Source organism: Pleurodeles waltl, chromosome 2_2, assembly GCF_031143425.1.
Source record: "Pleurodeles waltl isolate 20211129_DDA chromosome 2_2, aPleWal1.hap1.20221129, whole genome shotgun sequence".
NCBI lineage: Eukaryota > Metazoa > Chordata > Amphibia > Caudata > Salamandridae > Pleurodeles > Pleurodeles waltl.
The window spans coordinates 373,787,670-373,859,758 of NC_090439.1; positions in this window are offsets into that span (position 1 = coordinate 373,787,670).

Sequence of the window (72,089 nt, forward strand, 5' to 3'; positions counted from 1 at the left end):
GGTTTATTTACATACAGTGGATCCTGTTGACTTCCCATGCCCATGGGACCACCACCTCCCTGGGGCTAAATGCCTTAGTTCTATAGCCATGCCCTGGGGGCTGCCACCTCCCCAAGGCTTAAAATCAATAGATTGTGTATGGGTGGGTGCACAGTCCAACCGTGCCCCTGGGACCACCACCAAAATGCATTATATATATAAGAGGGGTTCTACAACCTCCCTGAGCCCCTGGAACCACTAACGTCCTGGGGCTGTTTAGATTATATGTGTGGGGGATGTGGAGCCCCCTGCAGACCTAGGGGCTGCCAGCTCACACAGGACAATTGCATTAAAATAAGGGGGCCTCCTTGGGACTGAATTGTAAGAATTAAGGACCACCGCCGCCCCGGGGTGCTTAGAATAATGGCCCTGGGGACTGCCACCACCCAGGGCTGGCTCCTGCTATGTCACAGGGTGCCCACCCCAGGACATAGCTGTTTGCTGTGACTTGGCAGACACTTTGACAACTCCCTCCAAGTCACAGCAAACTCTCTGGTTCCATCAAGCCAGAGGTGTCAAACAGCTCTTGCTTGCTTGGAGCGGAGGTTTCCTCTGTTTCTGGAGGCAGGGAAACAGAGGAAATGATTGCTCTCTGATACAGGGAGAGCAATAATTTCCTATGTTTGGAATTGAGCCTTGAGGCTTGCCCTGTGACCCGATTGCACACTGGGTGCCCTGGAGGGCACCCAGGAGAGATGGCCAGGCCCCAGGGGGTTTGGGTCCACAGGGCCAAGTAACTATAATTCGCAGACTGAGGTAACTATAACTCACACCCTCACAATACACTGCTAAATACCCCAGATATTGTAGCACTCATGACAAATTTTATAATGGCAATGGAAATATCAATGAAACATTAGAAGTCAAATTAATGAAGAAAGACCTGTTCATGGTGTGGACGCGAATTATAGTTACTTGAAATAATAGGTTTTATCTGAGTAAATTTACGACCTAACTATAACATCCCTGTAACATTTGTTTTTTTAAGCTAATTTCTATGTTTAATTTTAAATTATATTTCCAAACTATAAAATCCAGTAACCTTTGTTTTTTTTCTTTTTCAGTGAATATATATAGACATACATATATATTCATATATATATATATATATATATATATATATATATATTTATATATATATTATTCATATATATATATATATATATACACATATATGTTTGTATGAGCATATATATATATATATATATATTTAAATGTGTGTGTGTGTGTATATATATATATATATATATATACACACAAGTATATATGTTTGTATGAGCACATCTATCTATCTACCTGTCTAGCTATCTATCTATAGGTCCAACTATGTATAAACAAATGTACAATTCACTAAGTAAGTACGCATGGAAAATATATCCTTCAAAAGCAAACAGATTGCTAAAAATTGGCAGAATTGCGCAAAGGTAGCACGTGCCTTTTTGCCATGGAATGAAGCAATGTTTAACTTTCATGGTTGGAACTGCTAGACCTTGAAGTAAAACAGTAAAATATATTCCTCCAGCTGTGGCATGTGACAGCCCCAGAGGCAACGGCTTCAATAGACGTTATGGCCAGTTGGGCAGAGAAGTCTTAAATTGCCTCAGGGGCTGTCACGTGTCCGGCTTCTGGCTGATTGTCTTATTTGCTTCATCCTGTTTGACCTCTTTACTCATCTCTGTTTCTGAGAGGATTGCATAACTATTTAATTTTTTTGCATTTCAGAAAATGAAAAGAATCGAAAGACGGGCTTTGCTTACAGTATCTGTTTCCTAAGTGATGCATTTCCTCACCGAATATAGAAAATGATTTGATGTAAAGAATGTGTGACAATACTGCTACGAATATAGCTATGGAATGCAAAAACGTAACCAGCCTCTGGCACCATCACTGATAGAAGTACTTGCACACTTTCTGAAATGCTCTTCCCCACTGGAACAGGAAATAAGGCACGCATGGATTGTTTTGGACTGTCCAACATATTGTTGAAAACACTACGTGGTGATAGCAGAGTAAAAGACATATACCATCGCACTAACAGGATTATTCAAGGAATAGACCGTCTAAAAGGATGATATCGAAAGTCACAATCTAGTTCATTTCAGAAATTCTTTAATCCAACGAATGAATCATTACAAATATTTAAAAGCTTGGGACAGAAAAATGTTTTGTGCCACTCACGAGAGGATACTGTAATGGTGATCAGACAATTGTCCACTGAGTCTAATGTCTGAACCGTGAAAAATTACATTTATGCAGACCAACAGTGCTAGTATAACATTAACAATCGGAATATTGAACTTTGGCTGTTTCATCTTTGCTAATGACTATAAAAATGGTCTAGGCACTCGTGTAAAATGCTCAGAGTATAAAAATATTGAGTTTTAGGTACCCTTAAAAATGTGCACATATCTCTCTTTCCACTGCCTCTTAAGCTCCCCTCATGTCCTGATTCTCATATGTATTTTCATAAGGTTTCCCAGCGTGATTGATGGGAAATCAGAAGCTCACACACCCCCTAGTCATACTGACCAAACTGCACCTAGGGGGATGATACAACTTTTAGCTCAAAGTATTAACACATGTCAATCAAAACAAGTGTCAGAGCACACAAATAGTCCAAAAAACAGGCTCTGGCTTATTAGCCTGTGATATTCTGCCATTCATCAGATATAGCTTTGTTATGTGTCATTGTTTGTGTGCCTGCACTGCTAATTACCCCACAGATTACATCAGTCATTTCATCTTCTATGACATCCATGATAACATCATTGCAACATTTTCTGTAAAACTATTGATGAGAAAACTGTGCATGGGGAGGGCGCAAGTTATAGTTACCTTAGAGAACAAGTTAAAGTTACTTGAGATAACTGTAACTATAACTGCTAAATGTCAATGGTTTTGTAAAGGTAAAACCTGAGCCTAACTATAATGTCACTGTAACCTTTGTTTTTTCAGTGAATCTATCTATCTATCTATCTATCTATCTATCTATCTATCTATCTATCTATCTATCTATCTATCTATCTATCTATCTATCTATCTATCTATCTATCTATCCATCTATCTATCTATCTATCTATCTATCTATCTATCTATCTATCTATCTATCTATCTATCTGCATATATATATATATATATATATATATATATATTTACACATATGTGTATATATATGATATATATATATATATATATATATCTTTACATATATATATATATATATATATATATACACCCACTCCCAAATGCCAGAAAACCGAGGCTACATTAGTGGTTGCGGTCTGAGCGTGGATCCAGCTTTCCACATATATCAAAACAATTCCTCCAAATTCATGTAGAAGAATGCTCGGACAACAAAATGAAGGCCATAAATAATGTAATTACATTGCCTCCTCATACAACGTGTTTATATATATAAAACTCTCATGGCTGTTAAAGGTGTAAGTAGTTGTTCTGATGTAATTGGGACACAATAACAACTAAATGGTGTTAACGCTGAGTTTATTAATTAATTTCTTAATGATTATTCATGTATTCTGAGCATTGAATTTGCATAGAAAATGTATTAACCTAGAGAAAAAATAATGCACGCATTTGAAGGTGCGCCCACCTGAGAGGCCGTTAATTTCCACAAAGTGTACTTATTAATGGCTTATTAATATGAAATGTTGAGCCAATGTTTGACTAATGCAGTAATATGTCATATTGAGGGTTATGCATTATGTATTAGCTTTATTAATTGTAGCCTTAACTTAGCGAGGTCTTGGACCTAGTTGCACGGCCTCGTGTCAAGCTGCATTTTTTAAGTGACTTATAAAATGGCTGTTTAGAGATTTAAATTGTGATTTTCCACAGTGCTGACCAAGTGCTCGTAGCTAAAGTTCTTTCTCATGAGAACTGCTTGCTAGGAGAGGATGTACTACCTAGGGAAACATTGTTTAATGTAGTATGTGTGTGACTGACCTTCCCAGGAGAAGACAAAAGATGCACTGACTGGAGTATAACCTGCAACATTATTGTTCCCTGACGAGCGCAATGACAAGAACGGAAGCAGAGGAGCCAGTCATCGACATGTGAACTACGTACTAGTAGAACATTTGATTTGATTTTTTATTTTAATTGGAAAAACTGTGAACATGCGATTCTGGGACCAATTAGAATGTGAGAAGTAGTTTTAGGAAATCTAACTTAGACTGCATGAGGAGGAAATCACCATTTTGACGATTTTTGCAGAGAAGAGACATGCTTAACTTTATTGCTTAAAGAGACTTTTTCTGAACCTTAATGCTGAATCCTGATGCCATGCTGACCAGACCCATGTCCTGTTGACAAAGACTGTCATAGCTTGCTGATCCATATTGAAGACAGGTTTACAAACAATGTTATTTATTGCTATGTCTATTTGCTTTTGTTTCTAGGTACCAACTGCTATTTTGAGAGAGTCATAGTTAGATATTTTTCCAAATTTATGTTACTAGATTGTTTTGCATGAAGCCCAAACATTCTGTTCTAATCTGATGTTAGTTAGGGTTCTCACTGATGAAGTCCTCTACATGTAATAACAGTTGATGTGTTTTCTTTGCTGAATTCTAAATGTATGTGATTTCGTTTGCATACTTATTCTTGTCATTAAATTGTACTGTAACCTTAGAATGTGTTGTAGCTCAAGCTTTAATTAGATTGTAATTATTTCCCCGCTTTGGTCAACCAGTGTTATTTCTGTATGTTTATCATTTGATTTTGAGATTAAGTTATGTGACATTAGCATTGTTAATATGAGGAAATAAACATTCTAACTTTTACACAAAGGTGTGGTTATTCATGGCCGCGAGTTATGGTGAGTGGAAATTACTGACTTCTATGATTGTTACTGTTATTGATTGTTTTTTGTTATTGATCTGTATTGGTAATGGGTTATATGGTGGGAAAAACTCAAAGTGCAGTCAAAAGGTCCATCGAACTATACGCGTCTCCTTGTAAGTTTACTTATTAAGGTCCAACGCACTTGCATTGGTGACAATGGAATTAAAACCACCCTCATCTTGTTGAAAGCTCAGTGCCCGAATTGCGAATGAAGTGCCCTATAGCTCTTCAAAGTCTCCTCCTACACAAATGCAATTATAATCCAACATGTTAGATGCGGGAGCTTGTTAGCATGCATGAGTAAGTGACACCCAGCATGCTCTGGCTAATTAGGAGGCTGCAAAGAAGAGTGAAAATTATGCTAATTATTGGTCAACAATGGGTGGGCTCCAAACCCTTCGTAGCAAACAATACCCCTTGCGGTGATAGCAGCACATGCACTGTCAGCAGTTGAGACTTAAGAATGGTATCTTTAAAACTCCAGTGTTGATACCATTAGTCACATGCGTAGTGCAACAAATGCAGAGGGATCATTCCATTGAACTGAAATGGCTCTCTTGCATCATCCTGATATGGAAAGCAGTGGTACAAGTGTAACTTATCAGAATGTCCCCAAAGAAATTGATGTGATTGCCTACACGCTATTCATTACTATTTTCAGTTGCTGTTACTAAGCCATCTTGACTATGCTCCAGAAGATTTAGCATGTAAAAGAGTTACAGATTAGTGTGTGTGGTGCAGGCCCCTTTGATGATCTGCTTGTAAAGAAAGAGAGCATCAACAAAACAAATGTTCATGCAACAACAAAGCAAATGTTCATGCAAGAGAGTCTACTTTGTACTGTGATTAGAATTTGAAAAACACCTGTGCCAGTCAGGAAAACTACTGTCCTCCTTTCATTTCAAGATGATTCCAAGTCTGCTGTTCTGCTATGTCATTTAATGAATGTTATTAGATGTTCAAAAGTCAATTTGAATCCCAGACCAATCCCTGTGATAATGATTGCTCAACCACTCTACAAACGTATGAAAGGAATATAATTGACTTGCGTTGTATTTAAGAAAAGTACTGTTTTCCTGTTTTTCTGATGGGCTCTCTAGTACAATGGCATACTTGAAGTGCTTATGAAATTTGTAGGGCAAGTAAAAGAATTGGCAAGAGTTAAAATCTCGATGAATGAAACAGATGGCCCCAAAATTCAAGGAGAACTAAAAGTTCATGTTGCCAACTAAGGGACAGCATTAACGGACGGTAACTAGTAAAAGTTATAAATAGAATGTAGCCGCTAAACGCCCCCCTGTACTATATAATGGGCTAATGAAGATATAGCTATGTCCTTACCGAGTTGTTGAAAACGGGCAGAGTTTGGAGTTCTGACGCGTCCTTCTGCAGATCTCAGAGGACGCGCCGGTAGTCCTTCCTCTGATCTGATGGCACAGATACAGAGGAAGGACTAAAGGAAAACTAAAAAGAGTTGAAATAGTGGCATCGCTGTAGAATGGCGGCGCCATTTTGAAAGGGGGAAGCTAGTTGGAACCTAACTTCCAAAAATTGATACGTTCTTGAAAAGATAATAGTAATGAAACGTAGAAAGAAAAACAGAAAAAGAATATAAAGGCCGGTCGCTGGGCTGTACATTAGAGAGAATAGTACTAACTCCTAAATATAATTAAAGGAAAAAGAAAAAGGAAAAAAGAAGAAAAGGAAACAAGGGAGAGGAGGGAAATAGAAAGATAAGGGTAAACCAGCAGGTGATGAAGAAAGTTATAATACGAGTGACATGAAACTGAAAGGCTTTGGCCTCCAATTTTGGGATATTGCGAAAGTGTTCTTGAATTCGGATTTTAAGAGGGCGGATGGTACTTCCAATGTAGACTTGTTGACAGGGACACCAAATTATATACACAACATTGGTACTTTCGCAGTTGATAAAGTCTTTGATCACAAAATCCTTCCCTTTAATGGTGATTGTAGTAGATCTGTTAAGACCTAGTTTGCAAATGGAACATTTGGTACAGGTGTAGAACCCCTTTGGTTTTGGAAAAAAAGGTCCAGAAGATTTTGATTTAAAAAGAAGAAGGGCAAAGTTTATCCCTGAGATTGGGGGCTCAACGGAAACCTATTTGTGGATGATTAGTAATGTATTTATGAATGGAGGGATTGTTGTGTAATAAGTACCAGTGTTTCTGGAGGTATTTCCGAATAGAATGATGACCATTATGGAATTCTGTGATCAAGCGAATAGTTGTATCCTGTTTGTGCCGGTGTGAAGTGTTGATCATCTTATTCCGGTCCATATTGCCTAACTTGTCTTTAGTTAGGTTCAGGGTCGTCTTACTACACCCCCTAGCCATGAGTCTCTCCGTTATTTGGGAAGAGGTGATGTGATAGTCACAGAGGTTAGTACAGTTCATTCTGGCTTGTCTATACTCGCCTTGTGGAATATTCTTGATTGTGCTGGGAGAATGGCAGCTGGTTGCGTGCAGAATTGAATTAGCCGCTATCTTTTTCCTAAAAAATCTAGTCTGTAATTTGTCATTGTCTACATAAATCAGGAGATCTAGGTATTCCACCTCCAATTCGGAGATGTGGTATGTGATATCTATGTCCCATTTATTGGCTACTAAAGACTAAAAATTGTGTCAGTAAGGCCTTTTGACCTTGCCATATCAGCAGGATATCATCAATATAGCGTCCCCAATAGATGATATTTTGGGAGAAAATGTTCATTCCTATCACTCCAGAGCCATTCTCGTTCGACTGCACCCATTAAAATGCAGGCATACAGTGGTGCGAATTTGGCCCCCATAGCCGTCCCTTGTAGTTGCAAGTAATAGTGACCATCAAATAAAAAATAGTTAGCAGAACTGCAACATATCCAAGATCATTAGGTTATGTGTTGTAAATGTCACGGGTTTGGTCGCAAGACTTTTTCTAACTGCCTCTAGGCCATCATGATGTTTGATGGAAGTATAGAGACTAACAATGTCAATGGTGACAAGGAGATAATCTGGTTGCCAATCAATGTTTTGTAGTTTCTGAATTATGTCTTTTGTGTCTCTGACAAAGGATGGTAAGTTAATCATGAAAGGTCGTAGTACATGATCAATTAGAGTACCTAGTTTCAAACATATGGAGTTTATACCAGATATGATTGGCCTGCCTTCAGGTGGAAGTTCTTTTTTGTGAATTTTCGGTAAAAGGTACAGAGTGGGAATCGTAGGATGAGATAAATAGAAAGCAGATTTTTCTTTGTGAGAGATAGTTTGGCGGGAAAGCCAGTAGTCAAGAGGAACTGATAGTTTCTGTTGTATTTCTGCTGTTGGGTTGGAAGTAAGTCGTTTGTAGCACTTAGAGTCTTGGGGTTGTCGATAAGCCTCCTTGAGGTAGTCAGTAGTGTTAAGGATAACAATATTCCCTCCCTTGTCAGCTTCCTTGATGGTGATATTAGGGTTGCTCTGTAATTTCACTAGAACTGTTGCTTGCGTATGATCGTAAGCAAGCAACAGTTCTAGTGACATTACTCTCACAAAAAAAAATCTGCTCTCTATTTATTCAGTTATTTCGAAATGTGAGATATAGTGATACCTGTCTTTTACTTTTTGCCACTCACGTCGCCAGCATATGAAATGGTTCAGAGGTTCCAATTTAGTGTCCTTCTCTATCTGATACATCTGACTTTCAGTTTCATGTCACTCGTATTATAACTTTCTTCTTCACCGGCTGGTTTACCCTTATCTTTCTATTTCCCTCCTCTCCCTTTTTTCCTTTTTCTTTTTCCTTTAATTATATTTAGGAGTTAATACTATTCTCTCTAATGTACAGCCCAGCGACCAGCCTTTATATTCTTTTTCCGTTTTTCTTTCTACGTTTCATTACTATTATCTTTTCAAGAACTTATCAATTTTTGGAAGTTAGGTTCCAACTAGCTTCCCCCTTTCAAAATGGCGCCACCATTCTACGGCGACACCACTATTTCAACTCTTTTTAGTTTTCCTTTAGTCCTTCCTCTGTATCTGTACCATCAGATCAGAGGAAGGACTACCGCTATTAAACGCAGGTTTTTTTGGCGCGTCCTCTGAGATCTGCCGAAGGACGCGTCGGAACTCCAAACTCTGCCCGTTTTCAACAACTCGGTAAGGACATAGCTATATCTTCATTAGCCCTTTATATAGTACAGGGGGGCGTTTAGCGGCTACATTCTATTTATAACTTTTACTAATTACCGTCCGTTAATACTGTCCCTTAGTTGGCAACACAAACTTTTAGTTCTCCTTAAATTTTGGGGCCATCTGTCTCATTGATCGAGATTTTAACTCTTACCAATTCTTTTTGGATTTGTCTCAAATCCTTAAACAAACAAGTTTGGAACACCATGACCATGTGGGCCTTTGTAGGGATTTACAGAGTATGTATTAGTTACTATTTGTATAACATTATGCATTCTGGACTGTCTAAATGTTATATATATTTTTATGTTCAGATCTTCTATATTTACTGTGGCATTTATGCCTGAAGAATTCTGTTCTTTATACGATGTGGTATGTAACCAATATAGGTTAAGTTTTAAACTTTATATACCATACTTAGTTACTTTCTCTCCTTGGCTTGATAACCATATTACTAATACCATGCAGTTTAGTGCCAGCATGAAATCATATGATCGATATATCTTCAGTAATCTTTTGAACACGGATATTATTCCTCTTTTATTTTATTTCTATTTCTAAACATCCCTTTAGGACTTTCATAGGGGATTTTCACTACTGTCCTTTAATCCTTTTCCCTCTTCCAGGGAGCACAGTAATAAGGGTGCCTGTTGTCCACATCATAACACACTGATTAATATCTTTCATATTAAGGATGTTCGTAATATTTTTTCCTAGTGAACCCTATGTAGGGGAGACTCACCTCTTTTTCTCAGTGAGCACAGCAAAAAAGGTTGCATGCTCTTTCCTTTTGCACTTTGGGTAGTCACCCATTCGGTGTCACCTCTATCTAGTCTGAGATTTATCTTGAGCCTTACACCATTTACATTTTTTACAGCTTGGAGAAAGCCCTGGCGTACTCGCAGTGTGGGGCGAAACATGTGTTGGCTGCAACTTCGCTGAACGTTGAAACTTAATTTCTGGAACATACCATTTCTTCCCAGACTGAAACATCATTGAATTCATCTCTTTGGAATACACCACTTTTCCTTTAATCCAAACGTGCCAATTGAGAGGCTGAAACTCTGTTGAACTTTGAAATTTAAATATTGGAATATATTACCTCTCCTCAAATAAAAGTGTGCTGAATTGGACTTAAGTGACTTAATTTATATACATTTTTCTTCTCAACTATAAGATATTTTAATTGTGGGATCTTACCAATCAGTTAATAGTCCTTTTACTTTCATTACAACATTGAAATTTGGCGACGAGGGAGCCAGTTGACCGTCGCTAATTACCCACGCATTGTGATGAAGAGAGATCCTCGTCTACTGCCAGAAGTAAACCTAAGGTAACATGGAGTCCTGCTGGGGGAGGATAGAGTGACTGATGTGGCAGCAGACAACTGGAATGGGACTCTGCAGGTGCTGTGGTTGGCATTTTTAATGCGCCATCTTGGATGTAGTTACTGTCAACGCTACACTGGGACATAGTAACAAGGATAACCGTGAAAAATACTTTTACATAAGTGTGGTTGGCGTTTTTTTTTCTAAATACCATCTTGGATGTAGTTGTCGTCAACGCTACACTGTGTCATAGTAGCAAGGACAACTGTGAAAAATACTGCTACATTGATTAAAAGTTCTTCTGACAGCTTTTTATGGGAACAATAACCATCTGAACAGGTCCTGGACAGTTCTGGTTTTATTGCTGCCTCTTGGTTTGTGCCATGCAGTCAGTTAATCCTCCACCACCCTTTTTTGAAACTCAAGGGGCCCCTCCCATCCCATTGAGACAATGGTTTCATGGTTTTGAGATGTACCTAGGAGCTATTCGAGCCTCTCGTTTTCGCCCTGAAAGGAAGAAGTGTCTTCTTTTACATTCTTTGGGATATGAAGGTAGAGAGATTTTCAAACACTTACCGGACCTGCCGCAAACTGATGAAGAGCTTGATGAATATCATATAAACACCAAGAAGTTGTCCACAAGGTTTGATGTGCTGCCGAGTCTGGTGGTTTTGCGGCACAAATTCTTCAAGCGTCAGCAGGGTCAAAGTGAGGATGTTGACCCATACGTCAGTGCACTGAGACAATTGGCCTCAAAGTGTGAATTTAGAGATTTCCAAGACCAGCTAATAAGGGACCAGTTTATCGGTCACTGCTCAAATAAGCACATTCAGCAGTAGCTACTTACCATGGGCAACCCAAATTTGGAAGAAGTCATTAAAACAGCCAAGAGCGTTAAACTGGCGCAGATCTCTCTAAAGGAACTCTCAATTAGTACTGGGGTGAAGGACTCTGATCAAGTGCAAGTGAATGTCATTAATAAAATGGGTGCGGTAAAGAAAGGCGACCTGAAGAAACAGGACAATCCATTCTTTAGGTCTTCTAACATATGTTTTAGATGTGGGAACATGCCTCACTTTAAGGATGGCAAAAGTTGTCCATCGAAGAATGATGTATGTAGGAAGTGTAGCAAAGTGGGTCACTTTGCTAAAGTCTGTCAATCCATGTTTAATAATCAAGCTAAGGTGTCTATGGTGGTAGAAGAAGAAGGGGAGAATGAAGAGGATTCTTTTGTTAAGGCCTATCAGGATATGATTGTGGTGGTCACTGAAAATGTAGGTGGGGTCAAAGATCAAAACCAGTGCATAGATCCTCTGGTAGATGTTCGGGTTGGTGATAAGTGGCTTCGGTTATTAGTAGACTCTGAGGCACGTATTACTATGATCACATCAGATCTCTTCCGCAACATTTGGGGTGATAGGAAGTTATTGCCTCCCGGCAGATCACTTGTATCTTATGAGGGCAGGGAAATTGATTTGGAAGGCTGCATAGAAGACAGTCTAGAGTTTAAGGATTGAAAGATCTTTGGTAAAATTTATGTGGCATATAAAGGTTTGAACATTTTAGGATGGTACCACCAAGGGCTGTTTGGTATGGTGTTCAAACCAGGTGCTAAAGAACAAGTCCTTGTTGTAGGGAACTCAGAGTCAAAGGCACCATTTGAGGAGGAGTTTCCAAGCATTTTTCCACAGGGCTTGGGAAAGATTGCTGGTTTCAAGCACAAAATTAAGGTGAAGGATAGGGCCATCCCAGTGAGACATAAGGTCAGGTCGGTGCCGTTTAGTCTAAGAGACGATCTTAAAGCTGAATTGCACAAACTTCAAAATAATGGGGTAATTGAGCCTATTGAGTCCAGTTTGTGGCTTTCTCCGTTGGTGGTTGCCCGTAAATGAAACGGGGACCTACATTTATGTGTGGACCTGAGGAGTCTCAATAAGGAGATATGGGTAGACTCATATCCTTTACCTAAGATTAGTGACCTGCTCGATGAGCTCAGAGGCTCTGTGTGGTTTTCCAAAATAGATCTTGCATGGGCATATCACCAGGTGGTGTTGGATGAGGATTTGCGTCATTACACAGCCTTCAATTCCCTGTTTGTCACTTTCCAGTTTTGCAGGATGCCATTTGGGTTGGCCTCCGTTGCGTCAGCGTTTCAATGCATCATGCACAAAATGTTGGGGGACGTACAGGGCATTCTGGTTTTCCAAGATGATGTCTTGATCCATACTAAGGATTTGGAAGGTCATCATGAGAAAATCAGATCTGTTTTCAAAAATTTTCAGTCCTATGGCATCTGTGTAAAGAAAGAAAAATGTGAGTTTTACAAGAAAAAGATAGAATTTTTGGGTCACTGCGTGTCTGGGGATGGTGTTGCGGCCCGGCTTGGTAAAAGCGATCGTGGAATCGCCAAATCCCAAGGACAAAGACGAGTTGCGATCATTTGTAGGCATGTGTGAATATTATTCTAGGTTCATTTCCAACTATGCTAGCAAAATGAAAATGTTGTCAAATTTGCTCATGAACAAAATACCGTTCATATGGGACAGTGAGTGTCAAGCTACATTCGAAAAAAGGTCAAGCAGTAGTTGGTTGTTGCTAGACCATTGAGTCCGTATGACCCCAGCCAATTGTGCACCATCACTGTTGATGCTAGTATGTATGGGTTGGGCGCAGTGCTGTCTCAAGGTATGGGGAAGAACGAGAAAGTTATTAGTTATGCCTCTAGCGAATTACGTGAATCAGAACTTAATTACTAAGTGATTGAGAAAGAGCTGCTAGCATGCTATTGGGCTAGTGAGAAATTTAGAAGCTATATATGGGGAAGATACCATGTTGTTCAAACTCATCATAACCCATTGCTGTACATTTTGAATGGAGACAAGATTAACTATACAACCCCCCGCATAGCACGCCTCACCACAAAATTGTTACAGTATGATTTTCATGTCAGATATATTCCGGGAAAAGATAATTTCACAGCTGACTATTTATCTCGTTTACCTATTGATGATGAAAGTACTGTTGATGTGGAGGATGATGTAGAGGATTGTTTTATAGCGGCTGTGGATGCTGATGAATCAAAGGTGTGCACGGAAACTGTGTGGAAGATGGCTGAAAGCAATGACGAGGTGCTATCCATGGTTAAGCAGTATATAGTCAACGGCTGGCATAAGGAAAGGAGTTTGAATACAGAGGTCCAACCGTGTGCCAAGGTGGGTGATGAGTTATCAATTGAGGATGGCTTTGTGTTGAGGAATGATAAGTGTGTACCCCCGTGCGAGGTTAGACCAAAATTGGTGGACCAAGCGCATGAAGGACACCTTGGTGCCACTATGACAAAAAGACGGATCAGGGCGCTCAATTGGTGGCCTTCTATGGAAAAAGAGGTGGAAAGGGCTATTCATGGATGTGTTGTGTGTAACGGTGCCGAAAAAGGGTTGAAGATTGTGAAGCCACCTTTACAACCTATACCTTTACCAGATAAGGCTTGGGTTAAAGTGGGGGTTGATATGGTTGGGCCCTTCAATTTCCTCCCTGGTCACATGCACTATGCCTTTGTGCTGATGGATTACTTCAGTAAGTGGCCAGAAGTGTGGTTTTTCGCTAAGCCTACGGCTAGTTCTGCCATACAGTTCCTCAAAGAAATTTTTTGGAGGGAAGGTTTTCCGCAGTGCTTAATCTCAGACAATGGTGTACAGTTTGTGAGCAATGAGATGGAAACCTTTCTAAGAGAGTCTGGTGTGAAACATTTGAAGAGTTCTCTGTACCATCCTCAAATGAATGGTTTAGTTGAGAGAATGAACAGTGTGGTTGTGGAATGCATAAAGTGGGCTAAAGTGAGGAGATTGGATGTGGAAGAAGCTGTGAATTCGATGTTGTGGTTTTATCGCACCACACCACATTCTGTGATGAAAATTTCTCCATTTGAACTTTTAAAAGGTAGGCGTAGTACGTCAAGACGTTTCCCGCCCTGGTTAGCCAAGATTGTGTCTGGGAAATTTCTTGATGCCGTGGATAAGGATAGGGTTTGGGGTGAAGTAAAGAGAAATCAGGACAAGGTGAAAGCTAGGTATGACCAGAAAAATTCTAGAAAAGAATGCTCTTTTCAACCAGGTGATGTCGTGTGCATCAAGTTACAGACCTTTGTGAGGAAAGGGGAAGTCTGTTATGGGAGTCCGGTTACTGTGAGGAGAGTGTGTGGTAATGCCATCATGGTTGAGGGTGGTCAATGGTGGAATGTGGGTAAAGCTGTGAAGGTGAGTGACGATAGTGACTGTGGAGTGAAAAGGTGTAGTAGAGCGGTGTCGGAGGGCATGGCTCAGGAACGGTTGGCGTTAAACACTAAGTTGGTGGTGCCCCAAACACTTAGAAGATCTGTTCGAGTGAAACAGGTGCCGCTCAAACTTAGGGAATCTCATGGCTGTTAGCAGGAAATCTACTTGTTGTTGTCGACGTATTCGCCAGGATTGTTTAGTGGTTTAATATTATGTTATTTTTCAATGTTATGTTATTTTTCTCTGATGTGGAAGTTTTGTGTAAAAAAAAAAAAGGGAGATAATATGTTGTGTTCTTTATATGTTGGGCACGCGACGGCACGACACCGCGTGCCGAGTCTATATCACGTGCTGCCGGCTGTCGGGTTCTCCGGTGCGCTTGAGCGCCAGAGAACGGTTGAGAGGCTGTGGAGGCGCCGGAGGACGTGACAGCGGCGGTCTTTTCTTCCAGTTGAAATAAACATAAATAAACCTTCAAGACGCCTTTTACTTTCATTACAACAGGAATCTAAACTGGCATCCTTTCTGAGGATGACTTGTAGGAGGCTCAAGAGAAGAAACACCCTTAGTTTTAGTTTTAGGAATATATACTCACCAGAGAATTAATCATTTTCATTTGGGATAGAGTTGTTCACAGGACACGTTTGGCCTGTACATGAACTCTTCATCTAAATCTCTGTGTCTGTTCCATGCCCTTTGTCACCTAACTTCATACAGTGCATTGCTGTACACCTGCGGGGCATCACATCCTTCCACAAAAAGCAACCAGGTGACTTTGAAGAGCTTATGAATGTTTACTTTAATTAAAATAGGTAATTGATTTTCCAAAATGCCCTTGATAACGACTATGAACAAAAGAATGCTATAGTAAACGGCCTTGGAAAGCAGTGGGTTTAATTTAAAAAAAAAATCATGATTTCCTTCTAAGATGGTTTGTTTGTGTTGCAGCCAAAATTTTGGAGGAATATGTCGGGCTAATGACACCGGTTCAAAACAAGCAGTGATCTCACAGTGCCAATACTCCCAACAAGTAAAAAGAGTTTTTTGGATAAGGTCTTTAACCTGGCAGAAGAGAACTAGGAAATTGCTAATACATGTTTAGATAAAGCTGACTATCCATTGACTCTTACTGCTGTAGAGAATATGGAATTGACCATAGTTGATTCCATAAAGTGAATAAAACCCCTTAGAAAGGTTTGAGTAAAAACTTCTTTAAGGAAACTCATGTAAAGTGAAAAGGCCACATAAATCACTATAAGTAAAAACATGTTCCCTTTGTTCAACATTGAATCCAAAACATCAAAATCTCGTCATTCTTCAGTAGCAGTACAGTTGCTAAAACAAAACAGACTTTCATCAAACTATGCATAACTTGTTAGATTTGTTATGGAGATAGAGATTACGTTTTCTGTCATGAAAATAGTTAACAATAGAAGAGTATAAGATTTTCATAGTCAGGGGAGCCATTGGAATCTTGCGGCAAAGAGAAAGCTGACAGCATAATAATTCTTTATGCTGCTGATGACATTGCCGAAGTTTGCAAGCACATTCTCATATGTACTGCAGACACCACTACTGTTTAAATGACTTTACACTTTTCTAACAGCCTAGTTGTGAGAGACCATGTGTTGCTTTCACGGCATGAATGCACATTTCATATTCTTGTCATTAACAATATGGCTGAGGCCATTGGAATTGACTGATTCATAGTCCTACCTGCGTTTTATGCACTTACAGGAAGTGACAATGCATCACAGTTTTCAGAAAGAGGCAACACACACTTGCTGAACAACCTGGAACAATTTCTCAGAAGTAACCCCAGACCTTAGTACATTCTCCACAAGATCTATTTTAGAAGATACTGGAGCAGTCATTGCTTCTATTGGTAGGGTTGCCGTCCTTCTGTATGGCTGCTGCAGCAAACATAAAGGGGCGTGTTAAACCTGACAGCCTTAGGGTGGTCACCCTTAACGTTTTGCCTGCCTCCCTCCACTTTTTAGATACTGCTTTTGCTGGATTTTGGACTCTGTGCACTTTACCACTGCCAACCAGTGCTAAAGTGCATATGCTCTCTCCCTTTTAAACATGATAACATTGGATCATACCGAATTGGATTATTTAATTTACTTATAATTCCCTAATAAAGTGCACTATATGTGCCCAGGGCCTGTAGATTAAATGCTACCAGTGGGCTTGCAGCACTGATTGTGCCACCCACTTAAGTAGCTCCTTAACCTTGTCTTAGGCCTGCCATTGCAAGGCCTGTGTGTGCAGTTTCACTGCCAATTCGACTTGGCATTTAAAAGTACTTGCCAATCCTAAAACTCCCCTTTTTCGACCTATAAGTCACCACCAAGGCATGTCCTGGGTAACCCACAGGGCAGGGTGCTGTGTAGGCAAAAGGCAGGACAAGTCCTGGTAATGTAATACTCCTAAATTAATGTTACACTTCTGTGAGGCTTGCTCCCTTCATAGGCTAACATTGCAACTACCCTCATATACTGTTTGAGTGGTAGCTGCTGATCTGAAAGGAGTAGGAAGGTCATATTTAGTATGGCCAGAATGGTTATACAAAATCCTGCTGACTGGTGAAGTTGGATTTAATATTACTATCTTAGAAATGCCACTTTTAGAAAGTGAGCATTTCTCTGCACTTAAATCCTTCTGTGCCTTACAATCCACATCTGGCTGTGTTTAGTTGGCAGCTCTCTTGTGCATTCACTCAGACACAACCCAAACACAGGATACTCAGCCTCACTTGCACACATCTGCATTTTGAATGGGTTTTCCTGGGCAGGGAGGGTGGAGGGCCTGACACTTACATGTCAAAGGACCATAGCCTGCCCTCACACAAAGGACTGCCACACCCCATGCTGGGATCCTGGAATCTACACAGCGCCTGCCGTGCAGTAGAAAGTTTCACGCAATGCCCACCGGATCGACGCAGACCCTGAGCCTTTGTCCTGTCAGCGCTGCAAATCCACGCATCATCCCCGTGGCGTCTGAAAACCCCTCAACCTGAAGAGGATCCACGACCGAGCGCCGGAAATCGACACACATCTGTCCCTGCGTGAAAACTAAACCTCCTTGTTTTCCAGCCATCTCCTTCTCTGCGGTTCTTTGCAGAGATTTTGAACTCAAACCAGCTACTTTGTGCTTGAAAGAGACATTTATTGCTTTTAAAAGACTCTTTATATCACTTTTTACAATAATATCTCAACATATACTTATTGCATCTTAATTGTTTTGACCTACATTTTATCAGATACATATTATATATTTTTCTAAACACTGTGTCGTGTATTTTTGTGGTGCTATACTGTGTCATTGCACGATTTATTGCACAAATACTTTACACGTTGCCTTCTAAGTTAAGTCTGATTGATCAGTGCCAAGCTTCCAGAGGGTGGGCACAGGATAATTTGGATTGTGTGACTTACTCTGACTAGAGTGAGAGTCCTGGCTTGGACCGGGGGTAACCTGACTGCCAACCAAAGACCCCATTTGTAACATTGGTGATCAGCAGTGAGGATAGGACTTGTATTTGTGAAGTGACATACAGTAGTTAAGTGTTCACTACCTACCTACAATTGAAGGTCAACTTGATTTTTTATCTTTTTCTGCAATCTCGTTTTTCTACCTGACATTTTTTAACTAAAATCCTCATTCAACATGTCTCTGGCTGGGTCTCAAGCAGGAGATGAAGAGTTTGATCTGGCCATGCTGGAGACCTACACTGTTAAAAAGCTAAAGGGGTTCTGCAGGGATATGGAATTACCTACCCAGAAGGCCTCCAGAAAGGAGGAATTCCAAATGGTGCTGAGGGCCTGGCATAAGCACATTCTAATGAGAATGTTGAGAAGAGGGTCCTGAGGATGGCCCCTCGGATGATTTTTTGCCATTGTTGGAGGAAGTTACCACTGTAATTGTGCCTGCTGACAAACTAGGTAGCTGTGTCTCTGATCAGGGCCTGACCGCAGAGGAAAGGAGAGAGAAGAGAGAAATCCAATTGCAAATGGCAAGGTTAAAAATTGAAGCTCAACAGTAGGAGAGGAGGGCCGAGAGAGAAGCCAAACAGGCTGAAGCGGAGAGAGCAGCCAAGCAAATTGAAGCTGAGGGAGCTGAGGTTGCAGCTGAGAGAGCCTTGGCTGAAAAGTAACTTTTGTTGGCTCCTGAACTGACTCTCAGTGAGCTGGAAATCAAGGCAGAACAGTCTGGGTCCAGCAGTGATGGTGGCAGCATACATGCTGGACCTGTTGGGGAGAGAAAGGTTTGTATACCCAAAAAATGTGGTGCCAAGTTATGTGGTGGGAGATGACATTGACAAGTGGTTTGCTGCCTATAGAGTTGCACTAAGGGCTCATGGGACCTCTGAGGAGAAATGGGGGCAGCCTTGTGGTTTTATGTACAAGTAATGGGGAGTGACACACTCCTTACGCTAGATCCACATGATCAGAATGTTTATGCACCCATGAAAGCTGCTTTACTGGCCAAGTTTGACATTACCTTTGAAAAATACCGTCAGAAGGTGAGGGACAGCACCAAACTTTCCACACAGACTTGGGTAGACTGTTTTGATTTCTCCAATAAGGCACTGAATGGATGGGTATGGGGCAGCAAAGTAAATGATTACAAAGGATTATATGATTGAATTGTGAGAGAGCATATGGTAGGTATTTGTTTTACAGAGTTGTGCCATCACTTAGTAGACAGTAAGCTGGCACATCCCAGGAAGCTTGCAGAGGAGGCGGACCTCTGGGTTAGCACCAGAGTGTCCAAAAAGGTATCTTAGGGACACACCCACAAAGGTGGTCAGGGTTCACAACAGGAAAAAGAGGAGTGAGAAAAACTTAAAGATGGGGAACTCTCAAAAGGCCCCCAAAACAATTCCCAAAGGGGCGGCTGGTAACCATTCCTCATCTAAGTTTGGGAAGAAACCAGGGTGCTTCAATAGGTTGGTAGGGAAGTTATTCCCCGAATACTTAGAGTGCTACCAGCATGGACACTCTAAGGGAGACTCTCAGTGTTCCAAGAGAGCACAGCCCACCATTGGAGGGCAGGCACCTGGGATGGCTGGTGTAGCGTTCGGGGGGAGACAGTCCCAGTTAGCTTTGGGGGGGCAGATATAGGTGTTCCTAGTGTCCCTCGGAGACATGGAGATAGTGTCAAAAGCCTACATGCCTGCAAATACTTCCAAGTATAGGAAGTGGATGACCATTGATGGGCAAAGGGTGGACGCTCTGAGTGACACTGAAGCCAGTATGACTACTGTCAAGAGTCAGCTGGTGTCAGCAGAGCAGATACTCCTTAATACATTCCACCGGGTCATAGTCGCTGACAATCGTGATAGTCACCTACCAGTGGCTCTGGTTCCCTGTTAGGGGTGGAGGTCTCTGGTACTCTAAAAGTAGCTATGAGTCCTGCAATGCCTGTAGATTGTCTCTTAGGCAATGATCTTGAGCATACTGCCTGGAAAGAGGTAGAGCTCATATCCCACCTGGAGATGTTAGGTTTGCCTGAGTGGTTCTGCATGACCACAAGGCCCATGACAGCCCATGAAGGGAGCCAAGGGTGTTTGGGGACTGGAACAATGGCCCTGACAGCTGCACAGAGGAAGGGCAAGAGGAGCTGGAAACCCGCCTCAGATATTCCCATGGTGGTGGACGGGGTCCCAGGGCAGGAGGCCTCTGGGCCAACTGGAGAGGACATTGCTGACCTGGGCAACCTGCCTGAACTTGCTGGCTGGCAAGTAGAGGGTGGATCAAGGAATGAATCAACAACACACACAACAGCAAAGAACTCTTCATCATGATTAAAGAATTTGCCAAACCCAGCACAGATACCATGAACATCTCCCAACCCCTCTGCGACAACGTCGCCACCTTCTTCCACTGTAAGATCTCCAACATTGACAACAGCTTTGCAACAGAGAACCCACCAACCCCACCTGCAACCACTGTACCCAGATGCTCCAGACCCTGACCAAAAGAATCCACCCTCACCATTGATGACACCCTACGGATAATGAAGACTGTTAGACTTTTCATCCTTGGTGTGGTCTCCCTTAACTTTTTGCCTCTGTTTTCCAGTTAGTTGATGTGTGCTGGACTCTGTGTGTGCAGTTTTAACTGTAAATTCGACTTGGCAAGTGTACCCATTTGCCAGGCCTAAAACCTTCTATTGTCTTACATGTAGGGCATCCCTAGGGTAGTCCCTAGGTAGCCCCAAGAGCAGGGTACAGTGTATGGTTAAGGTAGGACAAATAGTAATGTGTTTTATATGTCCTGACAGTGAAATACTGCTAAATTTGTTTTTCACTGTTGCAAGGCCTGTCCCTCTCATAGGTGAACATGGGGGGGTACCTTTAAATAGGATTAAAGTGTAGATGCCCTTTGGGAGCGGGTGGACATGTGGATTTTGGGGTCTCTGAGCTCACAATTTAAAAATGCATCTTTTAGTAAAGTTGATTTTAAGATTGTGTGTTTGAAAATGCCACTTTTAGAAAGTGAGCATTTTCTTGCTTATACCATTTCTGTGACTCTGCCTGTTTGTGGATTCCCTGTCTGGGTCAGTTTGACGGTTGGGCTGGTTGCACCTCACACTAGACAGTGACACAAAGGGAGCTGGGGTGTAGTCTGCATTTCCTGATGAGCCATCTGTGCTAGGGGGGAGGAGAGGAGTGGTCACTCACACCTGAAAGGGTTGTGCCTGCCCTCACAAAATGCAGTCTCCAACACCCTGGTGCATGTCTGGGTCCTGGCCTGGGTAAGGCAGGATTTCACATTCAAAAGAGACTTTGCTTTGAAGTAGGCCTACTTCAAAGGATAAATTGGGAATACGAAGGGCACCCAAAACAACAGACTTTAGAACACTTCTGGAATCCAAGAGGAATTTCTGCCTGGAGAAGAGCTGAGCTGAGGAAGAAGAGCTGCCCTGCCTGTCACTGTGCTTTGTGGAGCTATCCTGCAGTTGCTGCTTCTGCCAGAGTAAGAGGGCAAAGACTGAACTTTGTGTGCCTTCCATCTTGTGAAGATCTCCAAGGGCTTGATTTAGTGCTTGACTCCTGTTGTTTGAAGTCTCAGGGACAGCAAAGACTTCTCTCTGCCAGCACCTGGTGTCTCTGGAGAGACTCCTACTCTGCCAAGTGGTGCTCATCCAGTTCCTGGGACCCTGAAAGGAGAAGCCGTAGCCTAAGAGGAAGAAATCCACACACAGGACGCCATGCTGGGAAAAGATCGATACAACTCCGCTCTGCAGCTGGAAAATCAACACAATGCCGACTTTGCGGCAAAAAATCGACACTCGTCTGCAACGCGACCGGAAGATTGACACACGGAGCTGGGGAAATGATGTGCAACATCGCTTACAGAGCCTGGTGAGATTGCAACCCGCGCTGCGTGGTTTTCAGATCATCGTGCAGCTGGATTTCTGACGCAAACACCGCTGGGCATGTAAAATCGATGAAAGGCCTGCCCGGACCTGAGAGTGCTGACTGGATCGACGCATCACTCTCCTGCGGAGAGAAGAATCGACCTGCCCCGACCCAATGAAAGGAGAAACGACGCAAGGTCTTGCTCATGAATGAAATCAATGAATTGCAAGCCCTTTTTGATGCACACCCGCCCGTGCGGGGTTATTTTTGACACACCCAAAGTACATTTTCACACTAACAGTTTTAGTGTGTGTTTAATACTACATAAAGCCTCATTTTGTTTTTAATTGATAACTGGACTTGTGTATTGTGGATTTTTGTCGTTTTGGTCTTGTTTTGTTTAGATAAATATTTCCTATTTTTCTAAACCTGTGTTGTGTCATTTTGTAGTGTTTTCATTAAGTTACTCTGTGTGTTGGTACAAATACTTTGCACCTAGGACTCTGAAGTTAAGCCTACTGCTCATGTCAAGCTGCCAAGGGGGTAAGCAGGGGTTAGCTGAGGGTGATTCTCTTTTACCCTGACTAGAGTTAGGGTCCTTGCTTGGACAGGGGGTAACCTGACTGCCAACCAAAGACACAATTTCTAACAAAGACCATCCAGAACCCTGCCCCCACCACATGTTCAACAGAGCCGGCGACACCATCACCCCGAACTCTGCTGCACCATTAACTGCTCCATTGAGGCTACCACCTTCCCTGAAGACTGGAAAAATGCAGAGATCAACCCCCTGATGAGATGAAAGGTAGAGGTCGTGGAGGAAATATGAATTGTGGTCTAAACTTGAATACTGTAGTGGTTCAGAATGATGTGCAAGGAATGAAGAAGTTATTGCCATGTCACATTTGCAGAGTTGTTGGACATTGGAAACGGGAGTGTCTGATAACGGTGCAGGAAGGTGTCGTTCACCAGAGTAATGTAATCAATTCATTCCAGAATGTGAGAGGACCGAGAGTGAGAGGTCCTAATCAAAATGTTCAGAATAATGTGAATCAAGTGTAAAATTTTCAGCCCATGCAGCAGGTGCCACTGCCCCGTTCACAAATGTCACAGTTGCAGCTGATGCAACAGCAGGTTGCCATGGTACCTAGACATCAAATTTGAATACCTCATGCCACAATGGAGCAGCAACAGATGATGCTTTCTCAACAGGTCACAGGTCAGAATCATGACAAAAGTAGTAACAAAGTGCACCAATTCCCATTACACAGTATGAATGGAATAAATGGTGAATGGAAGAGTGACAGTTCAGGTGAGGAGCTGTGTGTGCTTGCAACTTCCCTAGAAGTAGATCAAAGAGGTCCTTATGTGAAGGGAAAGGTTATGGGAAACAAGTTTTCATTCTTGGTTGACCAAGGAGCTACACGTTCTGCAGTGAGAAGTACAGAAGTTCTGAACTTGTTCCTTTCAGGAAGGACAGTCCAGGTTGTGGGAATAGCAAACTAATATTTGACAAACCCGATTACTGATCCAGTTCAAGTTGAGATTGGCAACTTCCAGGGATTGCACAAATTCGTAGTCTGTGAATCAAGTCCGGTATCCCTACTGTGAAGAGACTTGCTGTTTAAAATGAGGTGTTTGATTACTTGTTCAAATGATGGAATTGAGATTCAGACCAATACTGATGACGAAGTGGACTAAAACCCAGAAATAGACTATGAAGCTACAAATGAGGAGTACCCTTGACTGAATTTTTCCCAGTGTCCATTGTGAAAGGGCTTCATCCTGATTTGCAGGGAACGATTAAAGAGGAAGTGTGGGGTCTGTCAGGAAAAGAAGGAGGTTTGATAAAGGGAGTTAAGCCAGTTAAAATTACTGTGAAGCTGAATGCAGTTTTTCCCCAACTTCCACAGTCCCACATGCCGCAAGATGTCCTTATGAAAGTAACCCAGATAATTGCAGACTTTGTAAAGCAAGGGGTTCTGAAGGAAGTATTGAGCAGTCCATGGAAATCACCAATAATGGGTTTGAAAAAGCCCTGTGGGAAAATTTGAATTGTTCAGTATCTGAGAAAAATAAATGAGGTTGTGGTCAAATACTGTCCCGTGGTGCCAAACCCAACTGTGATATTGTTCCAGATTCCATGTGATGCCCAGTGGTCACTGCCATCGATATCTCACAATCATTCTTTTCTGTACCTCTTCATGAGGATAGTCAATTTCTCTTTTGTTTCGAATTCCTGGATCGAGTTTATTGTTGGTACAGAATTCCCCAAGGGTTTTCAGAGTCACCTTCGATATTTAATCAGATTTTGAAAAAGAATTTGAAGTCATTGGAATTGCCTTTCCAATCGACCTTGGTGCAGTATATTGATGATTTGCTGATTGTATCTTAAACAAGGGACGAGTGCAAGTATGATACGACTGTCCTGTTGAACTATTTGGGAAAGAATGGTCATGAAGTGTATCTGCTTAAACTGCAGTACTGTCAGAAAGTAGTGAAATATTTGGGTTAACAGATTGCAAAGGGTTCAAGAAAGATATCCAGAGAAAGTATTACAATCATATCGCAGATAAATCCCCCGACTACGCAGATGTCAGGATGTTATTGGGAATGGTAGGTTATTGTCGCCACAGAATCCAAATTTTTCAGTCATTTTGAGACCATTGCAGAAGCTGTCTCATAAGGAAGTCACTGATCCCATAGTATTAGACCAGATGAAATGAAAACATTCACTAAATTGAGAGATAATCTGTGCAGGGCTCCAGCGTTGAGTATGCCTGATTACACAAACCTTTCACATTGTATTGTCATGAGCGTGATGCATGTTCTTTGTCTGTCTTGACCCAGGTGCATGGAGGTGTAAACCACCCAGTAGCATATTTTTCAGCTACTTTGGACCCAGTCGCAGCAGCCTTACTGGGGTTGTTTACATGCAGTTGGAGCAGTTGGTCAGAGCTTTACACAGTGTGAAGGTATTGTGATGGAACATCCCATGAATGTAATATTGAGATTCTACTTACTAGGACGAAAACCCAGTATTTGACTGGTGCGAAGTTGACCAGATATGAAACGCGTATTCTAGGGTCACCAAATGTATCATTGAAAAGATGTACAGTGCTGAACCCGGCAACCTTACTTCCAAGTGAAAATGTTGAAATTGAAAAAGAGGAAGATGTTGAGCATGATTGTCTTGAAGTAACTGACTTGTGCACACATCCAAGACTTGACATTAGAGATACCCGATTTGAAGAAAATGACCAAATTATCTTTGTTGATGGTTCTTGTCTGAGAGACAATACAGGTACAATGAGAGCAGGATATGCTGTGTGCACAATTACAGGTACCTTGGAAGCTTCTTGGCTTTGAGGAGTATATCCTGCCCAAGTAGTGGAACTGGTAGCCCTTACTAGAGCGTGCTATGATTCTGCTCAGCTGAAAGTTACAATTTATACGGATATCCAGTATTGATTTGGAATAGTCCAGGGTTTTGGCCAGTTGTGGTCACAGACAAGTTTCCTGACCTCTTCTGGTTAACCAGTGAGAAATGGTGAGAGAATTAATGAATTGTTACATGCTATTCAAGTGCCTGAAAAGATTGCCATGGTGAAATGCAGTGCACATCTGAAGTTGCAGGACTATATATCATTGGGAAATGGATATGTGGATCAAAGTCGCAAGGTTTTGCGCATTGAGCTTTATATCATTCAAACGAAAGTGGGAACTGTTACCTGAAGAAGATGAAACTTTTACAAGCTATGCATTGAAAATAATTGACACTTTGGAAGAATTGAAAACGTTCCAGAATAATGTTGACAGGGAGGAAAAGCGTTCTTGGAGCAAAATGAAATGTGTGCAAAGACAAGATAAATTGTGGGTTTCAGAAGAGGGTCAATTGGTTTTGCCATATAGCCTGTTTGTTTCAAATGGCGAGGTATTATCATGGTCAAGCATATATTGGGGGGATGCAATGATGCGTTTATTCAAACATGATTGGTTTAACCCAAAGTTTAGACAAGTTGCTGAAGCACTTTGCCATTGATATGTCATTTGCCAGCAACTAAACGCAGGGAAAGGGACAGTGGATAATTTGAACCACATTGGAAGAGCGGGAGGTCCATTCAGCAGAATGCAGATCAATTTTATTGAGATGCCTGTGTGTGGAGGTTTGAAATGTGTATTGGTGATTGTCTGCATCTTTAGTCATTGGATACCATACACGGAGAAATGATAGTCTCACAGTAGCGAAACTACTGCTTAGGGAATTGATACCGCATTTTGGATTTCCGATCTCTTTAGAATCAGATAGGGGAAGTCACTTCAATAATGAATTAATTAAATTACTGTGTGCAGTATTGAACACTGAGCAGGAGTTGCATTGTAGTTACCGCCCTGAAGCATCAGGACTAGTGGAACAGATGAATGGTACCTTGAAGTCAAGAGTAGCAAATATGTGTGCGTCCACAAACTTGAAATGGCCTGATGCATTGCCTTTAGTGTTGAAGTCAATGAGAAACACACCTGACAGGAAGACAGGATTGTCGCCACATGAAATCCTCACAGGCAGAGTAATGAGGTTGCCAGTGGTGCCTGCAAAACCACTTGTCAACATTACGGATGATATGGTGTAGGATTATTGCAAAGGTCCGGCTGATGTGGTTCACTCTTTTTCTCAGCAGGTGGAAGACACCACACTGCCACCAATCCATGACCCAGGGCACAACCTGGGAGTGGGAGACTGGGTTGTGGTCCGAAAACACGTGAGAAAGAAATGTTTAGAGCCTCATTGGAAGGGACCTTATCACGTAGTTTTGACAACCACCACAGCTGTGAAGAGTGCTGGAATTCCGAACTGGACTCACACAAGTCATACAAAGGAAGTGGGATGTCCACTGGATCATGAAGAATCGTTGAGAGTACCAACAACAGTGAGACAAGTCTCAGGGCTGGAAGGAGAACAAAGTAGTACTGAGACCGTGTCTGAGCCCGTTGAATACGGTTCAATCACTCCTGTGAGAGGCAAGGTAGGAGACCCCCAGGAGGGTGAAGGAGAGCCTATCTTAATTGAGGCTTCAGGAGAGCATAGTCAGTGGAGGACTTTCCCAGGAGCAGACGATCTTGAGAGACAAACAGAGCAATTGCCAGAACCAGAAGAGGAAAGAGTTGAGATGGATCAAAGTCAATGTCATCTGGCTCCTCCTGAACCGGTTGCAGGTCTGTCAAGAGAAAACACCACAGAACAAGGAGAAGGTTCACGTTAGACTCTGAAGAAGACACTGACAAAGGGGCCACTGAAAGGAGATAAGTGTCCGGAGTCGCAGTGGAGAAAGGAAAAGACGTGGTTGTTGAACCGACAATCGAGGAGGAAGTAGATAGATACTACAAGAAGAGAAGATGTAAGTGAAGGAGAGCTGAATGGTGATCGAAAATTGAAATGAAAGAGAATAGCAAGTTGAAGATACGCAGGTCCTGAATGGGCATATGCAGCTACGAATGAATGACAGCAGGAGTTTATGTCTTTTTGTTTTGATAGAGAGATTCTGGGTCAGTATTTTGGCATGTGAAAGAAGCTAATGAACTGAACAGAATTTTTGAGAATAGAAACTGTTGAAGATAACCGGAAGAGACATTGATAACCTGATTTGACTTTTGAAACCTGATTTTGACAAAGTTGCTAACCGATTTTGACAAGGGATCCTGGAAGTGAGACTGAACTGCAGAAAGAAGAGTTGCCTATTTTTCATTTTTGCTGCAAGTTTTTCTAAATTACACCTGTTTTCTGATTCTTCACAGATCATGAGTAACATTAGTCAACAAGGCAGAGATGCTAGGTGCTGTAAATATATGAGCATTGGTTTGGCAATTATGTGTGGGATATTGTGTGTTGATTGTAGGTATGTCTGTTCTTGATAAGAGAGAAGCCAACCTACTTTTGCTTTTGAGATAACTACTGCACTAATGGCATTAGAGAAGTTTAGGTTAGATGAGAAATATTTGCATGAGGATATTAATGCGCAAGGAGAACTTTCTTCTAATGTTTTCTATCGATTGTTGAGTGAGTATGTTGAGACAATGGATGCGAACAATTGTTATGTGTGTACGTAGATTCCTTCATCTGTCAAGGAAAGAGTCACCTATCATAGCTTGCCTTTAACCTATGGGATAGGTTGCAGTCTGTTACTAACAAGATTTTATAGCCATGAGTACAGTTAGTACTTTTACTCAAATTATGATGTTGTGCTTTCGTTTGTTCCCATAATTAGGTATTGGAGTAGAGTAGCTAAGGACAATGGCATAGTAATAGTTAGAGGGTTCTTTGAACCTACATTGACGTTTGGCACAGCTTATCCACACTGCAAAAATTTGACATGCGTGCTTACACCTTTAGAGAAAAGCTTCTCATATCACACAGATGACAGGAGAAAAGCATTAAAATGACTTACAGTAATGATTATACTTATAGTGCAATTAAAATGCAAGGGAAATAAGCTTTAGATGCACAACACATAGAGAAACTTTATACATATCAGCCTAAATCACACACTGACACTTTATTTGTGGAAACAAGTAAATGTAGGCATGTATTCCTGCTTCAGAGTAAATGGATGTTTTTTTTTTTTTTTAATTGACAGGACCTTGCTATCCCAAGGATTTATTACATCTATGGTCCTAATGGTTATTACCGTCTTCCAAGAGGATGGTATGGGACATGTTATTTGGGGATAGTTTTCCCAAAGATTTATCAAATGGAGAATTCTAAAACGTTTCCAAAAGGGAATGAATTACATCATAAGAGACATAGGAGGGAGTCTTTTTCTGCTATAGTGGGAGATATATTTGGAGCAGTGATTCCTTCAGTGAGAATCATTTTGAATTCGATAAAGTTTTGAAAGTTGTCTACTATTGTGGATAACATGCTGACAAATTTTTCAGGAGCCATTCTCCTGCTAGATACTGAGCCATTCTCCTGATAGATACTGAGTTAGCTGCTGATACAGCCATGACTCTTCAAAATCGTCTTGCTTTAGACATTCTTTTAGCGAAGGATGGTGAAGTCTGTAGACTCAGAACGTTCTGTCACCAAAATGTGAGGAAAAAGTGTTTTTGCCAACTTTTGAGGTTTGCATAGGATTCTAGCTAACAGAACCAGGTGAGAGTTCAACAAGTCACCCAATCCTGGATTCCCCTACGTGTCTAGTTTTAAAAAATGCACAGGTTTGGTAGGTCTCCCTAGGTGCCGGCTGAGCTAGAGACTAAAATCCACAACTAGGCACTTTGCAAAAAACAGTTCTGTTTCCTTTGGGAAAATGTGATTTGTCCATGTTGTGTTTTGAGGCATTTCCTGTCGCAGGCACTATGTCTACCCACACAAGTGAGGTACCATTTTTATCGGCAGACTTGGGGAAATGCTGGGTGGAAGGAAATGTGTGGCTCCTTTCAGATTCCAGAACTTTTCTATCACCAAAATGTGAGTAAAAAATGTTTTTTGCCCAATTTGTGAGGTTTGCAAATGATTCTGGGTAACAGAACCTGATGAGAGCCCCACAGGTCTCCCCATTATAAATTCCTCTTGTTTTCTAGTTTACAAAAATGTATAGGTTTGCTAGGTTTCCCTAGGTGCTGGTTGAGCTAAAGGACAAAATTCACAGCTAGGTACTTTCCAAAAAACAGGTCAGATTTCAATGTAAAAATGTGATGTCTCCATGTTGTGTTTCCTATCTTGGGCAGTAGGCCTACCCACTCCAGTGAGGTACCATTTTTATCAGGAGACTTGGGGAAATGCAGAATAGCAGAACAAGTGTTAATGCCCCTTGCCTTTCTCTACATTTTGTCCTTCCAAATGTAAAAAAGTGTGTAAAAAAAGACAACTGTTTGAGAAATGCCCTGTAATTCACATAGTAATATGGGGACCCCGGAATTCAGAGATGTGCATATAACCACTGCTTCTCAACACCTTATCTTAGGCCCATTTCGGAAATACAAAGGTTTCCTTGATACCAATTTTGCATTCTTTATATTTCATCAAATGAATTGCTGTATACCAGGTATACAAGGAAAACCCATTGCAAGGTGAAGCTGCTTTATTGGCTCTGGAAACCTAGGGTCCTTGATGAACCTACAAGCACAATATGGGGGTCATTACAACATTGGCGGTAAAAGCCGCATACCGCCGTGCAGAAGACCGGCAACACACCGCCGCGGCCGCAGAATTCCGCCACGGTCATTATGACCCAAAGGCCGGAATCTGCCAAAATCTAGACACCCATACAAGTCCGCCACAACAAAGGTCAGTGATAAACTGGCGATAACAAAACCTCCACCGTCATGCCAACAGGAATACGCCGACACTATCATGACCCACAAATCCACGTGACGGTCTTTCAACTGTGGTATTCCATTGGCGGTACACACCGCCGCGCTCAAAATACACACACATATACAAAACACTACCACATTGTACAATTCAAAATACACGCACATGATACACATACACACACCACTCCAACACACCCAATACAATATAAAACACACACCCACATCACCCACAAACCCTTACGACCAGAATTGCGACTGAAGGCCACAGAGAGACACCACCATCTACAAACCAGCATCCACAGACACTCAACACCATCACTCACACAACATCCACGCACCTCACACAACACACCACTAAATATCACCCCACACATCACAACACACACCACCCCACAAATCACCCACACCACCCCATGGCACGGCAAAGACACCCGTGGTTCTCTGAGGAGGAGCTCAGGGTCATGGTGGAGGAAATCATCCGGGTAGAGCCACAGCTATTTGGATCACAGGTGCAGCACACCTCCATAGCTAGGAAGATGGAGCTATGGCGAAGTATCGTGGACAGGGTCAACGCAATGGGACAGCACCCAAGAAATAAGGATGACATCAGGAAGAGGTGGAACGACTACGGGGGAAGGTGCGTTCCGTGGTCTCAAGACACCACATCGTGGTACAGAGGACTGGCGGCGGACCTCCACCTCCTCCCCCACAACTAACAACATGGGAGGAGCAGGTCTTGGCTATTCTGCATCCTGAGGGCCTCGCAGGAGTAGCTGGAGGAATGGACTCTGGTAAGTCAAATCTATACTATTACATCCCCCACCCTCGCCCTCACCCCCATCACTCCTACTCCTCACACATGATCCAATATCACAAACCACCCATTCCAAAATCAAGCCCTGCATGTAACACCAAAGCATGGACACCCATCACCAAATCATGGCCACTGCACATACCCATACACCCCACTAAACCATCATCACCAAGGTCCTACACAGGAATGCAAGCACTGGGGTACACGGTCACCCACCCATTGCACACCATAGCACACACAGATGCAATAATCATGCTTTTACACCCCTGCAGGACCCCTACCCGACGTCACAAGACAGGAGGGTCCAGACATTTCCACTCCACCCACAGAAGAGGCCCAGAGTGATGACAGCATCTCTGTCCAACTGGATCTAGATGACCAGCCCGGCCCATCTGGGACCTCAGGACTGTCGGTTCCCCTCACACAGCCACAGGCCACTACAGAGCTTCCCCCCTCTGGAAACACCAGCACAGTACCCACCTAGTGGGCCCATACCTCTGTCCCCAGGACACGTCAAGCAGCAGTGTGTCCACCACTACAGGGAACCCAGGCTAACCCACCACCCCAACAACAGCAGGGACTTGGGGGCAGTGGTAGTGGGCAGACGGTTCATGGGACAGAGACCCACGAACACAGGGGAACTGGGAGGGCTGCTGTGCGACAGTTGGAGGACAGGCGAAGGGAACCCACTCTCCACGAGGCCCTCTCCAACATCATGGGAGCCTACCACCATTCCCAGGAGACGATGGCAACTGTACTGGCCAAGTTTCAGGAGACCCATCGGCTGCAGGAGGAACAGTATTTGGGCTTCAGGGAGGAACTCAAATCCATCAATTCCACCCTGGGCACCATTGTAGGAGTGCTGAAGGAACTCATCAACACCAGGAGGGACACTGTGGCACTACAAGGGGCCCCTGACAATACCCTGGACGATGAACTGCCCACCACCTCCACCGGCGCTAGTGGACAGGGGACACCGCCACAGGACCACCACACCAGCAACCCACCCCCTGCAGAGGGAGAACCACCCCACAAGCGGTCCCTGAGATCCAGGACAAAGACAAAGAATGATGCCAAGACCCCCGCCAAGAAATGAGACCACCCTGATTGTCATCCTTCTGTCCCACCTTGTCACCCTGTCCATACTTAAACTACCCCAGCTCCACTTCTTATGCCCCTTTGGACAATGCACCTGTGAGACTAATAGACTGGACTCTGTCATGGAAATTCCTCCACCATCACCCCTCACCATTTTACAACCCCCTCCAATATTGAGCACTTAAATAAACACCCTTACAGCACAAAACAATCTGGAGTCTGTCTGTGATTTCCAAATATTGTATTAGCAATTACAGTGCCAAAATGCTCTTTCAAATGTAATGTCAACATACCTATGTCACACAGCTCTAGTCCATGAGGAAACAAAGCAGATGTGTCACAGTGGGACCCACATCTGTGAAATCGTAAGGGAAAGTGTCAACTCAGTGACCATTCACTGGGTGAAAATGACAGACAATAGAGAGGTAGTAGAATTAAATTAGATGTAGCAGGTAGGTTTGTTTTCTTACTTGTGTTTCACTGGAAGTATTGCAGGATCACCGTGTTCCTGTTGTCAATGTCCTCTTCTTCTGCTTCTTCGTCTTCACTGTCCGCAGGCTCCAAAGCTGCCACAACACCTCCATCTGAACCATCCTCCTGCAGAAAAGGCACCTGTTGTCCCAAAGCCAAGTTGTGAAGCATACAGCAGGCCACGATGATCTGGCACACCTTCTTTGGTGAGTAGAATAGGGAACCACCAGTCATATGGGGGCACCTGAACCTGGCCTTCAGGAGGCTGAAGGTTCGCTCTATAATCCTCCTAGTTCGCCCATGTGCCTCATTGTAGCGTTCCTCTGCCCTTGTCCTGGGATTCCTCACTGGGGTCAGTATCCATGACAGGTTGGGGTAACCAGAGTCACCTGCAAATGGCGAGGGACAACTGTTAGACACACACTAACTCATAGGGACATCCACAGACCCAGACAACTATTCCCACTGATTTTGGTCCAGATGCTGACCTAATAGCCACACCCAGTCCCTCTGGAGTTGCCCCATCACATAAGGGATGCTGCTATTCCGCAGGATGTAAGCGTCATGCACTGAGCCAGGGAATTTGGCATTCACATGGGAGATGTACTGGTCTGCCAAACACACCATCTGCACATTCATCGAATGGTAACTCTTCCGGTTTCTGTACACCTTTTCACTCCTCCAGGGGGGTACCAAGGCCACATGTGTCCCACCAATTGCACCTATTATGTTGGGGATATGTCCCAGGGCATAAAGTCACCTTTCACTGTAGGCAATTCCTCCACCTGAAGGAAAACGATGTAGCTCCGCATGTGTTTCAGCAGGGCAGACAACACTCTGGACAACACGTTTGAGAACATAGGCTGGGACATCCCTGATGCTATGGCCACTTTGTTTGAAAAGACCCACTTGCTAGGAAATGGAGTACTGACAGCACCTGCACTAGAGTGGGGATTCCTGTGGGATGGCGGATAGCTGACATCAGGTCTGGCTCCAACTGGGCACACAGTTCCTGGATTGTGGCACGATCAAGCCTGTAGGTGATGATCACATGTCTTTCCTCCATTGTCGATAGGTCCCCCAGCAGTCTGTACACCGGACGATGCCGCCATCTCCTCACATGCCCCAGCGGACGGTGCCTATGAAGGAGGACAGCGAGCACAGAGTCAACCAAATCAGAGGTATGGAAACACAGCTTACTCTGAACATATTCATAAATTGAAATTTGTCTGTATGAGTGGTAAGGCAAGGCCTAGGTATGTGTGACGCAGTCAAAAATAAAGCCATGTGGGCCCCTGAAATAGCGGCTGCCTGACCTGTAAGGTGGGACAAGGGGATATGAGGTAACTGCGCTGGCGTTGTATACCGTTGCAGTAGGCGGTCGAAGACCGCGGCGCAATCCTGCATTGGTTAACATTGGACCCATGGGTCCCAGGAGCCAAAGACGATGTACGCCAGCAGTGACGGTACGCACCGACGCGGACGTGTCTGCCATTTTCTCTCTGTTCAATCACTCGATACCTGATCTTCGACAGGAGAGGATCTACACTGCAAGTGCTGTTGTGAACTCAGTCTGGAAGAGACAATGGCTTGTGTGTCTGGGGAAAGTGCCCCTGCTTTCAGCACGGAAGAAATGGAGAAACTTGTGGATGGGGTCCTCCCCCAGTACATGCTACTCTACGGTCCTCCAGACAAACAGGTAAGTACACTGTGAGCATGCTGTATGGGCAATTCCTGTGTGGAGTGGTGTGGATGAAAGATAGGGGGGGTGAGAATGAGGCATGCATGAAACGATGGTGAGTGCATGTGTGTCATGGCAAGGGTAGGGATGCGGGCCAATGACTGTGACGGTGCAGTTGGTAATTACTACTCTTTTTCACCTGTACAATTCCTGTAGGTCAGCGCCCACCAGACGAAGGACATCTGGCGTGCCATCGCAAAGGAAGTCGTACCCTGGGGGTCTACCACAGACGGAGCACCCACTGCCAGAAAAGACGGGAGGACATTCGCCGCTGGAGCAAAAAGACGGTGGAGGCCCAGCTGGGGGTGGCCTCCCAACGTGGGAGGGGTGCCCGTCACACTATGACCCCCCTGATGTTCAGGATCCTGGCGGTGGCGTACCCGGAGTTGGATGGGTGCTTGAGGGCATCACAGCAGCAACAAGGGGGTTGCGTGCACTCTCATTCTGCTGATTCAGTGTGCATTGGAGGTGTCTGGGTGGGGGAGGTGGGCTGTGGGTTCCCTTAGGCCAGAACGAGTTTGGTAGTTAAGTTCCCTTCTTCAGGCAGGCCCTGTGGCACCCCACCTGTGTACAGTGCCAACTACACCTAGTCAGGCTCCTGTGACATCTATGTGTGCAGAAATCGGCTATAGCCTTGTAAGCCATGTCCCAGGGATTGAATAGTGGCCCCCAAGTGTGCGGCATAGTGCAGGGCGCTTCTGTGTCTGTCGTGTCAGCCAACGGTAGCGGTAAGGCATGCACTCAACATGTCTTTCTTCTGTATTCCCCCCACCTTTTTGTGGGCTCCCTGTTCTTGTGTGCATTAGCACCATCAGGCGGAGGAGCAGTGGCACCGGAGCAGGAGGGAGCTGCATCCCACATGGCCCTGGAGGGCGAGACTACGGACTCCGAATTCACCAGTGGGACGGAGGGCGAGGGGAGCTCCACGGCAGGGACAGGAGCTGACAGCAGCCTAATGGACTCCTCCTCTGATGTGAGCTGTCTTGCGGTGGCGGCCCCATCTGTGCCCCCCGCATCTACAGGTACAGCCGCCACCACCCCTACCAGCACCGCCCTCCCAGCAGCCCCTCAGCTTTTGCCCTGTGCCCGCTCACCCTGAGGGTGGGCATCATCTTGGCCCCAGGCACCTCAGGCCCTGCCCCAGTCACCCCTGCTGCCCTCAGTGAGGAGGCCATTGACCTCCTCAGGTCCCTCACTGTTGGGCAGTCTATCATTTTGAATGCCATCCAGGGTGTAGAGAGGCAGTTGCAACAAACCAATGCATTCCTGGAGGGCATTCACTCTGGTCAGGCAGCCCTTCAGCGAGCTTTTCAGACTCTGGCCTCAGCACTGAAGGCACTCATTGTCCCTGTCTCTAGCCTCCCCCCTCCAACTTCCTCCACCCAGACCCACATCCCTGTACCTCAGCCTAACCGAAGCACACCATTAGACCAGCATGCACACACCTCAACACACAAGGGAAGCTCTGGCAAACATAAACACCACACATCCCACAGGCACTCACGCAAGCATCACACACATGCAGACACACCAACATCCACTGCCTCCACTGTGTCCCCCTCCTCCTCGTCTCCCTCCTCCCTCCCTGTCTCGTCTCCACTCACACCTTCATGCACTACATCCTCAGCCACAACGTCCATCACCAGCACACACACCACCACATCCCGCTCACGTGCAGTCACCACCCCCACTACCATTCACACATCCCCTGTGTCTTCTCCCAGTGTGTCTGTGAGGCCGCCTCCCAAGGTACACAAACGCAGCCACACACTCACCCAACAGCCATCCACCTCACGACAGCCTCCAGCCCATGCACCTTCACCCAAAGTCACCAAACCAACACCTCCTACAACCACTACCTCTTCCTCCACTCCCAAATCCCCTCCAGCTACCCATCCCAGTGTGTCCCAAAAACTTTTACTGTCCAACCTTGACCTCTTTCTCTCACCTCCCCCACCCCTTCAGTCTCCTAGGGCTCGACTCTCCAGGTCCCAACCTACCACCTCAGCCACAACATCGGCGGGACCAGTGGTGCCAGTAGTCACCGGATTATGGAGTGCACCAGGTAGCAGGGCAGTCAGTGTGGCAAGGAGCCAGAGCACGGACAGTCCCCCACCTGTCAAGCATCAAAAGTTGGCCAGTGCCCGGCGGGAGAGGGGAAAGAAATCAGCCACCAAAGCCACTCCCAGGGGTCCAGTTGGGAGTGTGGAGAAAGCTGCGACACCATCCAAGGTGGGGAAAGGACACAGTAAAACTGGCAAGTCTGGGAAGATCAGCACAGCAGAGATGACCGCCGGCAGCCCCGCTGCCACAGACAGGACCGCCAGCAGCAGCCCCGCTGCCCAGGAGCAGACCACCAGCAGCCCTGCTGCCACAGACAGGACCGCCAGCAGCAGCCCCGCTGCCCAGGAGGCGACCGCCAGCAGCACCGCAGGCCAGGACAAGACCGCCACCAGCTGAAACGCTGCCAATGACAAGACCGCCACAAGCACCGCTGAACAGGACACCACCGCCACAAGCACCGCTAGCAAGGACAAGACCGCCACCAGCTGAACCGCTGCCAAGGACAAGACCGCCACAAGCACCGCTGAACAGGACACCGCCGCCACAAGCACTGCTGCCAAGGACATGACCGCCACCAGCTGAACCGCTGCCAAGGACACCGCCGCCACAAGCACCGCTGCCAAGGACACCACCACCACCAGCACCACTGAACAGGACAAGACCGCCACAAGCACCGCTAAGCAAGACACTGCCGCCACCAGCACCGCAGGCCAATGAGCGCCAAAAGCTCTGACACTACTGAGACCGCCACAAGCAGGATGAAGCACTCTGGGCACAAAGCCCCCTCCAGAACCAGTGGAGAAAGGCATCCACTACCTCAGTCCTTGGCAGGATGAAGCACTCTGGGCACAAATCCCCCTCCAGAACCAGTGGAGAAAGGTATCCACTACCTCAGTCCTGGGCAGGATGAAGCACTCTGGGCACAAAGCCCCCTCCAGAACCAGTGGAGATTTACATCCACTACCTCAGTCCTTGGCAGGATGAAGAATTCTGGGCACCAAGCCCCCTCCAGAACCAGTGGAGACTGTTATCCACTTGAGAGACTGTGGCTTTGCACTCCCCAGGATTAAACAGTGGGCAACCCACCCACTGTAGAGACTTGAGAGACTGTGGCTTTGCACTCCCCAGGATTGAACAGTGGGCAACCCACCCACTGTAGAGACTTGAGAGACTCTGGCTTTGCACTCCCCAGGATTGAACAGTGGGCAACCCACCCACTATAGAGACTTGAGATACTGTGGCTTTGCACTCCCCAGGAATGCACAGTGGGCAAACCACCCACTGTGGAGTCTTGAGAGACTGTGGCTTTGCAGTCCCAAGGATTGAACAGTGGGCAAACCACCCACTGTAGAGACTTGAGAGACTGTGGCTTTGCACTGCCCAGGATTGCACTGTGGGCATGGAGCCCCCTCATGGATCTGGCATCGGGCACTAAACCGGCTCAGGTGCCCCCCCTTCCCTTCCCCCTGAGGTGCCTGTTTTATTTCCAACTGATGCCCCTGCAGTGTTCTCTCTGTCTTGTTCGGGTATCTTGTGTGGGCCTCGCCCATGCCTTTTGGGCCCAGTGATCCACAGACTATGATGGTGGAATCACTTGGACTTGTGTTCTTGGTGTATATAATTGTATATAGCATAAACGTATATATTTGAATATATTTTTGATTCATGTCTTTGAATATATCACAATTATTCGACTCATTTCCTTTTGTCCTTGCATTCTTCCAGGGGTGGTTGGGGGGTGTAACAGTGATGTATCAACATGTACTTGTGTGTGTGTTGTAGATGGTGAGGGTGGGGGTTTTGCATGTTGCGTGTCTGTGTTACTGTTTTTTCCCTCCCCTGTGTCGTAGGTGCAGTTCTCATCATTGTCTTCGCTGCTGGCGTTCGTGCTCCTGGTAGAGGAGTAGGAAGATAAAGGCTGGCAGAATTTGGAGCTCTGGTTCCATGGTGTCCTGGTTCCTCGTGGGGTGTGTAGAGGTGAGCGTTTTCCCTTCGAAGTCCTGTTTCCACCGTGTTTTTGTTCGCAGTGAATCCACCCCGGAAAAGGTGGCGGATTGGTGGGTTGTAATAGTGTGGGCGGTACATTGCCCTCCGCCTGTCTGTTGGCAGATACCGCTGCGCTGTTTGTTTGTACTGCCGTGGCAGTCGGAGTGTTAAAGTGGCTGTCTATGTTGGCTAGATTAATCACATGCCCATGGGGTACAAGGCCTAAGCCAGATTGCTGCACACATGGAAGTCACAGGAGCCTGACTAGGTGTAGAAGGCACTAACCACTAGTGGGGTTGGGGTGCCACTGAGCTGCCTCACAAGGGACCTTGCCTACCAAGACCGCTCTGGCCTAGGGGAACCCACTGCCCACCTCCCCCAGCCAGACACCTTGTAATGGGTGCTGAATGAGAGTGTACTCACCCCCTTTGTGGCTGCTGTGATGCCCTCAAGGGCCCATCCAACTCCGGATACGCCACTGCCATGTTGTGATACCTCAGTCGCCATGTTGTGATACCTCAGTGTTGGATGACTCTCTGCTCGCTGTTCTCATCCATAGGGCACGTCTGCTGGGGCAGGTGATGACATGGTGGCATCCTACGGTGTACAGACCGCTGGTGGACCTGTCGACAATAGAAGAGAGACACGTAATAGTCACCTACAGACTTGATCGTGCAACAATATATGAAATGTTTGCCCAGTTGAAGCCAGACCTGATGTCAGCTATCCACCATCCCACAGGAATTCCCCCTCTAGTGCAGGTCCTGTCAGTACTCCATTTCCTGGCAAGTGGTTCCTTTCAAACTACAGTGGCCATTGCATCAGGGATGTCCCAGCCAATGTTCTCTAACGTGTTGTGCAGAGTGTTGTCTGCCCTGCTGAAACACATGCGCATCTACCTCGTGTTCCCTCAGGTGGAGGATTTGCCCACAGTGAAAGGTGACTTCTATGCCCTGGGACATATCCCCAACATCATAGGTGCCATTGATGGGACACATGTGCCCTTGGTACCCCCCCAGGAGTGAACGGGTGTACAGAAACCAGAAGAGCTACCATTCTATGAATGTGCAGATGGTGTGTTTGGCCGACCAGTACATCTCCAATGTGAATGCCAAATTTCCTGGCTCAGTGCATGACGCTTACATTGTGAGGAATAGCAGCATCCCTTATGTGATGTGGCAACTCCAGAGGCACCATGTGGGGCTAATAGGTAAGGACAAGGACCCTAAACAGTGTGAATAGTTGTCTGGGTATGGGGTTGTCCCTACGGGTTAGTGTGTGTCTAACAGTTGTCCCTCGATATTTGCAGGTGACTCTGGTTACCCCAACCTGTCATGGCTACTGACCCCAGTGGGAAATCCCAGGACAAGGGCAGAGGAACGCTACAATGAGGCACATGGGCGAACTAGGAGAGTGATCGAACGCACCTTCGGCCTCCTGAAGGCCCGGTTCAGGTACCTCCATATGACAGGTGGTTCTCTCTACTACTCATCAAAGAAGGTGTGCCAGATCATCGTGGCCTGCTGTATGCTGCACAACCTGGCTTTGCGACGGCAGGTGCCTTTTCTGCAGGAGGATGGTCCAGCTGGTGGTCTTGTGGCAGCTGTGGAGCCTGTGGACAGTGAAGAAGAGGAGGCAGAAGAAGAGGATATCGACAACAGAAACAACATAATCATGCAATACTTCCAGTGAGACACAGGTAAGAAGATGTCACTGCCTCCCACATCTCATACTATTGTTGGAGCTAGCATAAGTCTGTCATTTTCACTCAGTGTATGGACCCTGACTTGTCACTTTGCCTTTCCATTTCACAGATGTGGGTCCCATTTTGTTCCCTCTGCTATATTTCCTCCAGCCCTACAGCTGTGTTACATCGGTATGTGAACAATTAAATTGACATTGCTATATTCTATGGTTATTTTCCATGGTTATTGCAATTACACGTTTGTGAAAGCACAGACTGACTCCAGATTGTTTTTTGATTGAAGTGTGTTTATTTCTGTGCAAATAAGTGGAGGGGGTTGTAAAATTGGCAGGGATGATGGTGGAGGAATGTCCACGGCAGAGTCCAGTCTATTTGTTTCACAGGTGTATTGTCCAAAGAGGTATAGGAAGTGGAGCAATGGCAGTTTAAGGATGGACAGGGTGACAAAGTGGGACATAAGGGTGACATTCAGGGGGGTCTCATTTCCTGGCGGGGGTCTTGGCAATGTTCTCTGTCTTGTTCCTGGATCACAGGGACCGTTTGCGGGGTGGTTCTCCATCTGCAGAGGGTGGGGTGCTGGTGTCGTGTTCCTGTGGCGGTGCCTCCTGTCCACTAGCGGCGGCGGAGGTGGAGGGCTGTTCATCGTCCAGGCTAGTGTCAGGGGCCCCTTGTTGTGCCACAGTGTCCCTCCTGGTGTAGGCAAGGTCTTGCAGCACCCCTACAATGGTGACCATGGTGTTGTTAATGGACTTCAAGTCCTCCGTGATCCCCAGATAGCATTCCTCCTGCAGCCGCTGGGTCTCCTGAAACTTGGCCAGTACCGTTGCCATCGTCTCCTGGGAATGATGGTAAGCTCCCATTATGTTGGAGGACCTCGTGGAGAGTGGGTTCCCTGGGCCTGTCCTCCCCCTGTCGCACAGCAGTCCTCCCAGTTTCCCTGTTTTCCTGAGCGTCTGTCCCCTGAACCGTGTGCCCACTGCCACTGCCCCCAGGACCCTGATTTTCTTGGGTTGGTGGGTTTGCCTAGGTTCCCTGTAGTGGTGGACACACTGCTGATTGACGTGTCCTGGAAACAGAGGGATGGGCCCGCTGGGTAGGTGCTGTTATTTCCTGAGGGGGGAGGGTCTGTGGTGGCTTGTGCCAGTGTGAGGGGAACCGACTGTCCCGAGGTCCCTGATGGGCCAGGCTGGTTATCTTGATCCAGTTGTGCAGAGCTGCTGTCATCACTGTGGGTCTCTTCTGTGGGGGGACTGGACATGTCTGGTACCTCCTGTCCGGTGACGTTGGGTTGGGGTCCTGCAGGGGTGTAAAGGCATGATTATTGCATCTGTGTGTGCCATCGTGTGCAATGGGTGAGTGACCCTGTACTCCAGTGCTTGCTTTCTTGTCTTGGTCCTTGTGTGATATTTGGGTTGGGGTCTGTGTGGGTATCTATAGTGGACATGCTTTGGTGATGGGTGTCTATGCTTTGGTGTTGCATGCATGGCTTGGTGTTGGGATGGGTGGGTTGTGATAGTGGGGCATATGTGAGGTGTTGGAGTGATGGGGTGAGGGTGAGGGTGGGAGTATGTGACAGCATGCAGGTAGGGTGGGGGATACAATAGTAAAGCTTTGACTTACCAGAGTCCAGTCCGCCTGCTACTCCTGCGAGGCCCTCAGGATGCAGTATTGCCAAGACCTGCTCCTCCCATGTTGTTAGTTGTAGGGAAGGAGGTGGGGGTCCACCGCCAGTCTTCTGTACAGCAATCTGGTGTCTGGAGACCACGGAAGGCACCTTCCGCCGTAGGTCGTTCCACCTCTTCCTGATGTCATCCTGTGCTCTCTGGTGCAGTCCCACTGCGTTGACCCTGTTGACGATTCTGCACCATAGCTCCATCTTCCTTGCAATGAAGGTGTGCTGCACCTGTGATCTGAATAGCTGTGGCTCTACCCGGATGATTTCCTCCACCGTGACCCTGAGCTCCTCCTCAGAGAACCTGGGATGTCGTTGAGGTGCCATGATGTGGTGTGGGTGATGTGTGAGTTTGGTGTGTGTTGTGATGTTTGAGGGGATGTGTTGTTGTGTGTTGTTTGAGGTGTGTGGGTGTTGTGTAAGTGAGGGTGTTGTGTGTCTGTGGATGCTGGTGTTGTTTATGGTAGTGTCTCTCTCTGGCGTGGTATCAGAATTCTGGTAGTAAGGGTTTGTGGGTGATGTGGGTGGGTGTTTTATATTGGATTGGGTGTGTGGGTGTGGTGTGTGTATGTGTATCAGGTGTGTGTATTTTGAATTGTCCAATGTGGTTGTGTTTTGTAGATGTGTGTGCATTTTGAGCGCGGCGATGTGTAATGCCAATGGAATACCGTGGTTGAAAGACTGCTGATTGGATTCATGGGTCATGATAGTGTGGGCGTATTCCTGTTGGCGTGACGGTGGAGGTTTTGTTTTCACCAGTTTATCACTGACCTTTGGTATGGCAGACTTGTGTGGGTGTGTATATTATGGCGGATTCCGAGCTGTGGGTCGGAATAGCTGTAGCGGAATTCCACGAGCGCAGTGGTATGTTGGGGGTCTTCTGCACTGCGGTAATCGGCATTTACCGCCAGGGTTGTAATGAGGGTCTTTGTGTTTCCTGAACTTTGATGCTGAATCCTGATGCCTCGCTGATCGACTGATGTCCTGAGGATGAAGACTGACCCTGCTTGCTGATCCACACTAAGGATAGGTAGTATGTGACAGATTTTTGATTATGCATATTTGCTTTTCTTTCCAGGTACCAACTGCACTGTTTTGATAGAGCCATAGTTAGATCTTTTTCCAAATTTGTATTACTAAATTGTTTTGCATGAAGCCCAACATGCTGATGCTAATCTGGTGTTAGTTAAGGATCCTCACTAAAAATAATGATAACAGGGACTAATGCTTGATGAATTTCTCTGCTAAACTTCATGCATATAATTACATTGATTTGCACCATAACCTTAGAATGTGTTGTTTTCCAAGCTTTGATTAGATTAAGCTTCTTCTGCCACTTTGTCAGCCAGTATTGTTTCTGTACATGTTTCGTTTGATTTTGAGATTAATCTACATGACCTTAGCATTGTTAATACAGAGAAATACATTTTCTAACTTTAAAAAAAGGTGTGGTTATTCATGACTGAAAGGTCATGGTGCGTGACAATTACTTACTCTATTGATTATTGATATCATTGACTTGTAATGATTATTGATTATTTGGTATTGATTATGTACTGGAGCTATGGTAAGAACATCTTAACTGCAAGTCAAAAGGTTCATCAACCTATTTGAGTCCCTTTGTAAGTTTACTTATTAAGGTCAGATGTGCTAACACACTCGTGAGGCATCCAACTATAGATGCAGAAGACCATTACAATGAGGCTCACGGTTGTACCAGAATGATCAGTGAGAGGTGCTTCGGGCTGCTGAAGGCCAAATTCCGGTGTCTGCATATCCCAGAGGGTTTTCTGCTCTACAACCCACTGGAGGTATGCCAGATCATTGTGGCCTGCTGCATGCTGCACAATCTGGCCCTGAGGCATCACATCCTATTGCTGGATGCAGAGGAGGGGGTAGTTGTACCAGTGCCTGATGGAGGGGACATGGGGAGTCATGAAGAGAAGGGTGATGAGGATGCAGATGACTTCAGGGCAGAGCTGTTTCAACAGTACTTCAATTGAGATGCAGGTAAGGGTCAACTGTCTGGTATGTGTCCTCTACGACTGACTGCCTTGTCTCTGCTACCTCCTGTTGTATGTGACCACTGACGGTATTGGTTGTGCTGGTGTACTAGTGCCATCAACTTGTTTGTACAATGTTCCCTGAGCTGCCAGTTCAAGTGGTATGTGTGTGCCACAAAGGATTGTTGCATCTGTGCTGCATCTATTCTGGGTTTCAACATTGGGTGGCAGGGCTACATTGTTGTTGGCGGCAGTGGATATTGGGTCAGGTCTAGCGATGGGTGCTGTGAGGGTAGTACCATTGGGTTGGTATGTGTTGTTTTTGAGTGTTGGTACTGGCCATATGGTTGTGGACTTGACTGCCATGTCTGTCTTGGATACCTGTTCCTACAGTACATTTGTTGAGTTGGCATCTGTGACTCCTACAGTGATTGTTGTCTCTGTTTTGTTCTACTTTCAGGACATTGTTGTGGTATACTCTGGTCCCCGCCTGACCTGTTGCCTCCCTTGGCACATATCTCCAGCCACTGGCTGCTCCTCGATCGACCACCTTGCATTTGTCCCCTCCCTCTGTCACCCACTCATGCACGTGCTGGGCAATGGGTTGCCAGTTGCACTCGTATTGGCAGTTCCAGTCGTACTCATGACAAATAAAGACATAGGCAGTAACTGTGCTTAATGGTGTTTATTTGGGAGGGGCAAGTGCATGGGGTGATGGGTGGGGTCATGGCAGCTGAGGTCATCAGAGTTGTGAGGTTAGCTGTGGATAGTCTAGGTACAGTATGCTGGCCATGGGAAAACGGAGACATGAGAGTGGACAGTAGACAGTGTTTTTCAGTCACATACAGGGGACAATGTTCAGGAGACGGTCACTTCCTGGCGGTGGTCATGGTCTTAGCATCATGACCAGCTGGATGTCTAGATGGATATCCTCACTTGCGTGGGGGTTCCTCTGCTACAGGGTAGGGTTGCTGAAATCCTGTGGGTCCTGTGGCAGGGCCTCCTTACCACTGGTTGCCACTGATGTGGAGGGCTCTAATGGGATGTGGTCAGTGGAAGGGGCCTGCTGGTGGGTGGTGGGCTCACGCATGATGGTGGTCAGGTCCATGAGCACCCCTGCTATGGAAGCCATGCTGTCATTGTGGGTCTGCCACTGTTGCATGGCCTCCTAATGTTATTCCCTCTGCAGCCTCTCTGTCTCCTACATGGTAGCTAGGATCTGGGCCACTGAGTCCTGGGTCTGCTGGTATACACCCTGGACTTGGTTGAGGGCATCCTGGGCAGTCAGTTGGTGTGGCTACTCTGAGCCTTTGACCACTGTTCCCCTCCCACTACTCCTGCCCCCTGTGCCTGTGCTTCTGGCACAGTGTGACCACTCCCTGTAGTAGCAGGGCCTACATTGCCTGCGGTGTGTGCCTTTGACTCTGGCCCCTGTAATAAGGGGCACACCTCTGATTGTAAGGTCCTTGGGGCACAGGTTCAGGGGCTGGCTGTGGTATTGCTGCCACATGGGTGGGGACACCTGTTGTGTCCAGGGTGGGTCTGCTGTTGGTGGACTGTCAAGTGACCCCAGATTGCCCTGGCAAGACGTCCCCTTACAGACATCCGGGGGGGGGGCTTCATTCTGGGGAGGGCTGTCTGAGCCTGGCATCCTCTGCAGGTTGGCAGTGGCAGGGGTACCTGTGGATGGAAACGGTGGAGATTAGTTGTGTAACTGTAGTTGTCATGTCCCTGTTGTGATGCATGCAGTGGCTCGACTTGCTTTCCAGTGATGGCAATGACAGCTACTGAACTGCAGACATTGATTTGGTGTAGGGGTTTGTGGCATGGTTCCACTGTGGCCAGGGGGGGATTGTGGATGGTGGTTGGCATTGTTGTCATTGCCATGTGTTGGGACAAAGTCGTGGCAGCCAGTTGGTGTGGGCTATAGTATGGTTGTCCATGCTGATGTTCCACTGTGCAGTGGGTCTGTGGTGTGTTGCTGTGTGGATTGTGCAGGATTGTGGGAGCTGTGGTTCTCCACACTGTGGTTGTCATCCATCCATTAGGAGTGAGTGAGTAGGGATGGTGGGAGTGGGGTGGTGTGGCATGCAGATGAGGGGCTTGGGGTGCATGGGATTGATGCAGTGGGGTGGGTTGTAGTAGGTTGGAGGGGGCGAGTAGTAGGGTGGCATGCAGGGCAGGGTTTGTTGGTACTTGGGGGGGTATTGTTGACATACCAGTGTTGAGCCCCAGCTGATGCCAGTCAGGCCCTCATGTTGCATGATGACCAGGACCTTCTTCTCCCAGGATGTCAAGTCAAGGGGAGGATGTGGGGCCCACAGTCAGTCTTGTTGCTGGGTATGTGATGCCGGGACACCATGGAATGGACCTTCCACCTCTTCCTAATGTCCTCCCTTGTGTGTGGGTAGGTGCTGAATGTGTTCTACCTGTCGTCAATCCTCTGCCATAACTCAATTTTTCTGCATACAGATTTTTGCTGTTCCTCGGCTCCCATGAGCTGTGGGTCTACTCTGATGATCTCGTCCACCATAACCCGTAACTCATTGCTGGTGAACTGTGGGTGCTTCTGGTGTGAAATGCTGTGGGTATGTGGTGTGCTTGTTGGGTGCAGTGCGGGTGTTGGTTGGCTGTGGTGGTAATTTATACAATGTGTGCAGTGATTGTCTTTGTTGTGTTTAGGGTGTGCTTCGTGTGTCTGCTCTTATTGTCGCTGGGGATTGTGGCTGTGTGTGTAGGGGTGTAATGTGGTGGCATGTGCAGGTCTGCTTGGTGTGTGTATGAGTTTCAGTTGTGGTATATTTGAACTGGACAATGTGGAGTTGGCTACTTTTGGCGGTGCCCTTTTGTACCGCTGCAGTGTGAACTGCCAACAGTTTACCACTGTGCACGTACCGCTATGCTGGAGTTTGCCTCTAAATATGATGGTCGAAATGGTGTCAGCGTGGCGGAGCCAGGGGTTGATCAGTCAGTCTTTTTCCATGAGTTGACCTGGCGGTGTTGGTTTTATGTCTGTTTTTCAGCAATTTGTGTTTTGTGACTCGTAATCTCGCAGTCGCTATACTGCCACCACTGGCAGTATGGTGGCACCATTTAGCATGGCGGTCTTTCCCGAAAACCGCCAAACTCTTAATGAGGGCTTTTATGTCCATTCTTTCCCAAGTGATTTAACAAGGCAATAGTATCATACTTGCATGCTTCTCTTGTCTTGGAAGCAACCAATAAATCATCAAAGTACTGTGCCAAAATTGATTTGAAGGATAATGCCAATGTTTCCATATTCTTCTTCAATATCTGATTGAAAATGTACCATGACTCTGAAAACCCTTGAGGAATTCGACACCAACAATATACTCTGTCCACGAATTTAAAACAAAAGAGAAAATGTCTAGCCTCATGAAGAGGTAGAGAAAAGAATGCTTGTGAAAGGTCCACTACGGTGAACCATTCAGCATCGCATGGGATCTGAAACAATATTACTGCTGGATTTGGCACCAGGGGATAGCATTTAATCACAATGGTGGTCATTACAACCCTGGCGGACGGTGTTAAAGCTGCGGAAATATCCCAGACAGTCCGGCGGACAAAAAAAGGGAATTATGACCCTGGCGGAAACCGCCAACAAAGACAGCCACTTTAACACACCGCCCGTCACAGCGGTACAAACAAGCAGCGTGGCGGTCACCGCCAACAGACAGGCGCAAGACAAAGTACTGCCCACAGTATTACAACCCGCCAATCTGCCACCTTTTCCGGGGGGAATTCACCGTGGATAAAAACACGGCGGAAACAGCTTTTGCTATGGGAAAACGCTCACCTGAACACATCCCACGAGGAACGACGACTCCATGGAGCCGAAACTCCAAATACTTCCTGCCCTTGTCTTTCTGCTCCTCTACGACCAACAGCTACGTAGGCGCCGAAGACAACGGTGAGTACTGCACCTACGACACGGGGGAGGGGGGAGGCAAAAGTTAGGGGGACACCCACCAAACACCCCCACCCTCGCATATTACAACATACACACCAATGCATTCACAAAAAAATCACAGTAATAACCCACAATCCCCCCGGAAGAATGAAAAGACAATGCGGAATTCGGTCAAACATTGTAATGTGGCAATATACATGTCATAAAAAAATATTCAGATATATCTTTGAAAATCAGTCATAAATATATACAATACGAGAAGTGGCGCAGATATGTAAATTACAATGTCCGTCCACCAACAGTCCAAAAATGCATGGACGAGGCCCACAAAGGATACCTGACCAAAATCGGAGAGAACACTGCCGGGCATCAGATTGAAATACTACAGGCACCTCAGGGGGAAGGGAAGATCCACGATGGGGCTCCATGCCCATTGATGTATCCTGGGGAGTGCAAAGCCACAGTCTCTCAAGTCTCTACAGTGGGTGGGTTGCCCACTGTGCCATCCTGGGCAGTGCAAAGCCACAGTCTCTCAAGTCTCTACAGTGGGTGTGTTGCCCACTGTTCAATCCTGGGGAGGGCAAAGCCACAGTCTCTCAAGTAGATGCAGGTCTCCACTGGTACTGGGCGGGACTGGTGCCCAGACTGGATGAGTCTCCCCGTGAAAGTTCCTGTCCTGTCACTGTCCCAGCTGCACATGAGATTAGGATGCCTGATGTGGCGGGCCATTCATTCCAAGCGGTGCTTGCCCCGTTCAGCTATGCTTTGCCATGGCGGTTCTGGACTGTTCAGCGGTGCTTTGCCATGGCGATTCTGGACTGTTCAGTGGTGCTTTGCCATGGTGGTTCCGGACTGTTCAGCGGTGCCTTGCCATGGCGGTCTTTGCCCTGTTCAGCGGTGCCTTGCCATTGCGGTCTTTGCCCTGTTCAGCAGTGCTTTGCCATGGCTTTTCTGGACTGTTCAGTGGTGCTTTGCCATGGCGGTCTTTGCCCTGTTCAGCGGTGCCTTGACATGGCGGTCTTTGCCCTGTTAAGCGGTGCTTTGCCATGGCGGTTCTGGACTGTTCAACGGTGCCTTGCCATGGAGGTCTTTGCCCTGTTCAGCGGTGCTTTGCCATGGCGGTTCTGGACTGTTCAGCGATGCTTTGCCATGGCGGTCTTTGCCCTGTTCAGCGGTGCCTTGCCATGGCGGTCTTTGCCCTGTTCAGCGGTGCTTTGCCATGGCGGTTCTGGACTGTTCAGCGGTGCTTTGCCATGGCGGTCTTTGCCCTGTTCAGCGGTGCCTTGACATGGCGGTTCTGATACGGACATTGGTGTGTGGCATGACGTTCTCTACACTGGGCATTGGTGTGTGGCATGACGTTCCATCATTGCCCAGCGGGGCTGTGGCAGCCGGGGCCCTCCAGGGCACTGACTCCGGCGGTGGTCTCCTGACCAGTGACGATACTTGTGCCACTCCTGGGCTCTGACTCCGGCAGTGGCGGTGGTCACCTGACCAGTGACGATACTTGGGCCCTCCTGGGCTGTGACTCTGGCGGTGGTCTCTGGACCAGTGACGATACTTGGGCCCTCCTGGGCTGTGACTCTGGCGGTAGTCTCCGGACCAGTGACGATACTTGGGCCCTCCTGGGCTGTGACTCTGGCGGTGGTCTTTGGACCAGTGACGATACTTGGGCTCTCCTGGGCTGTGACTCTGGCGGTGGTCTCCGGACCAGTGACGATACTTGGGCCCTCCTGGGCTGTGACTCTGGCGGTGGTCTCTGGACCAGTGACGACGGTGCTGGCGGTTGTGTGTCGACCTCCGGAAATTATGGCGCACTTCTCCGCCGTGACACTCACAACAGGCTGGGCAGACTTCCTCAGGCCCTTCCCCACCTTTGGTGGAGTCACAGCTGACTCTCCAATCCCCTTGGAACCCATGTCAGTTGTTTTCCCACCAGGAGTCTTAGCACGGTCCCGTCGTCCACTCTCCAATTTCAGAGCCTTTACAGGGGGTGGGCTGCCAGTGCCTTGGCTCTGGGTCCTACTGCCTGCCCTGGTGGCCGTTGCACTCCACAAACCTTGAACAGGCACCACTGGTATTGGAGGCTTTTTGGCTGAGGCGCTATGACGAGACTGATGAATTGGAGGGGGTGGGGTGGGGGCAAAAAGGTCAACTTTACAGAGGGACAGTTTCTGATGAACACTGGGATGGGTAGCTGGAGGGGGTCTGGGAGTGGAGGAAGAGGAGGTGGTTGTCGGAGGTGTCACTTTAGGTGTTTTGGGTGCAGGTGCAGGTACTGGAGGCTGTCGTGAGGTGGATGGATGTTGGGTGAGTGATTGCCGGCGTTTGTGTACTTTGGGAGGGGGCGTCACAGACACACTGGGAGAGGACACAGGGGATGTGTAAATGGCAGTGGAGGTGGTGAGTGCAGGTGATCGGCGTGTGGTGCTGGGTGTCCTTGTGCGATTCATGGTGCCTGTAGATGTGGTGCATGCAGGTGTGTGTGTAGACGAGACTGGGAGGGAGGAGGGAGAAGAGGAGGAGGGGGACACAGTGGAGGCAGTGGATGTTGCTGTGTCTGTATGTGCGTGAGTGCCTGTGATGTGTGTGGTGCCTATGTTTGCTTGAGCTACGTGTGTGTGTTGACTTGTGTGCATGCTGGTCTGTAGGTGTGCTTTGGATGGGCTGGGGTACAGGAGATTGGGTCTGGGTGGAGGAAGTTGGAGGGGGGAGGCTAGACACAGGGACAATGGCTGCCATCAGTGCTGAGGCCAGAGATTGCAGGGTTCGCTGAAGGACAGCCTGACCAGAATGAATGCCATCCAGGAATGCATTACCGGGTTGCAACTCTCGTTGTACACCCTGGATGGCATTCAAAAAGGTAGACTGCCCAACAGTGAGTGACCTGAGGAGGTCAATGGCCTCCTCACTGAGGGCAGCAGGGGTGACTGGGGCAGGGCCTGAGGTGCCTGGGGCGAAGGTGATGCCCACCCTCCTGGGTGAGCAGGCACGGGGCGAACGCTGAGGGGCTGCTGGGAGGGCGGGGATGGTAGGGGAGGTGGCAGCTGTACCTGTAGAGGTGGGGGGCACAGATAGTGCCGCCACCACAAGGGAGCCCCCATCGGTGAACGAGTCCGTGTCGCTGCTTGGTGATCCGGTGACCGACATTAAGCTCCCCTCACCCTCCGTCCCACTGGTGCATTCAGAGTCTGTGGTGTGGCCCTCCATGGCCATGTGGGATGCAGCTCCCTCGTGCTCTGGTGCCACTGTACCTCCGCCTGTTGATGCTGATGTACAAAAGGGGAGGGAGAGCAGAAAAAGGGGGGGAGACAGAAGAAAGAGAGTTTTAGTGCATGGATTATCGCTACCGTTGGCGGACAGGACAGACGCAGCAGCCCCCTGCATTATGCCGTGCTCCTGCCCTCTGCACATGCAATTTCTGGGATATGGCCTACATGTCAATGGTGGACATCTGCGCACATGTATGCCACAGGGACAACTGTACCTCGACTTGGCACTCTGCTGAGGTGGGGTAGAGTGCCACATGGCCTACATTACGGAGGGGCCTTGCCTACCTAACTTGCCCTGGCCTAGGGACACCCACAGCCCACCTCCCCCACCCAGACACCTCCACTGCACGCAAAGTCAGCAGAATGAGGTTGTACTCACCCCCTTGTGTCTGCTGTGATGCCCTCAAGCGCCCATCCAACTCCGGGTAGGTCAACGCCAGGATCCGGAACATTAGGGGGGTCATGGTGCGACGGGCACCCCTCCCACGTTGGGAGGCCATCCCCAGCTGAGCCTCCGCCGTCTTCTTGCCGCAACACCAAATATCCTCCCATCTCTCACGGCAGTGGGTGCCCCGTCTCTGGTGGGCCCCCAGGGTCCGGACCTCCTTGGCGATGGCACGCCAAATGTCCCTCTTCTGGTGGGCACTGACCTACATGACATACACAAGGAAAGAGGAACAGTCATTACCAACTGCACCGTCGTTGTGAGTGGCCCCCTCCCTACTCTGGCCATGTGGCCCATTCATTCCCATGCATTGTTGTTCTTTGAACTCTCCCCCCTTCCCTCTTCCAACCAGCCCTCTCCACCCAGGCCTAGCCCATACAACGTGCTCCCTGTGTACTAACCTGTTGGTCTGGAGGACCGTAGAGTAGCGTGTACTGGGGGAGGACCCCGTCTACCAGTTTCTCCAACTCCTGTGCAGTGAAGGCAGGGGCCCTTTCCCCAGACGCAGCAGCCATCGTCGCTTCCAGTCCGAGGTCACAGCAGCACTAGCAGTGTAGGTCCTCTCCTGTCGAAGGTCAGGTATCTAGTGATTGAACAGATAGAAAATGGCGGTCACGTCCGCGGTGGTGACGCCCGCGGCGGTGCGCATCATCACTGCCAGCGCACCTGTTCATTGGCTCCTGGGACCCATAGGGTCCAATGTTAACCAATGCAGAATTGCGCCACGGTCTACGACCGCCTACCGCGACGGTGTGCAACGCCAGCGCAGTTACCCCACAATCCCATTGTCCCAGTTTAGAGGTCAGGCAGCCGCCATTTCAGAGGCCCACATGGCTTCATTTACCTCTGCGTCACACATGGCTAGGCCTACACTCAACACACATACAGGAAGGGTTTTGTGAGTGTTGTAGTCTTGTGTGTAACTGTGGGTACATCCCTGGAGGAATAATGACTGGTTCTTCGCTGTTGTCCTTCGTAGACACCGTCAGCTGGGACATATGAGCAGATGGCGGAATCCGCGGGTGTACCGACCACTGGGGGATCTGTTGACAATGGAAGAGAGATATGTCATCGTCACCTACCAGTTTGACCGTGCCACAATCCAGGAACTATGTACCCAGTTGGAGCCAGACCTGATGTCACCAATCCGCCATCCGACTGGAATCCCACCTGACGTGCAGGTGCTGTCAGTGCTCCATTTCCTTGCAAGTGGGTCTTTTCAGACAACAGTGGCCATGGCATCAGGGATGTCCCAGCCTCTGTTTTCCAACGTGTTGTCCAGAGTGTTGTCTGCCCTGCTGAAACACGTAAGGAGATACATCATTTTCCATGAGGTGGAGGATTTGCCTACAGTGAAAGGTGACTTCTATGCCCTTGGACATATCCCCAACGTCATAGGTGCCATTGATGGGACACATGTAGCTCTGGTCCCCCCCACAGGAGTGAACAGGTGTACAGGAACAGGAAGAGTTATCATTCAATGAATGTCCAGATGGTCTGTTTGGCAGACCAGTACATCTTGCAGGTAAATGCTATGTTCCCTGGCTCAGTGCATGACGCCTACATCCTGCGGAATAGCAGCATCCCTGATATGATGGGTCAACTCCAGAGGCACCGTGTATGGCTATTGGGGGACTCTGGTTACCCCAACCTTTCCTTGCTATTGACCCCAGTGAGGAATCCCAGGACCAGGGCAGAGGAAAGCTACAATGAGGCCCATGGGCGTACTAGGAGGGTGAACGAACTCACCTTTCGGCCTCCTGAAGGCCAGGTTCAGGTGCCTCCATATGACAGATGGATCCCTATTCTACTCACCGAAGAAGGTGTGTGACATCATCATCGCCTGCTCCATGCTCCATAATTTGGCTTGGCGACGCCAGGTGCCTTTTCTGCAGGATGATCCAGATGACGGTGTTGTAGCAGCTGTGGAGTCTGTGGAGCCTGTGGACAGTGATGAGGATGAAGCTGAGGAAGAAGACAACGACAACAGGGAGTCAGTCATACAGCAATATTTCCAGTGAGACACAGGTGAGAACATTTTCATTTTTAGCATTACCTTAACTTTCACACGTCTACCTCTATCCTGTTTCTCGATTTAAATCACTATTTGGTAACTGAGTTGTACCCTTCCATTACGGTTTCACAGGTGTGGTTACCTACGTGTCAACTGCTTGCATCCTTCAAGGGCTTGTGATGTGTGACATAGGTATGTTAGCATTACAATGGTAAACCCATTATGACACTGTCATTGATAATACATGTTTTCTAAATCACAGACTGACTCTAGATTGTTTTGTGTTTCAAGGGTGTTTATTGAAGTGCTCTGAAATGTGAGGGGTTTGTAAAATGGTGATGGGTGATGGCGGAGGAATGTCCATGGCAGAGTCCAGTCTATTAGTCTCACAGGTGCACTGCCCATATGGGCATAGGAAGTGGAGCTGGGGCAGTTTAAGTATGGACAGGGTAACAAAGTGGGACAGTGGGAGGACAATCAGGGTGGTCTCATTTCCTGGCGGGGGTCTTGCCATCTTGCTCTGTCCTGTTCCTGGACCTCAGCGACCGCTTGCGTGGTGGTTGTCCATCTGCAGGGGGTGGGCTGCTGGTGTGGTGGTCCTGTGGCGGGGCGTCTTTTTCCACTAGCGCCAGTGGAGGTGGTGGGCATTTCATCGTCCTGGCTAGTGTCAGGGGCCCCTTGGAGTGCCACGGTGTCCCTCAAGGTCTGCTGTATGTCCTTCAGCACCCCTACGATGGTGCCCATGGCGGAGCTGATGGTCCTGAGCTCCTCCCTGAATCCCAAATACAGTTCGTCCTGCAGGAGCAGGGTCTCCTGCAACTTGTCCAGGACCGTCGCCATCGTCTCCTGGGAGTGGTGGTATGCTCCCATGATGGAGGATAGGGCCTCGTGGAGAGTGGGTTCCCTTGGCCTGTCCGCTCCCTGTCGCACAGCAGCCCTCCCAGTTCCCCTGTGTTCCTGTGCCTCCGTCCCCTGGACCGTGTGCCCACTACCACTGCCCCCAGGTCCCTGTTGTTGTTGGGGTGGCGGGTTAGCCTGGGTTCCCTGTAGTGGTCGACACACCGCTGATTGACCTGTCCTGGGTAAGGAGGTTTGGGCCCGCTGGGTGGGTGCTGTGCTGGTGTTACCAGAGGGTGGAAGGTCGGTGTTGGGCTGTGCCTGTGCAAGGGTAACTGACTGTCCCGAGGCCCACGATGGTCCAGGCTGGTCATCAGGATCCAGTAGGGCAGAGCTGCTCTTGTCACTGTGAGCCTCTTCTGGGGGTGGAGTGGTGTGGTCTGGTCCCTCTGGTGTGGTGACGGTCCTTCGGGTTCCTGCAGGGGCATAAGAGCATGATTATTGCAGGTGTGTGTGTAATGGTGTACAATGGGTGGGTGTTTGTGTACCCCAGTGCAAGCATTCCTGTGTTTGGGTTTGTGTGATGATGGTTGGGGGGGTATTCTGGGTATGTGCAGTGGACATGCTTTAGTGAGGGGTGTCCATGCTTTGTTGTGTCATGCAGGGCTTGGTGTTGGGATGGGTGGTTTGTGTTATGGGTAGATTAGTGAGGATATGGAGTGATCAGGGAGGGGGTGAGGGTGGGGGTGTGTGATAGCATGCAGGTAGGGTGGGGGATATGATAGTTAAGATTTGACTTACCAGTGTCCCATCCTCCACCGACTCCTCCGAGGCCCTCAGTATGCATGATGGTCAAGACTTGCTCCTCCCATGTTGTTAGTTGTGGGGGAGGAGGTGGGGGTCCGCCGCCAGTCCGCTGTACCGCAATGTTGTGCCTGGAGACCGTTGAAACCACCTTCCCCCATAGGTCATTCCACCTCTTCCTGATGTCCTCCCTATTTCTTGGGTGCTGTCCCACTGCGTTGACCCTGTCGACTATTCTGCGCCATAGCTCCATCTTCCTGGCTATTGATGTGTGCTGTACCTGTGAGCCAAATAGCTGTGGCTCTACCCGGACAATTTCCTCCACCATGACCCTCAGCTCCTCCTCGGAGAAGCAGGGCTGTCTTTGGCGTGACATGGGGTGGTGTAGGTGATGTGTGTGGTGGTATATGTGGTGATGAGTGTGGTGAGTGTAGTGGTGTGTGGTGTTTTGTGCGTGGATGTTGTGTGGGTGATGGTTTTGTGTGCCTCTCTGTGATGGAGTTGTCTATTCTGTGCTCTCTCTCTGGCCTCTGTTCGTGATTTTTTTTGTCGTAGCGGTTTGTGGGTGATGTGGGTGTGTGTTTTTTATTGTGTTGGGTGTGTGGGAGTGGTGTTTGTATGTGTATCAGGTGTGTGTATTTGGAATTGTCCAATGTGGCGGTGTTTTGGAGATGTGTGTGTATTTTGAGCGCGGCGGTGTGTACCGCCAATGGAATACCGCGGTTGAAAGACCGCCACGTGGATTCGTGGGTCGTAATAGCATGGGTGTGTTTCTGTTGGCGTGGAGGTGGCGGGTTTGTTTCCGCCAGTTTATCACTGACCTTTGGTGTGGCGGTGTTGTGTGGGTGTCTGAATTTTGGCGGATTCCAAGATGTGGGTCATAATAACTGTGGCGGAATACCGCTGCCGCGGCGGTGTATTGGCGGTCTTCTGCACGGCAGTAAGCGCCTTTTACCGCCAATGTTGTAATGACCCCCAATGTCATTTACTTTCGTCAAATCCTGAACAATTCAAAATTTCCCACATGGTTTTCAAAAACGCATTATTGGCGAGTTACATTGGCTGCTCAGTACTTCTTTTAAAACACCTTGGTTTACAAATTCTGCAATTATAGGTGCAATCGGTTCAATAGTGTCCTGTATAATGTGGCACTGGGGTATTTGGGGAAAAATCACATTTGGCTTGACTGGGACCTTAACTGGCTCAACTTCTTTGATTAGACCAACGTATTTTCCTGTAAAACCCACACTTTCATTTGAACTCTTCCCTGTATATCAGAGGGTAGATCCTGTATTGTAAAGACAGGAAAGAAACTGATCAAAGGGCACTCTTCATTCACTGAATCACAATCTGTTCCTGCAAGCAAGTCATCTTCATCATCACTGTTTGTCTGGATGGCAATCCCATAATTCGAACAAGTAATCAAACATCTTGTTTTGCAGAGCAAGTCTTTTCCTAGTAAGGAAACCGGACTTGAGTCACAAACTACTAATTTGTGTAATCATTTAAAGTTTCCAATTTTAACCTGAACTGGTTCTGTAATTGGGTTTGTCAAATACTAGTTTGAAACTCCTGCAATCTGTACTGTTTTCCCTGAAAGTGGCAGGTTTGGAACTTCCGCAGTACTCCCCATAAAGCATGTAGCTCCTGTGTCGACTAAAAATGAGGTTTTGTGACCCAAAACCTTTCCCTTCAAGTATGGACGCTTTTGATTTATGTCTAATGCTGCTGATAGTAGCATTCCTCCTCATCTGAACTCTTGCTCACCCAGTCATCATTTGCTTCATCTTCACTGTGTAATGGGTATTGGTGTACTGGGTTATTACTCTGGTTCAGCCTTTGACCTGTGACCTGCTGAGGAAGCATCACCTGCTGCTGTTCAATTGGGGCTTGAGGTATCAGAATCTTCTGCCTAGGTACCATTTGGACTTGGGGTTGCATTTGCTGCGAATGTGGCATCTGCAAATGTGGCATTTGCATCTGCTGCACAGGCTGAAAACCTTGCACCTGGTTCACATTATTTTGGAAATGCGGATTTGGCCTCTCATTCTTGGTCCTCTCATATTTAGAAAATAATTGATTTTGTTCATCTGCTAAACAACACCTTCCTGACCTAACATCGGACACTCCTGTTTCCAATGTCTGAGGCCTCTGCAAACGTGACAAGGTAACATCCTTGTCATCTCTTGCACATCATTCCGAATAACCACAGTATTCAAATCAGGACCACAATTCACTTTTCCAACTGCACCATGACCTCTATCTTTCGCCTGGTTCTGCAACCACATGTTTTCCTGCTGCTGCTGTGAAAAACTTCCTTGCATCCCTGATTGTGCCACTTTAATCTGCATCACCATTGTCTTTTCTTTCAACTTTCTCTGTCTCAACTCTGTCTCGACACTACAGTACTTTGCATGCTGCAACACTTCATCAATCGGCTTTGCTTGTCAACAAATCGAATGACTCTTAATCATCTGGCTGATTTCAAGTCTCAACCCTTCAACAAACCTGAGCACAAAATGAATCATGTCTTTAGGCTCAATTGTTTCTGTGCCACTGTAATATTTGACAGCCTGCAACAATCTCTCATAGTACGCATGCATTGACTCTTCCCCTTCCTGAGCTGTTCTGTTTATTCTCTGCCAATCAATATTCTTTGGAGAAATTCTCATTTTCAAAAATTTAATCACCTTCTAGTAATATTTCATTACATCAGGAGATGGTGCACCTGTAGCTGGATTTCTCTGAGGTTCTCTTGTGTGCCAATCTACGCTCCTCTTGCATTCGACCCATAAGTCTGCTGGAACTACAATTTCTAACAGGGTGTTCAGATCCTCACATATGCATTTTGAGAGTTTCACAAACCTATCTGTTTACTGGTACCATTCCACTGGCTTCTCTCTCAACATGGGATAATCATTGGTAAACAACAATATGTCACTCCTGCTCCAAGGGACATGAAGGAAATTCCCTCCTGGAAGTTTTCTCATTGATTATATTTTCATTGGGTCCTCAACCTGCTCTACATTAGCAGTCCCTTTTCTTCTTGTCCTTTTTCTTCACCCATCTGCCTTCCCACTTGTTTAATGCTGCCCGTGGTTGAATGCTCTGAATTCATTCCCTAATGTGAATGTTCATTCCCCGTATTCTCATGTTCTCACAGTCCTTTGAGTCGAATTCCAATCTGTAACGCCCCTTTAAATGCTTCATTTTCTCAATTTCTATGTCATATTTTTCAGCCAGACTTGCTCATTTCTGATGGAATATTCCTGCTTTGTTGGCAATTAGTTTGCACAAATAACGCAACTTCTCTTCACGGTATGAATCAATTCTGTCTAACCTCATCGTTCCCTCAATCAAGTCGTCTGCTTCTAGTTTAAGCCTGGTCAAATTCAGTGCACTTTCTCCAATGGAATCTCCTTGTGTGCTACTCAGCTTCTCCAACCATTCAGTTAACTGCTGAGCTGTCAAACCTTGTAATGCAATGTTGTTATTACTATTACTAGGCACTTGCTGTAACATTAGGCTCGGGGTCTCTGGTGTTCCCATGCCGGGATTGGAACCTATGTCGAATCTTCCCTGATTATTCAGAGAAGTCCTAAAAGAACCCAAATCAATTAATTGACCTGTTAAATCAAATGTTGGTCTCATGGGAGTCATCGTTCCTGCATTTTCATTGTATCTCTCCCATTCTATGCTTAGATTCAGGATGTTCTGTTCACTGCTCTTATTGTTTCCTCGGTCAAACAATCGGATCCTGGACCTATGGTAACCAGTACTGACAAAGCATCTGGACTTGGTCAGACATTTGGATCTCTAGGGTACATTATTCCTGTATTCTGAATTGTCATTTGAGGCATCTCTGTCGGTGGCCTTGTTATAGGGGTGTATCTCGGGATTGTCTATATTTGTATTAGACACATTAAATTTGGGGTGGACTCTATCTGGATCAAAGTTGTCTTCTGTTAAACCTGACTCATCTGGGCAGCCTGACCTGTTGGTATCTATAAGTTTCTTGCATTGTCTATAATAGGTACATCTGGATACATTCTTGTTACATCAATCTGCTGCATAGGCATTTGAATCGCAGAAGAGGTAGGTACATTATGGTTAAAATGTACCTGTCGTTGCGCAGGCTCAATAGACATCAGAGCTGTGGGGTCGACACCAGTGCTTGAACCTGACTCATGTGTTGCATACGGTGGGGCCTTCTCAACCAACTATGCTTCAAGTTGTCCACCAATCAGTTTGCGACCCTTCTCACTAACCGACCTATCCCAGTGCAGCTCTAGTGACATCACACTCACATGTACAGTGGCTGACAAAGCCTTTTGACTTGCACTCCTAAACTCAGATCCGAACAAAACTAAATGCAAATATTGTGAGCATAGGTAGGTAACATTACTGAATTTTCAATTGTGTCTTTTAGCTCTAACAGATTCTCCTTCTATCTCAGTTTCCCTGACTTGCAAGCAAAATTCGACCAGCAGATTCTAAGATCATCTGATCATTGGATCCTCCTGATGAACATGGGACTCACCAAATCTCTTTCGAAAATCTAGAACCCACTTTAACAAGCACGCTGAGTTTGTCAACCACACCCAATTGACCGATTAAACAGACAAATTACAACATAAACAAAGTGTCTCATACACTTATACAATACTCTAGAGTCTTAGACCACGCAGGGCCTGTATGCCAACATCCACATTGGCAATTTGTTAGCACAAAGCACCACACACATAAGTTCGACAACTTCCCTACTCATACACTTTGGAATATGCAAACTCCCTAAACAACTTCATTTGGAGTATACAAACTTCCTATCCACTCACAAACATCACAATTCACATACAATTTGAATAAGCTGTGCAAGCACAAAACCTATTGCATTCACACTCTCACTACAAAGCCAAGAACATATTCAAGCAAGCATTGGCAAACTCCACTGTTTAGGGAAAATCATGGTAGGCTGTTAGGTAGACATACTCTTCATCTCTTTTCAAGGAGACAACCCATCCAACTTTCATCAAAAACTGGGAAATGCTTGTGTCCTCTCAAGGAGACAAACCATTCAACGGTCCAAAACTGGGAAAATGACAAACTGAAAAATGACGGTGTCCTCTTAAGGAGACTAACTATCCGACTGTGCTACCAAAAACCGTGAGTGCGTCTGACCTTATTTGGTCTTTTAAAATGTATTCATAATGGGATGCGTTAGAGGTTCAATAGATCTTTTGACCATGCATAGAGGAATCTCACCATCACTACTTTCAGTTTATTCACAATCAAATCTCCTGACAACAACATATACAGCAATCAATTTGTCAGAAACCTTGAGACAATAAACTTCACACACCATGACCCATGTGGCCATGAACAACCACACCTTTAGTAAAAGTTAGAATGATTATTTCCCATTATTAACAATGCTAACATCAAGTATTTTAGTCTCAATACCAAATGATAAACTTATTTGAATAACACTGGCTGACAAATCTTCTAAAGAATCTCAATTTAACCAAAGCATTTACAATTAAACATTCAAGAGTCACATTAAAATCAATAGCAACAATAACTGCAATAGAAATGACATACAGCTAGATTCAACATGGGAACAAGATAATTCTCAGTTAATAAAATTTGTCAACATTAGGATTACTAACTAACCCTCCAATTAGAATAACATTTGGACTCCCTGCAAAAGTAATTTAATCAAAAGTTAATTTGCAAAACATCTAACTATGGCTTCATCAAAATAGCGGTTGGTACCTAGAAACCTAAAGAACAAAAATCTACAATAAGGACAATAACATTTTGTTATACCTCTCTTCAATTGATCGGCAAGCTGCAATTCTCTTCATCAGTTGGACATCCGTCTGGTCAGCTTCAGCAACGGGCAGTGAAAGGGAATGGCTCTGACACGGTGGGCTCTAAGCTATCTGAACCATTTAAGTAGTGATTTCCAAGGGATCAGTATCCACCATTAGCAATTTAAGCAATAAAGTTACATTTAGAAATAAAGTCATTGAGAACTATTCAGCTCCTCAAACAGAATAAGAATGTGCGCAAAAGGAGAATGATGAAAAATGGCACAGAACTTTCTATGCAGTCAGGCTAAGTTAGAATTCCCTAAATAATCTTCCCACATCGTCATTGGTCGGGAAATCGTACATTTACAGTTGGCCCATAAGAAGTTAAAACCCAAATCTAAGATATAACTGAACTGTATTTCACATGTCGATGATTGGCTCCTCTTCTCCTGTTCCCATCAGACTCATCAGGGAACTTCTTTGTTGCAATCCATACTCCAGTCAGTGCATTCATTGTTGGTTCCTGGGAACATTTCAGTTTCACGCATCAAGTTAACTTTGTAGCAATCTTTATTACAATATGGTTCTACAAGCAGTTCTTATGCGAAAGTTAAAGACATCTACAAATTGTTTGGTCAGCACAGCGTGAACAATGAAAGCATTTAGGGGCATATTTATAGTCTGTTTGCGCTGGGTTTGTGTCATTTTTACTAAAGCAAATCCGACGCAAACTTAACTCCATATTTATATTTTGATGCTAGACCCTTCAAGCGTGAAAATATTTGAGTTAACGTCATTTTTTTACAGTGAAAGTCTATTTGCGTCAATGAGATGCAAGGTAGGCGTTCCTGTTAGCGTGTCGTCCCTTAATAGGTAAACTTAAAGGGGGACACGAATTCACTTTTTGACTCGTATTAAGAAGTTCTTACCATAGCTCCAGTACATAATCAATACACAATGATCAACAATCGTTAGTAATCAATAAAATCAATAATCAATGGAGTCAGTAAATGTCACACACCATGACCTTTCAGCCATGAATAACCACACCTTTAGTAAAGGTTTAGTAAGCTTATTTTCCTTATATTAACAATGTTAAGGTCATGTAGATTAATCTCAAAATCAAGTGAAACACATATGAGCAATTTGCAATATGAACAATAATGGTTGTCCAAAGCGGCAGAAGAAACGCAATCTAGTCAAATCTTGAACCACTACACATTCTAGAGCGACAGTGCAAATCAATAATGGAGTCAGTTGCGACAAAGTTATAACATACATAGAATTCAACAAGGTAATTCATCAATCATTAGTCACTGTAACTGTCAGTCATTTGTGAGTGCCCTTAACTAACGTCAGATTAGCATCAGCATGTTGGGCTTCATGGAAAACAATTTAGAACAAAAAATTAGGAAAACATCTAGCTATGGTTCTGTCAAAACAGCGAAGTTGGTACCTAGCAAGAAAAGGCATAAAATGCATAACAGTCACATTTCATCATAGCTACCTATTCACGGTATGGGTCAGCAAAGCAGAATCAGTCTTTGTCCTCAGGTTATCAGTCGATCAGCAAAGCATCAGGCTCTTAGTCAGAGAATATAAGCCCAATGACAGAATGAATCTCAAATCTCTCCAAAGTCTCTCCTCTCACAATCACAGTACTTCTCAAATCTCTAGTCGGAAGTCTGAAAAATTCTCCTCTGTCACATTGTTATATCAAAGTCACCTAAACTATCCCCCAATTCCCTATTGGTCAGATAATCGTACGTTTATACTTTATCCAATAATATTTCTACACCAAATCTATGAATTTTGATATTTCTCTATTCGCATGGAGTTGATTGGTTCACTTTATGATGTCCTCATCATCCGGCTCGTCAGGTAACAATATTGTTTCATCTTTAGCTCCAGTCAGTGTTTTAATAGTTCTTGTCCTGGGAAAGTACATCTCACACACATTACACATAAGTTGTTACACTAGTGGGAACATCATCTCCTTGCAGTCGGTTCTCATGAAAAGCTTCTGTTGAGCACTTTTAACAAGACAATGGACATTTCACAGTTTAATTCACTCTGTCAGCGTTTTTATTAATCGCTAAGAAATACAGCTTCTACATGAGGCCTGGCAAGACTAGGTCAAGACACTTGCTAAGTTAAGGCATACAATTAATACAGCTAGAGCACACTTCATAACCCTTAACATGACATATTACTACATCATTCTAATATACTTCAATATTTCATAAGTATTAATCATCAATTAGTACATTTTGTGAACACTGGTGGCCATTCTTCGAGGGCACATTTTCAAACGCATGCCTTATTTTTTACGTTTTTAATTTTCAACATAAACTCATTATTCAAAATACATAACACTCATTAATACATTTCTAATTAAATCACCTGCACTAGCATTTCCGGGCAAAAAATGACTTTAAGGCCTTAGCGCCTTATTTATCCTCCCGTGCAAAAATCATGCACGGGAGGAGGTGGGCCTTAAATAATGGTGCTAAGTCTGTTTAGTGCCATTATTTAATGCCTGGGTCAGGGCAGGCAATAAGGGGCCTGTGGGCTCAATTCCATGGTCGGAGACCATGGAAGCAGTGCACAGGTCAATCAATCAATCAAAGATTTATAAAGCGTGCTACTCACCCGTTAGGGTCTCAAGGCGCTGGGGGGTAAGCTTTTGGTCGAAATCTTGAGGGGGTTCCTGAATGAGAGGACGTCTTGGGTCAGGCGGAGGTGGAGCGGTAGGGAGTTCCAGGTCTTGGTGGCTAAGTGAGATGAGAGAAGGATCTTCCTCTGGCGGTGGTGTGGCGAATACAGGGGATATAGGCGAGGGCGAGGTTGGCGGAGTGAATGTTGCGGGTGGGGGTGTGAAAGGTGAGCCTGTCGTTGAGGTAGGCAGGACCTGTGTTGTGGAGGGCTTTGTGTGCGTGGATGAGGATTTTGAAGGTGATCCTCTTTGATAATGGTGACCAGAGTAGGTCTTTGAGGTGGGTGAGATGTGGTTATGGCGTGGGACGTCTAGAATGAGGCAGGCGGACGCGTTCTGGATTCTTTGCACATTTTTTTGGAGTTTGTTTGTTATTCCTGCATATAGGGTGTTTCCGTAGTCCAGTAGACTGCTGACCAAGGCGTGGGTGACGGTTTTCCTGGTGTCGACGGGAATCCACTTGAAGATTTTGCGGAGCAAGCAGAGGGTGTTGTAGCAGGAAAAGGAGATGGCATTGACCTGCCGAGTCATACTGAGTGTGGAATCCAAGATGAAGCCCAGGTTGCGTGCGTGGGTGGTGGGTGAGGGCGCGGATCCTAGGGAGGTGGGCCACCAGGAGTCGTTCGAAGCTGAGGGGTTGGTGCCAAAGATTAGTATTTCTGTCTTGTCTGTGTTTAACTTGAGGTGGCTTGATTCCGTCCAGCTGGCGATGGCTTGAAGTCCGTTGTGGAAGTTGTCCTTTGCTGTTGTGGGGTCTTTCGTGAGGGAGATGATAAGCTGGGTGTTGTCTGTGTAGGATACTATGTTGATGTGGTAGGTTTGTGCGATGTTGGGGAGGGGGGCCATGTAGACGTTGAAGAGGGTGGGGCTGCCCGAGGATCCTTGGGGGACGCCACAGGTGATTCTGGAGGCTTCTGACAGAAACGGCGGGAGGCGGACTCTCTGGGTTCTGCCCGTGAGAAATGACGAGATCTAATCCAGGGCTTTGTTGCGGATTCCAGCATTGTGGAGGTATGTGTGGAGAGTCTGATGACATACCGTGTCGAAGGCTGCGGAGAGGTCCAGGAGGATGAGTGCTGCTGTTTCTGCTTCGTCGAGCATGGTCCTGATGTCGTCTTTGGCAGCAATGAGTGCGGTCTTGGTGCCGTGGTTTTTGCGGAATCCGGATTGGGAGGTGTTGAGTGCCTTGCTGTCTTCCAGGAATTGGGATAGTTGATTGTTTATGATTTTTTCGATGACCTTGGGCTGGAAGGGGAGGAGGGAGATCGGTCAGTAGTTCTTGGGGTCTTCAGGGTCTGCATTTGTTTTTTTCAGCGGGGCGTTGATTTCTGCGTGCTTCCATCTCTCTGGGAAGGTGGCTGACTCGAAGGAGCTGTTGATGGTGTTGCAGAGATGGGAAGCGATGATGGTGTTAGCTTTGTTGAAGATATGGTGGGGGCAGGGGTCCGATGGTGATCCAGAGTGGATGGAGGCCATGGCATTGATGGTGTCTTCTATGTTGACCGGGGTCCAGGTGTGGAGGAAGTGGGCGTTGCTTGGAGCGTTGGGTTCGTAGTTAGCTGTTGGGTCTGGGGGTTGAAGCTATTGTGGATTTCTTCTATCTTTCAATGGAAGTGGGTTGCAAGTGAGTTGCAGAGTTCCTGTTTTGGCAGGGGTTCGTTGGAGCAGGTCCTGGGTGAGGAGAGCTCTTTGATGGTGCCAAAGAGCTCTTTGCTGTTGTGGGCGTTGGTGTCAATGCGGTTTTTGAAGTGGGTCCTCTTGGTGGTGCGAATCAGTTGGTGATGTTTGCGTAGGGCATCCTTGAAGGCGATGTGGTTGGTGTTGGTGGGGTCACGGTGCCAGGTTTTTTCCATTTTGCGACATAGCCGTTTGGATTCCTGTAGGTCTGGGGTGAACCAGCTGGCCTTGATTCTGTGGGGGGTGTTTGGGTGTTTTTTGAGTAGCGCGAGGGTGCCCTTCCCTGCCCCCAGGGACACCCCCAGCCACCTCTACCCACCTCTGGAGGACACCTAAGGATATGGGGACCCATCCCAGGTATGTCCAGGTAAGGTTTACATTTTTTTTTAAGTGCCATGGGGGGATAACTTGGGCCCCCCTACATGTCACTGTGCCCAACGGTCATGCCCAAGGGACATAAGTCCCCTGGGCATGGCCATTAGTCAGGGGGCATGACTCCTGTCTTTACTAAGACAGGAGTCGTGTCCATGGGGGTTGTGCGTCAAACAAATGACGCTAGTCAGGTTAGAGTCATTTTTTTTACTCTAACCTGACTACCGCCATTCTTTGATGCACAAACTCCTGTTTCCTCCACACCTCCTCCACCCAGTTAGCATCATTTATTTTGATGCTAACCGGGCCTTACTGCAGACTAGCATCATTCCTTAAATATGACGCCCGGCTGGCATCCAGGAATGGCGCTAGTCGACGGTAAACTATTTGTTGTAAACCTGCGCTGACGCAGGTTTGCGTCAAAAAGTATAAATCAGGGCCTAATTCTTTAGACTTACAATACATTTTCCATCATTTATTAAACATTGCAGCTTGACATGAGGTTTTGCAAACTAGGCTCAAACCTTGCTAATTTATGGCCTAAATTTAATAAAACAAATGGACAGAATGACATTGTTAATGTGATGATGTACTAATACATTTTTTCTCTACACGTGCACATTAACTAATAATAATATGCATTCACTAAAAACCTTTATTTTTTGTGTTGTAGTTTTCTATTATGTATATCAGCAGATAACATACAGTATAAAGTACATTATAACACAGCCTCACAGGGCAAGTAAGTAAGTCATATGCATAAGGCTAATATACATCAATCCGTGCACAATATGGTCCAAAAAAGAAATGCAAAAATATTGCTTGAGGTACGGCTGTGAGAACATGACAAATAAACTAATAAAGAAAGAAAGAAAGAAAAAAAACAAGGGAAATAGGAGGTGCATGAGGTGAGCTGGGGAGCAGTAGTAGTGACAAAGGCGCAGACTAGACATCAGTAAGGAAAGGAGCCATACCTGAGAAAAAATGGCAGCCTGATCCTGAAGGTTGTAAATGACTCTCATGTGTGACTATGCTAGTCATAGCCACAATCCATTCCTCGGGCGTAGGGGGAGACGCGGATCTCCAGTGTAGTACATATTTTCACAGTTGCCAAGGCTGTATGCAAGAGTCTTTTTTGTGGTCGTGATAAAGCTGGGAGGGAGGCCGTGTCGTGCAGTATGAGCAATGAAGAAGGTAAGGGGGTTGGAAGCAACATGGAGTCTGCAAGGACATGCTCCACCGCCTTCCATAAAGGTTGTACCGACGGACAGCTACTGAGTACGTGAAGTAAATGACATCGCGGGTCTGCGCAGCGCCAACATGACGTATGCAGGAGAAGGCCAGCCTTATGTAGTTTCACCGGGGTCCAGTACCAGTTGTGGAGGATCTTGAAGAGGCAGAACTTTAAGCGAGCCTCGCGTGTTCCTCTGTATAGAGCTTCCACCGTGTCTGCCCAGTCCTCCTCTTCAAAGGTCTGCTGAAGGCAGGTTTGCCACTGCAGACGCAACTTGTCCAGGACCGGTCGGGAGAATAGATAACTAATAATGACTTCATACAGGCCAGCCATAATGCACTTATGCTTCCCCCATGTCGTCAGGTAAGCTATTATAGGTGAGGGTTGTAGTCCCCGACCTACAATATCAGGGTTTTGACGCATACAATGCTGGAGTTGTAGGTACTTCCACTTCTGTGTAGAATGGAGAAGGAATTCCTCCCTCATACTGGGGAAAGGTTTGAGCCTATCGTCTCCAGCACCTGATCTAGACGAGTTATACCGGCGTCCCTCAATTGCGGCCAATTGAGGGCTATTCCCCCTATGCGTATACTATCGTTGTGCCACAAGAGAGCCAGGGTGTGGAGAAAGGGGTGAACCCCCAGGAGACGGTGGGCCCTCTGCCAAGCCACGCCCGTCGCCTTCAGAATCAGATTCGGGTCGCCAGGGGGGACAGAGGTCATGCGGTAATGCCCGTTAAGGCCTCCTCTGTGGGAGAGCAACTCTCTCTCCACTGATACCCACTGTGGCGACTCCACAGGGCTAGACAATGTGGCAGCCAGCGGCGATATATGGAGGGCTAGAGCGTAATGTTCCACCGAGGGGAGTCCCATTCCTCCGTGTGACCTGCGTGCTATTAACTTGGCCGACGCTAGACGGGGGGCGCATATATCCCCACACAAAGGCCCTGATTGCAGCGTCAACCGACCTCAACGTGGAGAGGGGTATCTGGAGGGGGAGAAGTCCTAGTACATATGTGAAGCGTGGTACCATGACCATTCGCACTGCCTGCAACCTGCCCCACATGGAGAGGCCTATTTGGGCCCATTTGTCAAAGTCGAGGCTCATTCGTGCAATGAGAGGATCCAGGTTGTCATTCGTTCCAGGCCACGGTTAATAAGGACCCCCAAGTATTTAAGGCGCTTCGGGGTCCAACGGAATGGGAAGCCCAGGACCACTGATTTTTTCGTCCCTCTTGACAGAGGAAGAGCTTCGCTCTTGTCCCAGTTTACCCAAGATCCAGGGAGAGGGGCAAAGCCATCTATAATCTCCAAAAGGGCAGGCAATGAGCGGACCGGGTCAGTTACGGTGAGTAGGACGTCAGCAGCATACAAGTAAAGTTTAGAGGTGACGCCACCCGGAAGGGGGATACCTGCTATCTCAGGGGATGCGCGGATCATGGCAGCCAGCGGTTCCAACGCCAGCAAAAACAAAAGAGGGGAAAGAGGGCAGCCCTGCCTTGTTCCCCGGCAGTTAGGAAAAGGATCCGATAGGAAGCCCCCACAATTAAACCACGCCGTAGGATGGTCGTATAGCAGTCGTACTTTGAAAATAAATTGGTCTCCCAGGCCATAATTTTGTTAGCGTTGCGAAGAGGTATGGCCATTCTATGCGGTCAAACGCTTTTTCGCCATCAAGGGACAATGCTAAAGTGGCCTCAGGGTTGTCCCGAACCCCCCAAAGGACGTGGCATAGGGTACGGAGGTGATTCCATGAGCTGTGACCTGGCACGTAACCGACCTGTGACTGGTGTATAATGGACAGTATGACCTCGCGGAGACGGTTCGCCAAAACACTGGCCAATATCTTAATATCGCCGTTCAAGAGAGATATGGGTCCGTAACTGCCACAAAGCAGAGGGTCTCGGCCAGGCTTCGGTATAACAGCAATTACGGCGGCATTAGATATCGCACCCAGCGAGCTAGTCTGACAAGCTTCGTCCAACGCCCCATGCAGAACATCAACCGTTTCCTCCCCCACCCACTTGTGAAATTCTGCTGGGAATCCATCTTCTCCAGGTGACTTGTGATACGGGAGACCGGAGACGACCTGCAGAATTTCCTGACCGGTGATGTCCCCCCCAGCAGCTCCCGGCCCTCATTGGAAAGTGAGGGCAAGGTGACAGTGCTGAGGGAAGCCTCTATCTGGGCAGGACTGGACTGTAACTCCGAGGTATAAAGATGGTGGTAAAAAGTCGTAAATTCACCCACTATATCCTGGGGATGCGTGAGAATCTCCCCCGATTGAGCCTTGATGGCCAGTATAGCTAGGGTCGCCGCTCTCAGGAGAAGTTGTGCAGCAAGTAAGCGGCAAGCCTTCTCCCCTTGTTCGTAATGCTGTCCCTGCAGGCGTTGCAGTGCATGTTCAGCCTGAGAAGTAAAGAGTTCATTCAAAGCAATGCGGGCTCTCTCCAGCCCCCCGCGGGTGGAGAGGGAGGGGTGGGCTGTGTAGTGCCGCGTCAGGCATTCGATGTCAGTTTCTAAGGTCGCTTGCTGCCCCGCTCTGTCCTTGTTTGCAAGTACACCGTCACGCATCATATGGCCCCATATTGTTACTTTAGCCGCAGCCCAGGTGATCCTCCTGGACGCCACTGACCCACGATTGTCCTGGATGTATGTGGATGTGTGGGCCTGTAGCTGTGCCTTCCCCTGAGGAGTTCGGTTGCGGTGGACAGCAAAACGCCATGGTTTACAGCCAGGGGACACCATGCCCAGCTGAATGACGAAAAGAATCAGGGAATGGTCCGACAAGCCCCCACTCAGTAAATGAGAGTCCTGCGCATGTGCCACAAGGTTGTGTGAGATGAGAAAATAATCCAGTTGGGATTGGGTACAGTGGACTAGGGATAAGAAGATATATTCCCTATCACCTGGGTGTGTTAGTCTCCAGAAGTCCACCCGGCCATTGTTCTGCATTACGTCAGACTGAAGGGCTCTGTCTCCATTATTGATGGTGTCCAGAGGCCCAGTCCTGTCTAATATGGCATCACGGGCCAGATTCAAGTTTCTGCTGATAATATACCGGGAAGCTCCAATCTCCGTCAAGAGGCGGTTTATGCAGAGAACATTTTTTCTTTTGGGGCCTATTGGGGCATAGACGGATTCCATACAAAGTGAGGCGCCTACCAGCTTCAGCTTGGCAAATATATATACCGCACCTCCGGATCAGCCCATGATTTGGTAACTGTAAAGGGTAGGCTCCTTCGCAGCGATAACGTAACCCTGCATTTCCGCAGAGCACCACTCTGATCATCCGATGAGGGGGTGCTACAGCTGAACAGCGCAGTCCCCACCCAGTCCCTTCGTAGCTTATCAGATTCGAGCCTGGTCAAGTGGGTTTCCTGAAGGACAGCTACATCCACCCGCTTGGTATTGAGGTGCAAGAGTATTTTCTTCCATTTAATTAAATGGGTGGGGCCATTGACGTTCCAAACAACAACAGGTAACGGGGCAGGTTGGGCACACGGATGTCCAGTCATGGGGAAAAGCTAGAAGGAGCGGCAAGGGCAAGAGATGCAGAGAGGTTAGATAAAGAGATAGGGAAGGGGGGTAAGGGGTACAGAGCACTATATAATATAAGACCGAGAGAATTATGAGTGGGGAAAGGGGTGTGAAGGGAGATAGAAGGAGGAGAGCGCGAATTAGAAAGAGAAACCAGTGGGAGGGGAGAGGAGAGGGGAGCAAAAGGCGAAGGACAAAAATGTAAAGTATAAAGTATGGGAGGGAGGACAGAGGAAAAGGTAGGAGGGAGGAGGGGGAGGGAGAAAGAGATGGTATAAGGAAGGGGATGGGGGGGTCGAGCGGGGCAAGGACAGGCAAAGAGACGGATACAATGAAGCAGAAACAGTCCCGATCAGTGTAGGGAGGGTAGCAAAGAGCAAAAAGACAAAGAGAAGAAGGACGACCAAAGAAGAGAAGAGTCGAGAAAGGGAAAAGGAAAGGGTAGAGGCCGGGGAGAAAGGGAAAAAGGGAAAGAATAAGAAAAAAGAAAAATAGAGCAAACTAAAGCCCCAGAGAACCTAAACTTTAATCTGCCGGCCTATACCCGGACCTTACGAGTCCCCGCACAAGGCAAGGCCGGCGGGGCCACGGCGAGGAACGGGGGCACAACGCAGGGCCATCATTGTCCATTGGTACTAACTTCCCAGGGTCTCGCAGCCAAGTTCCCCCAGGAGGGGATGGCGCGGTGAGATGTAATTTGGTCTGGTATCCCTTAGCGGGGGTAAGACAGCGCAACATCACACAGCTGGAGAACATGCCCATCGAGGGGGAGGTTGAGTGATGCCACAGCGGAATCTGCAAGCCCCCCCAGGGGGAGGACGAGAGGGGGGAGGCGAACAGGGGGAAGGGGGGAGGGGAGGGAGGGGCAGTGAAGGCTGTGATGGTGTCAGTGGTGCTGCACGCACAGCAAGGGGAGGGAGGCGAGGCAGAGCAGAATGCAAATAGAGAGGAGGAAGAGAGGATGCAAAGAGCAACACATGAACCCCAAAAAGGGAATACAACAGTGGTGAACAATCAAACAATCGCCATCATATTAACAGCTATAACATTAGGGCAACCATGAGGATACTAGGCCTAAGGAGCATGTATTGTCCCACAAACCCTGAGCCCCAACGGGGTCTGGACAGTCCTCATGGATCAACTCGGCTCCGGCACTATGGGAGTCATTACAACCTCGGCGGTCTTTTAACAAGACCGCTGAGGGACCGCCGTGCGGAAGACCGGCAGTAGTGGTGGTTTGCCGCGCGGCGTATTATGACCGTTGGCTGCCCTCCGTCGTTTTTCCGACGGAGAGCCGCCAACAGCCATACTTGGGGGCGGGGTAGTGGAGGTTGCTCCACCGCCATGCCAACAGAACACCGCAAGCTAATCATGTCCTGTGATTCTGCGCGGCGGTGTTCTGTTGGCGGTGTGGTGTTGGCGGAGCTGCCCCCATGGCTCCCGTCCCCTCCCGGAGGATCGACGGAACAGGTAAGTTGATCGTCCGTTAGGGGAGGGGGGTGGGGGGTGTTGTGTGTTGT